The 72,089-nt window shown below is 41.6% G+C and overlaps 4 protein-coding genes and 2 long non-coding RNA genes across 7 annotated transcripts in view; 5 read left to right on the top strand and 1 right to left on the bottom strand.

Moving 5' to 3' along the window:
- The window catches only part of LOC111271684 (uncharacterized), a 2,794-nt gene extending 406 nt beyond the window's left edge, over positions 1-2,388 (top strand). Inside the window, exons 1-3 of the mRNA XM_022852630.2 lie at positions 1-243; positions 464-538; positions 747-2,388. The exon at positions 1-243 is cut by the window's left edge and continues 406 nt beyond it. Of these exons, the coding sequence (XP_022708365.2) occupies positions 241-243; positions 464-538; positions 747-1,886 (1,218 nt within the window). The 5' untranslated portion in view covers positions 1-240 and the 3' untranslated portion in view covers positions 1,887-2,388. The remainder of the gene's footprint in view (positions 244-463; positions 539-746) is intronic.
- Positions 2,389-8,084: 5,696 nt separating this feature from the next.
- LOC111271682 (uncharacterized) lies at positions 8,085-15,644 on the top strand. Of its 2 annotated transcripts, XM_022852627.2 has the most exons (7): positions 8,085-8,349; positions 9,420-9,578; positions 9,884-10,009; positions 11,737-13,889; positions 14,173-14,479; positions 14,709-14,848; positions 15,376-15,644. In XM_022852627.2, the coding sequence occupies exons 1-7, from the start codon at positions 8,246-8,248 to the stop codon at positions 15,393-15,395; spliced, it is 3,009 nt and encodes a 1,002-aa protein (XP_022708362.1). In that variant the 5' UTR covers positions 8,085-8,245; the 3' UTR covers positions 15,396-15,644. The 2 variants fall into 2 exon arrangements, with proteins under 2 accessions (XP_022708362.1, XP_022708363.1); XM_022852628.2 differs by lacking the exon at positions 9,884-10,009 and having other exon boundaries at positions 8,086-8,349.
- Positions 15,645-19,120: 3,476 nt separating this feature from the next.
- Positions 19,121-34,031, top strand: LOC147751963 (uncharacterized). Its single transcript, XR_015315427.1, has 3 exons — positions 19,121-19,578; positions 32,134-32,322; positions 32,680-34,031. It is a non-coding gene; the product is annotated as an uncharacterized LOC147751963 (long non-coding RNA).
- A 10,622-nt stretch (positions 34,032-44,653) lies between these two features.
- On the top strand, positions 44,654-46,771 carry LOC111271683 (meiotic recombination protein DMC1 homolog). Its single transcript, XM_022852629.1, has 3 exons — positions 44,654-44,923; positions 45,459-46,090; positions 46,438-46,771. The coding sequence occupies exons 1-3, from the start codon at positions 44,654-44,656 to the stop codon at positions 46,769-46,771; spliced, it is 1,236 nt and encodes a 411-aa protein (XP_022708364.1).
- A 1,608-nt stretch (positions 46,772-48,379) lies between these two features.
- OstDelta (oligosaccharide transferase delta subunit) lies at positions 48,380-50,095 on the bottom strand. Its single transcript, XM_022852631.2, has one exon. The coding sequence runs from the start codon at positions 49,923-49,925 to the stop codon at positions 49,044-49,046; it is 882 nt and encodes a 293-aa protein (XP_022708366.1). The 5' UTR covers positions 49,926-50,095; the 3' UTR covers positions 48,380-49,043.
- A 15,537-nt stretch (positions 50,096-65,632) lies between these two features.
- On the top strand, positions 65,633-67,354 carry LOC111271686 (uncharacterized). The gene is made up of 2 exons (XR_002687037.2): positions 65,633-66,178; positions 67,244-67,354. It is a non-coding gene; the product is annotated as an uncharacterized LOC111271686 (long non-coding RNA).
- Positions 67,355-72,089: the final 4,735 nt, after the last annotated feature.

Genomic DNA, 72,089 nt, shown 5'->3' with positions numbered 1-72,089 from the left:
TTGTGCACAGTATTGAAGACGTTCGAACGAGAGCGTCCTAAGATCGTTATGGACAGAGCAATCGTCTGAAGTGGCGCCAAAATAACCTCATTTATCGTTTATCGATCATCTAGGGGAGATCCGAGCGCTAACTTAGTTACCGACAAACTTCATAAACTATGTTTTTTGTTTCTTTTTTTTTTCGAACAGTTCTATGTTTTTGGGTCGGAAAATAATTGCTTCGACGACGGCGAATGCTGGATGGTAAGATATAACATTATGGTACTTATTTTAACCATTTAATTCTAATCGCGCTATACTAGCGAGACCATAATTTTGCCGTAATTTGCATTTGTATTATGTACCGGTAAAGTCTGTTTGGGCTTATTTATCCATATCCGACTATACAAGTTCTTAACTGTAGATACCGATATTCTACGAAATAAGGTGAAGATCTCATAAAAAAAATACTATGCATTTTCAGTGCTGGGATTCCTGCAGTCTGGTCTACAAGAGATACAAAGCGTGGGCGCCCTTGTGTAATAATAAACATCTTTGCGTAAGTTATTATTAATATTATTAGATTTCGCTCACAAATGTTTGTTGTTTTGCGACACATTTTTCGTTATTTTAGATATTACATAAGTTTCTTCATCTATGTACTAAGTAGCACAATGGAAACAGTTTACCAGCGCGAGATTCAATACTAAACGGTAAAGTTCAGTAATGTAATGCCCACCTTCGGTTCTCCTTTTTGCACTTTCAAGTTTCCTGGTTGTCAGGAAGCATGCAACTTCCGTCGCTTACATTCCAACTACACCGAGACGACAAAAAATATGGACGTCCATCCCATGCCGCCACTAAAATATAGCTACAGAAAAGCGGATGATGCGATCCATTTCGACTGGTCAGTTTCCGAAACGAAGCAGATCCGAGGCAAGCCATTGGTTTACGTTCTGCTAATACTGGATCAACTTACTTCAAACTGGCAGCAATTAACGCAGACGTTCTACACGAACGTCACAATGCGGCGTGGACTTCTCAAGTTGTCATCAAAACTTCAACTAACTGCTTATAGCCCCAATGGCCAAGTAGGTCAGATAGAGCAATGGTGTTCTGACTTTGATTTCCATAGCGAAAACAGCAGAGAGACCCTTCGGGACGAAGGATACCTCGAAGATAGCGCGCGTCAACGTCACCAAGGCGATGTTTCGCTTGAGTTAGAAAATCACCGAAGTCAATGGATGCCCGTACTTCAGGCTCTGCGCCATTCAACTAAACATCTAGGTGGAATTGATGCTGTCCTAAGCTGGTCGCGTGTATCTTATGACGCAGATATTCGGTATGAAGTTCAGTGGAAACGGACCGAGCAAGCGCTCGACATCACCGGACAGTTGACAACATATAACAACGTTGGTGTTGTCACCCTGTGGCCGAACAGTATTTATCAGGTGAGTGTCCGAGCTTTTGTTTTTGGGTCACTCCGCCCTGTGGCCGAAAGCAAAACTCTCATCGTGGACACGGCCACACACACGTCGGGTTCACGCCCGCTAATCGAAACTTGCTCCGGTTGCATATCCCCTCAGTATATTATCGGAGTGGGCTTGTCGATCGCAACGATTTTCATCATCAGCATCTTTATGGCTGTTAGGGTTATGAAGAGGGTCTTTAGCCAGTGGCTTTCGTCGAACACCACACCAAAGACAAGCACATCTGTTTCGAGCAAATCGGGCAAGAAGCAGTCGCTTTCGAATAGACATGCGTCGGTGAAAAAGCAACTGTCAGCGTTAAGTGCTCGAATCTCTCAAGATTCTCGCAGTTCCACAGCCAAGCATGATAGGCTAGTAGAGGAAGAGGATCCATCGACTGTATTTGAAAAACGTTCAGACAATGACTGCAATATCTAATTGGTCCAGCACTAGCAGACAACAATTACCCATCGTGTCGGTCAGTGCGGAATTTGTTAATTCCATAATCATCGATTTGATCTATGTGCTCGTTTGTCTTTTACGGCATTGCTGAACTGAAGTTTAACTTGGCATCGGGACAGTCCTATTAGGTAGATCTTTTGCACCGCTGAAGATAATAATAACAAACAGATTTTTATAACATTATCAATGATGTGCATACACGTAATTGTAAACACTGCTGTTAATCAGCAGCGACACATCCGAATAAACATCATAATTTCTATATAAATTTCCCCAAACCTAGCATTGTTTTTCACTTTAGCTAAAATCGGATAGAACTTATGGTTGCCGTCTCGATGAAATGTGTTCGATTGCGGTTTGTGTCACAAAGATAAAGACCATATCTACCATTGGAAACTGTTGTCTCTTTTTTATAACTTAATTAGTGTCTAGGGCTTTAAATTATTGACTATTAACTAACTTTTATCTGAAGCATCTCGTTCCTTTAAGGCCCTTTGAAATCTTACTTTGTTTAAATGCTGTTAGGACACAGATTTTTTTGGCATGGTAATCGGAACTTAGACGAATTCGTTTTGACAGGTACAGCCACTGTTAGCCGTGGCGCATTTGTAACACACTCTATCACAAAGTGATATGTCCATGATAGTTATTCGGGCATACTTTGCAAGAAAAGCTCTATTCCATTTAAAGACTTGCTGCTGTAGGACGTAACATATTTAGGCAGGAAGATGAAGGACCAGTGCCATTGGAAGGCTGTTTGCCTTCCAATGGCACTGGTCCTTCATCTTCTGATGCGTCTGTTTTAAGGTTACGCTTTCAGGCGTCCATTTTCCAAGCAGACTTACCGACGTTAGAAACAGATATGGCCGTTAGTTTGTTTTACGCGATTATTATAACAGCTTATAAAGCGAGCGCATGTAGAACTGTGGTACTGGAGAGCAAAATAAAACTGGTTCAATGAAGGCGTCTGTATAGCAAATCTACGAATCACGCGGCCTAATATGTTAGTAATGATATCATGCGACATTGAGGGTTACGTTGAAAACTGATGTACAAACTCTATTTAACTTGTGTACAAGGGCTGCTCTACGAGTAGCTTCTACGTTGAAATACTTATTACTACTACTTCAGACTGCTTCGTAAATACTGTTATGAACTCTGTAGCATATTTATTTGTTACAATTTAAATCGAATATGGAATTTTCTTTAAGAAATGTCACCAGCCTTAATTTTTCGGGACTTTGGGGTACATATATATTCTACATGGCGTCGGCGTAGATAGATTAATAGCTAGTTTTGTTATGATTTTACAACCTGGCGAAGAAATACAATTAAAATACATTTTTGAACAGGACAACTTATAAATTGTTCTAAGTAGAGCTAACTCCAAGATTTAAAACTCAGAATATAGGCGTGGGCATAAACATGAGAATGACGCGACCCTTCAACGCGACTAAACCTCAGTACATTGCACCGGCATCTAGCGATGACCCAGTTCTATTCAAAAATGCCGCCATGTTTGCTCGTAACGCACCAAAATTGGTTGTTAAGTTTGTTTTTGAAAATGTAGAGGAGAAATTCAAAAACATGTAGTGTTTGATGAGGCGTGAATCCAGCAATACACTTTTGAAAGCAAGTAAATAAGAGGAATGGATTAAGACAGCTACAGTCAACGAGTGAAGGTGGAAAAAACAGTTTCGTATTATCATAGCAAAGAGGGTGTATGGTTAAAACGACAAGTGTTGACAAAAAGGTATAAGTCGACTCCAAAAAAAAGTTGTTCTAATTTTTTTATTCCCGGACTCTGAACAATTTAGTGCAATGACGTATGTACCAAGAAGGTATAATATTTAGTTCCTGATAAGAGGTAACTGACCCTTTTCTTGACAGCACACTGGAAAGAAAAACATATCTAGCAACGCAGAGCATCGTGTGCTTAAATAATAGAAAAAACAAGGTACACTCTTCCTGATGCTTAGGTTACCTTTCTATCTAACTATTTTTTAACGTTGTAATAAGTAAGCGCGTTTTTAATTATTTTCCTTGTAACCTCATACTGTTTGCTTGTTTCTATGTACCACTCTAGAGTATTATTTGCTTTTATCGTTATACTTCAAATGAAATTTCATGTCGAGTTCAGCTTTTAAAAATTGATGTTTCTAGTCGAAGATATAATTTTGGTACCTACGCTATGTTCTTCCTCATTGAAGCCAAATATCTGTCGAGGCAGGCCGAAACGTCTACACTGTGTACAGCGCGCCCTATGTAACTATGGAAACTGCTTGACTAATACTACGACAGGTAGGTTTAGAGCTGGGTTCTGCGATCTGAAAGGCGTACGTTATTGAGATTCAATAAGTCGTTATCAACCCTGAGGGGAGATATATAACTCGCCAATCAGGTGAAAACGCGGGCTGTAACTACTCAAATATCGTAAAGCATCTTAACTCTATGAAGTTTAATCAAGGCTCAAAGACCCCGGTTCCCCACAGGCTGGATAAAGCTCACAAAAAACGCGCTTTTCATGGGTCCTCAACTAAAGCCATAATGAAAAGTTTATACTCACAGTTTTTTTGGGTGACAAGAAGTTATGCCTGCATGTCAACTTGAAGTAGCGAAAGAGGAACCCTGAAAGGTACGCGTAAGTCTAGAGTTAAGCTAATTATCCGGTCCAAAAACACCATGATTTGCGCTTGATGGGACTGGATAGGGTTCGTATTTGAAGAAATATTTGAGAAGAGCAAGATGGTTCACACAAATGTTTAAATAACCCAGTTGCATTGATTGAACGAACTCATCTAGTAGAAATGAGCCGACATACAATTTAAAATCATACTTCTTTATTACAATTATATGCTTCACATAACACATGTCGTTAAGGCAACCCTGCAAAATCTCAAGCGGATCGTTTGCTATGCTCACCGTATTCTCCAGAGCTCAGGCACCTTTCGCTGGCATATTAAATTTGACAAAGCAAAGGATCTCAAAAACTGGCAGTAGTGGATGAGTCTTTCAACGGCGGGCTTGGATATTTTCGGCGGGAAAAAAATAGATAAATTGGGTTAAAGAGCGTCACGGAGAGTAGTCAATCAATCAATTTATTGCTAGAATTTGGATATAACGCTGCAGGTGAAAAACCGTTCTTATTTATGTTATAACTCACATATATATATTGCATGGTGTGTCTACCGTTATTGGTAATGGAAAAATACCATTGACCAGTATAATTGTTCTAGCAAAACATCTATCGGCGCCGGAGGAAAGCGACGCAATTCATCCAAGAGGAAGGAAAAAACATCGCAGAATAGAGGGAACTACATACAGCTTAAGCGACAGGTAACCCCTGTAGTGCACTCAGCTTAGCGCAGCTTACGTTTAAAGCGAAAGGCTCCTTCGGAACTACTAGACATGGTTTGGAATAAGTAAAAAAATCCGTACTACTCTACGCTGCTTCGATATATATGAATATTAATAAGCAGGAGAGCAGAGAGACCTTGCTTGCGTACCTGCAACTCTACGACCCACCCGACCTACAGACCCCTCAGGATCAGTACCATACCAACATGACAAAAAGAAGAGAAGCACAGATGTACGTATGCGTATTATGCGCGTCAGGTGAAGCCAATGGGTACAATAATTTGTATTTGAACTTGAAACCTTTCGAAAAGAGCGCACAGAGTTACTGTGAGGTACGTCTTAGGCCTGGCTTTAGAATATTGCTGACTATATCCTAGAATCTGCAGCAGAATGGGCCATATTAACGAGTACCTTCAAAAACCGTCGTGCCTGATTCCTACGTCAGACGCGAGAAAACGCTCATAGACAAAAGAAGCTAATTATTGATTTTCTAATTGTCCATATTCATAGATATAAAGGTGTCATAAGATCTAACTCACATCTTCTTTGTAAAGGACCTGAAAATACTCCTTGGAAAACACAGGCTGATCTACCTATCTATTATCGTTAATGTGCGATATTAGCTACCCATGCAACCACTTATAATAATTGGGCCTAGTAATTGAAAAACTCGAATGTCTTTTGTAAGAAAGATGGTCACATCGAATAAATCATATACAAATACTATTTTATATTTTTGGTAAGAAATTGTAGAAGACTTCAGGAAATATTTTTGGGTGCTCGTATTTACCTACGTACATTGCTCATAGTAAGTTTCTATTCTAGAAATATGATGACAGAAGGGATAAGTTCATGGGCTAACGTGGATAGGTAAAGTGCATTCAAATGGTCTGAAAAAGTATATCAGAGAAAATAGAAAAATTACTTTGAAAAGAAATTTAGTGAAACTGTTTCTGTTCGATGGAGAACCATCGTTGTAGAAACCACTTTGGTGATACTGCTCAATATTGAAATGATGAATGGGTGTTCTCACAAAGCTACCCCAACAGAGGTCATACGTATCCCCGTAGTTATCCTAAAATGCTTTTCCTGCCTATATCCATCTGCAGACCAATTGTTGTCTAGCATTGGACAGTGCTTTCCTCCCACTACAAATTTTTGTGGTTGTTCTGTACGACAAAAGAAGTTCCAATTCTCGATCTGCCTAGCTCAGACCATGTCGAACTAAAAAGCTCTAATTAAACCCAATTGTGCCCTGCCTGACCCAAACTGCCAGCTCCACCTCAACGCTGCAGTTACCTGTGTCTTACGGACACCTTTAGCTCAGTTATACGTTTCCATAAACTACTGCGGGACATGAGTTTGTGCAGTATTATGTGCGAAGGCAGACTGTTCTGATGCAGGACTCGAAGACTCCTGTTACAGCCGATGTAGCTGCCTTGTTTCTAAATTATTCCTGGTGCCGAGGGGTATACTGCTAATGAATGCTTCTGATATGTATAATCGTTTAACTGCTCCTGAAGTCGATCGTTATTGTTGGAACTTAGATTTTTAGCCACACTCGAATGGCAAAGATGTTACAGACATTAAATCACCTCTAGGATAGGTGCGATTTATTGAATTTCTTCTATTTACCGCTTATTATAATTACAGTGAACGCGAAAACCTATAACATTCAATTTTTTGTTTCTGATTCCTGAACCGTTGTTTTTTTCAATTCAGCTTTTTTTTTTTATTTGTCTTAGACTATTTTCTACAAATAGAGGCTTAAATTTTCAAATCGTAAGTTTTTGCTGCGACTCCACGCAGGGGCCTTGTCGGCACCTACTCTTATTTTAGGATACCTGGGCCATAAGCGGTTCATTTTAAGGAGTTCTGCTATTAATTGATTTGTACAGGGAGTTTGGCCTTTGCTCATGTTATGTATGAATTTTATAAAATTCCTACATTGTCGACTTCTCAATCTATCCACGTTAAATCGTGAACTCGATGGGCAAGTGTTATGAAGTCGATGAAGTGGAGATTGTATTACCGATCAATATGGAAGATCTGGCCGGATAATAAACAATCGTTGGGAATAAAAAGCAATTTGTAGAACTAGAACGGTAACGTCTCAATCATAAATACTACAAAAAAATAGTGCAAAGTTGGTCTAAATCATGATAACGAAATTTGATGTTGAACGTTTTGCAGAATTTTATTCACTTAATTTGAATTAAAATATTCTTTATCTAATACGTGCATCGAAAACGGATTGTATACGTGTTTTCTCAATTTTTTATTAAAAGTAAAATACACTTTGTTAGGTGCTATAGAGCAGCAGTACACACTCCCAAAGCGACCCTAGAAAAGGTAATTTTTTTTTAGACGAACGTACCTCTAGCGGAGTTTTCGCACAATTTTTTTGGAAGGTTGTAATGCTAGAAGTTATCTTGTGATCGCATTAGATATTACTACTCAGAAGAGCTTTGTATCATCTTAGAGAGAGAATGTACCCAAATTTCTACGGCTACAATAGCAATCAGTACGCTTATTCTGTCCAAGCCAAGCGCAGTTAGTGTTGAACTTTGACAGGTTCTGTAAGCGTCGGTGCTGAACCAGCACCTCTCCGTCAGCCTGGGCCAGCGAGGTGAACTAACCTTTCCCCACATAATGCTCTGAACTACCCTCCATTTATGCGTACCATCTCTTGTCGACCAAGAGAGGGCAACGCGGCTAGTTAAGAGAAGTACTGCCGTTCTCTAGGCCAGCCACGATTCCAGAATACGGCGGCCATCTATCGTTGCGTCTACGTTACATACGGCGATCGTATCATGATAGTTTCGCGCTCGAAAGCAACATCAATACGAAGAGCTAGGGAATGTCGTAAAGCGGCCCCGGGATAGGAGCTGCGTTCTGGTTTTCCATCTAAATCGTTGGTGCTTATCGTCATCGATGCCTTTGGATAGATGGAACGCGATACCACGCGATAATCGGCCATGCGGATGCTTCGTCAAGCTACATTCGCCATGGCGGTTCAGAGGAGGCTGTTTGTTCTGCTGCTCTTCACCGGCCTTGCCCTCACGGCACCAAACGATGCTAAGTAAGTAGGTTATGTACCATATTACGCCCTGCCATAGCTGCGTAGACTACTATATGGTTCACACATACTAGCTGTGCGGGTCATAATTAGAAATACGTTCAACTACTGTTATGATGTTTAACTTAGATCTATCCAGTGGTTTTACCCTTTTAAATCGTTACATATATTTGTAGTAACGTAATGTAAATTTACTGTTTGGGGCATTTTATTCAGGCGGAACATCGGATTAGTTGAAAATAAATATGTGTACATATTAGCATGTCAGCTTATATTTAATTATTCAACTTAGGCATCGTAAAAGCTGTACATGTGCAAATAAATTGATTTTTTACTCGACTTTTCGGCCACCTCGTTCATCACTCAAGTAAATGAACATCATATTACCTATATTATATTCGTTCTGCTCTAATTTGACTATCTTATATATATATATATATATATATATAAGCCGCTCCTATAGTCATCTGCTCGATAGTTAACTCGAGTATCAATAGTGAGAGTGCCGTCAAAATTATTTCACAAGATATTGTTACTAAATAACAGAGATTTTCATTAAGATAAGACCGAAAGTGGGGGGTTTTAAAGCATGTTGAAATCGATGACGTGATCAATGGGAATCTTTCTATTTTTATCCGTGTAGTAATGGAGCAGAAATTTATGAAAATTATGAGGCTGGCCGTTGAGAATTTTTGCGCGAGTAAATTCAAATCGTTCGGGTATTTGTGAGCAACGACGATAGTTGATAAGTGATACTGTTATTGTGATTTAAAAGTCTTGTGGCCGTTTTCAGTATCGGGGTGTACCTTAAAAGGATCAAAATGTCGACAGTGTGCTTAGGTTTGCATCGTTTATGTCCTGTTTAGTATTAGCTTCATTTCTTTAGCATTAAAGCGTCAACTCAGATGCTCGTAATAAGTAATGGTAATATCACACAGAACTACCTGATTAAATGAAGCAGTAGCCAGTTGTTAGCTATATAATAACACATATCTAGGTAATGTCGTAGCAATACTAGCCTTGACTTTTGTCAATCAATAAAGAGATTTTTAATTGAAAATTCGTTTGCGTAGCAACGATGGCTTTTCGTCAACGGAAGTAGCCACGTTTCCGTTGATCTCGGTGGAGGGATCGAAGGGCCTAAGGACTGATAATGCTCAGGTTAACGACGAGAGTTTGGATCCGTTCCCCAAAACAAAAATGGCCGAAGCCCAAGGACGAGTAGGACCCGCGTAAGTTCTCACTCTCCAACATAGTCGTTTATAGCAATGATAGACCCATGGATTCTGCAATTCGGAGAATAAGGCCGACGCTTATAGAATTCGTCTTAGTTCCATAGTTAATTGTACATTTAAGGTTATCCTTTGCACATGCAAAATAACCTTGTCAATAAGATACGACTAAAAATAACATCATCGACGCTTTATCATTGGAACAAGGAGAGTCGAGTTAGCGCTGCGACTGTGCCCTAACAGAACGGATGATCCACCTACAATGCTAAGATGATAAGGTACTAACAATTGAGTGTCGCATGCAGTGAACTTCCCGCGAAGCCGAGAGCTCGTTCATATCAGATTGCGGCGCACGCTAAATTCGTGGTAAAAGGACGCACTGAGACTCTGCATTTCGGCCAAGAGCCTACGAAACCATCATCCCCATCCAGGTGGGCAAAATCGTTATATAGTTCCGCCGACGGCAAAAGGTTCCACGAATGTGACATTGTCGAAAACCACGTTCTGGTCAGTATATTCACACATGTTAATAACGATATGCGATTGCTCGCAGTCTGTATTCAGTGGGAGACAAACCAGCGCTCGAAAACCTGAACAATGTAAACGAGACCTAACCATCAAAGAAGGTAATCATTATCATCACACAAATGCAAAAAACAAAAAGATGTACGTAAAGGCTTAACATGTATGGAGCTATTCGATTTGGCAGCTGATTAACACTTCGCTAAAATGGCCCCCAAACAGCCTCACCGTAAAGCCACAGCAGCCCATCTTTTAGCCACCTAAATCTTGTAGTCGGAATATACTCAAGACAAGCTAGCCAGCCAGCCAATTTTGTATTAGCTATCTATGCGTATGTTTCTAAGGTAATATATAGAATTTCTCTTTATTTAATTTTACGCTCGAACTTTTTACGCGGGAAATTTACGCTCACAACTGAATAACAATTTTTCAATTTTGTGACGGCAATGAAAGGGGCAGTTAGATTTGGCTTTAATTCAGTGTGTGTTACATCGGGCCTCACTTGAGCGATTTCAGCCAATGTTTCCTAGCCGTAGTGCCAATAACGAAATGCGCGTGTCTCTCTAGCGATACTTCTCACGCTTACGTTAGTGTACAAATTACATTCAAACACAGTTGGCCGCGACCATTTAATCGCTTACTCAGAGCTATAATGAACAATATTATTCTCGATATACGCAGACTGATCGACGCTCGCGTATTTGACCCTGCGTGTTATCGGACGTTTCCTTGCTACAGTATAATAATTCTTGCATGAAAGTGGTTTTGTCCGAAGAAAAATAGGCTTTCTTCCGTGACAGATTGTTCTAATCTTCTTTGAGTATCGTGTGCTTTGTCATTATCCCAGGACCTCATCACTGTTCCGTGCAAGCTGTAACTAAAGTATAGCCGCTTATCCTACCTGTATTTGGGAGGTTATCCTGTCTTCACTCTTCCTTTTTCCTTGTACAATACCGTGACTAAGTACGTGTACGAAAGTTCACTTCTCCTTACGTACTGCGGTAACTTAAACAGGTAGACTTACGGCTACAAATAGAAAAGTGCTGATTTGAACTCGCGTCAGAGACATATCCACTCAAGTTGTCGCTCAATGAACATTGTTACTAAAGCGAACTCGTTCGTTGAAGAGCCAAACATAAAAGCAGTATGACTTCGAAATGGTGCTACCTATGTTCAGGCCATGATATAACCTGAGAAACACCCGTATTGGGGATTAGCGGCGTCTGTAGTGATATAATCACGAGAAATGATAGCAATATTCATTACTTGTTTACTTTGTATAAAAGGGTCAAAAACTTGAGCTAAAATTGCACTCAGCGTTTTATATTTTAATGCTGTATGATGAGCCCAAAATGACCTCAGAAGCTCGATATTTTCACTAACCTCGTTGTACAGACTCGCTCTAGGATTTGCGAAGGAATGTTTGTATTAAATTCTTTTTTACTACAGCTGACTATAGTTCAGAAGTTTCAAAGGAACTTTGTCGGCGTCCATTTTCTTGATCTCCAGAAACGGGGTGAATACCTAGTGAAGAATTTCTATATTTTTAATAGACAGTAATATCAGTACATTTGGTGAAGTATGGCTTCAGATACAGTCATCAAGGCAACGATATTTGTGAAATTTTTATTTTCAGTTACGCTGAAAGCTATGACCCACAACCGCCTGGTAATGCAGTCAAGTCACGCGTCTACACGTCCACGTTCAAGCCGCACAGTCTTGCCCACGGGAGTCAGGGTGCACCGTGGCATCCGCCACATACTTACGAAGCTTCACCTACTCAGACTTCTGGCGCCTCAAATACAAATGCCTATGTGCCGGTTTCAGAAAACCAGCCTGCACAGAGCCCAGCTCTTACACTAACCCCTGGGCCAATCCACAGCACTGGCAGCAATCCAGATCACAAGCAGGTCTCAAAGGAGCAAATCTACAACTCCGCACCTGGTTCACAACCCATTTATGCCTCTGCGCTGGACGTGAGACCTAACCACGAACTGGCTCCGCAGGTTCAATCTAGTTACCACGCGTTACTGCAGGGACAACTTGATTATAAAAAGAAACCACAGACCTCTTCTGACTATGATTCTGCTCCACAAGCCCAATCCTGGTATGAATTATTACCACAAGCCCTGCCTAAATATGGTCCAGGTCTGTACGTCCAATCTAGTTACCAAAAGGACCCGCAAACCTCATATAACCGTGGTCCTGCTCTACAGGTCCAGTCTGGCTATGGATCGTCACCGCAAGCCTCATTTAACTATGGACTAGGTCCACAAGCCCAATTCGGGTATGGACCGCTACCGAAAGCCTCATCTAATGACAAAGTAGCTCTGCAAGGCCAACCTAGTTACGAAAAAAAACCACAAATCTTGTCCAATCATGGTCCTGCTCCACAGGCTCTATCTGGGTTTAGATTATCGCCGCAAGTTTCGTCTAACTTTACAACAGCTCCGCAGGGCCTACTTAATTACGCAGAGGAATCACAAGCCTGGTTAAACCATAGCCCTGTTCCAGAGGTCCAACCAGGAAATGGATCATCTAAGTATGGACCAGCTTCACAAGCCCAATCCGAATATGCATGGTCACCGCAAACCTCTCCTAATTATGGTCATACGTTGCATACTCAGTCTGGCCGTCAAGAAATACAACAGTCTTCTTTTAATTTACAGGCTCAGTCTAATAACGGAGCGCTTTTGGAACTGTCAGCTAACCAAGCAACTAATTCACCAGCTCGCTCAGGTTATAGAGCGGTACCACAAGCCTCGCCAAACTCTGGGCCAGCTCTACAGCTCCAATCTGTCTACGGAGCAAGGTACGGGCCAGTTTACGAAACTGGGTCGAACTATAGGCCTACATCTCAACAGGAAAATTATGGCACTTTGAGTCACACAGTTTTGGCCTATCAGTCAGCTTTACAGGGACATGCTCAGCCCGCTGTGTCTAACTATGGAGCTGATCGTCAGCCTCAAGCAGTCTCCGGACGAGCGTCCAAAATTCATCCCACTTCCACGCCAGACATCCAAATTCAAGGAACCTACGTCCGTACTCCGCCGACTTATTACGGCTATGGTCCTCCATCTCAGACACCAAGAAGATACGGTCTTGCCTACCAAAGTCTCCCAAGCTACGTATATGAACAAGTTAATCACGCAGGTGCTCCAAAAATTTATGAACGTCCGCCACAGATTGGTACGCAGCATTCGATAGACCCTATGCAAGGTTATCTTCCTACTCTCCAAGATCACTTTCAGCCTACCAACACTTCTAAAAATGTAATGGAGCATAGCCCTCAAGCAGGTCATGTGCAGGCACAGCCTATGCTGAATTTTCGGGGGGTCAACCATGCTCAATCCCAATCCGTACATATGGTTCATCCTGGTTCTAATCAGTTTATTCCCATACAGAGTCTCATTCAATCTAATTACCGTCAGCTCAAGCCCGTGCAGGGACCTCAAGCTGGTGGTGTTCCGTCATCGAGCAGCGACCAGCTTGCCCAACCTACTAAGTTCGGAGGCACTCCTCATGACTTCCATAATTCGCCCATAGATGACTTCATTCAAACTCGCCATCCGTACATGGATGGCAAACCTCATGCCTCAGAAGTGACACCTAGGCCTTCCACTGCCCCGTTCCACCTGCCGATTGAACATGCCGTGGTAACGCTGGAAGTACCAGCGCCTCAACAGGGTTACGGCACGCCGCGGAAAGTCTCTTATGAACCACAGGCACATACTCAGAATACTGACTACACGCCCCCCAATGAACCGGATAAACAACAAAATCAGAAATGTACGCCGAAAATAAGTTCTTTATAGGGTATATTATATTCATCTGGCTGAACACCCACAAAAAGATTTTTTTTAAATGCCACACAGAAACAAATAGTAAGCACGTGAGCGGCGTGTATATATTCCGTGGATGTTGTACAAACTGTTATAGCTGAACCAAATGGAAGCTTTTTAGAAAGCGTTTGGATAGCTATTTCAGCCTTTGAAACTGTGTGGGTCACAGCGTGAATATGGCATATTTAATTTCCACTCAGAACAAGCCTCATATATTTCTACGATTTCAGCGGATGATAATGCACCGGCAGAATCGGATGAGGTTCTTCGTGAAATGCCTCAAGAGAGCCCTGATCAAACGTCTGAAGAAACAAATACAGAGGGCCCAGGCCGAACTGAAAATCAAACGCGAGCGGATGATGCAAAGCGTGATCCACCGGTTAGTCACTCCGATCAAATAGAAGAACATGGAGATACTAAACCTGACGAGAAACCCAGAAGTAAAAGTAGACTTGCTAGCGCCAACGATAAGTCTAATCGACCTGCTCAGACGTTCCACAAAAGCTATGAACCGCCCACGGAACATAACGATACAAGGTATAGTGCCGACAATCCTTTGAAATCGCCTGATGATCTATCATCCGAAAGAACCATTCATAGGGCTACCTGACTCAAGTTAAACCAAGTTAACAAGTTGGGTTAAACTAGGCTTTTCGGTTATGAACGTCTCAGGTGGCTTACATGGCTAGCGAACCTTCGATGGTAGCGACATTACTGAACTTTTTTGAACCCCTTTTTTTAACTTCTTGATTCTAACGCACTTCAGATCCAGCGAGGATTCTGCAAACAAACATAAACATATTGGTCTACATTCTGCGGAAGAAATTCCTGAACACCTCGTTTACATCATGTATGTTCGACAGCAAGCTGAAACACAAAAGGAAAAACTGCCCACGAGTCCGCAAGGTGAGTATTGGTTGAAAAGTGCTTCTATAGAATTTTTCAGGGTGAAAATAGGCTATAGTGGAGCGGAATTGTGTACTTATCTTTATTCATAGAAATATTCCAATCTGCAGTATTAAAACGTCCTAATGACATCGAAAGCATATGCAGCCTTCCTATACTTTGGGCTAGTCGGGCTGCTACTGAAAACTCTAGGCCACTCATGAATTTTCAAGGAAAGGAATTGGATGTAGTTAGGAGTATATCGTTTTGAATAGCTCATCGGTTTGTCATCGCAATAGTACCACCTGGTCAACAATACTTGTTTCTGAATCAAAAAAGTTTGCACTTTTTTTCGTTGAAATATAAAAAAAAAATCGCAATTTTTAACTGTCAAATGAAAAAAAAATTATAAAAAGCATTTAATTACAAGATTTAATAATGTTCATGTTAACGTGTATCTTGTATACAAAAGTAAATAAAAAATTTATCTGTCAATAATCTTACTTCGACAAACTAGTTTGACTGAACATTATTTTTTTTTATTACAGATACTATAAACCAATCCTAAGGGTTTAATTCAGGAACCCAGAAAGCTCATAGAGTATGTCCGATGCTGTGCACCTAAACGAAGTGTATATATATATATATATATATATATATACATCTATAAATACATCTGCGGAACACAAGGCCAACATCAATTTTTCAGTTTGTTAGTTCGTTTATAATGTTGAATTATTTTCTTCTCTAAGACAGTGAGTTTGATGTGATAAAATAAGAGGACGATGTAATAAAACAAGGTATGTTTTCAGAATCAGTCGCTTTCTTTTGTTTCTTGTGACAGTTCTCACTTGAAATCTAGATCGTCGATGAGAAGGCATTTGCCTAAGCGTGGGTCAAAGTCCAACAAACAGTATGAGACAGTGTAATGTAACCGCTTCAAATGACATAATTGTATTCACGTTATTTCGGTACCTGTCGGCCATCAGCCTATAAAAAAAAAGGCCCAACATTTCCCGACCGTCAGATCAAAGTTACGTGCTCTTGATTCCACACAAAATCATGGAATTTATAAATCATTCACACCGCACTTCCCATTTGTTCGTAATCAGAGTTGTCACAACGTCGATTTGTAAGTTACTTGCCGCGGTATTCATATACGAGTATGGCTTCAACGTCGATATTTAAAATTTTTTCCGCTCAAAAATGCGGAGAACCGTTAACATTTTTTTACTTTTATATATATTATAAAAGTTCTTCATTTCTTTCATGGCGGCTTATGTCGTCATTTACACACGCAAGGCGGTCAGCCGACCGTAATGCGTATCAGCAACATTGGACAGACTAAACCTCAAACATTCATATATACCGACACGCGAAGAATGTTCTTGCGATGGCGGACGTGTCAATTTCGAAATTTTTCGAGGAATTCCTGTGCAGTGTGTGGGGTAGCTGAGTGGTATCCGTGTCAAGTGGAAGCCAAAAAGTCACGTCTGAACTGAAGTCTTAAGGGGCGTGACGAACGATGCATAAAGCTGAGGATAGCAACACAAGAATCTCGGCTTCGATCGGAAATATCGTCTTCGCGATTCACGGTACAGTGGTATCATGTACTGTAAACAATCCTGGAACAGATACGACGAGAAAATAGCCATCTCATGAAATGCTAACGCATTTCTATGGCACCGATTTGTGACATACGAATGATGAACATTATGACAGTAAGTATTTAGGTGATGAAGTTTTATGTTCAGTTCAACTAATTAGGGTTCCTCGCTTGTGGGGACTTAACGTAAGCGGGCATGCCAATCATGAGCTTCAGAAGTAGGACGAAGACCGCCATATTTTGGTCTTTTTTCTTATATGCTAATAATAATGATCGACATCAGTATTGCGTTAACGAAGATACGACTTTCGTTATAAGAGCTATAATTTAAATGCTAGGTCGCCGCCATTCACTAACTAGGACATACAATGCGCACATTTAGCGCTAGAAGTACTTGTATTTTATTGCGAAATGGACCTTGTGGTGATGCTGTTTACGACTCGGGATGAACTCTGCATCTTCGTACGTGTGAACCACCTGTTTGGCAGGTTGCACGTGTCACTTTGTTCTTCGCTCATTATAACGTACCGACTAAATATCACAATGAATTTTAGTAAGATGTTTAGTGGCAATTCGTAGTAGGAAATACGTTCCTATACGTAACTTGTTTTTAATATTTTTTTATTATCACATCCCTTTTAACTTTTCCTGCAGTCAGGCTCGCAACTTGTACCATAAAAATTATGTTATCGATTACTTTATTACGTGAACTTTTCGTACTTCGTTAAAGTTTTACTGACATTGTTAATGGCCGTTGAAGCAGAGACTTTGCAACCATTTTAGTATTTTGTAATATTTCAGTTACCTTTTTTGTGATCTTTCCGCCTGTCCAGTTGATATTCAACCGGATTAACTTTAATTTTCAAGCTGTAATAATATAGACATCAGGCAGAATTTGTACACGTTCAATGCACTACCCATCATCTACTTATAATTTTTGGGTTCGCCTTACACTCTGTTTCTGTTTCTGTTTCACTGAAAAATCTGTAACCCATCTTCTACAGGCGATATTTATAGGAAAGATTCGGCGACTGGGAGACTTTATGGTAGATGCAATTATAAATAGAAAAAAGCATTTTATGCAATCACTTATTCGCCTACTCGTAGCCGTATATTAGACATGCGTAGGACGATAGCTTTTAAGAGGCCTGATGTATTTTGGCAGTTTTGGCCTATATAGTTGATTGTCTACTTAAAGATGTTTTTAGCATTTAATTTCCACGACCGCGATATTCAGGCTCCTTACTTAATACGTGCACAATCAAAATGGTGCAGAAATGTTACGTAGCGTAATGTTCGGCTAGTTCATCTACTTGGATTTTTTGGATAAACCTTCTTACTGTTGTTCATTTTGGCTGTTATTCACGAACGAATAATGAAGAGAATGAATAATGATGAGAATTTAGAAGTCTGCGGCAAATTCTCAATAAATGCCGATATGTCGGAAAGCACCAAAAGCTAGGAACAATTTCGAAAATGATTACTAATTATTATTACCAATTTTGTTTTCGAAAAAGGGATAGTGGAGCAGATTTAAGACGATCTTGGTCGACAAAGTGAAAGAAAAAATTGTTTTAGCCTTTCAGTAAATCATCATTGAAAGTCTTCCCGATGTATAAGAAATATAACAACACTGTCGTGTGGGATATGAGTAACAATGGAACGACAGGATACTTACAAAATAATTTTTTACATTAAAGATAACAAAATAAGTTGACACGCATTGGTATGTCCTCTTGATTAATCATAAGCAGAGCTACTGAACTGAGATGTGATGAATATTCTAAGGTTCACGCAATGGCTTCTATCCAAGAAAAACGTAAAAACTCAAACAACCCGAAGAATATCGATTGCAAAAATTTTTTTTGGCTCCCTTAAGAAGTCCTTTAGGTAAGACGTATTTGTCGATCCTAGTTCTATAACAAAAAAAAATTAATGAATGAAATTTTAATTGAATGAATGAAAGACGACGTCTTACTGAAAATAACGGATTAGACAAACTTGGTCTTATCAGGGGATAAGCCGTGGATTCACAGGAAATTCATAATTTTACGCTTTTCTCTAAATTTCATCACCTTCTATATGCACACTACTAAAAACTAGCCATAAGCTTGAGATAGTCTTACCATAAGTTTGTATCAAACTTAAGATTATCTCAAAAAAATGTTTAGCTTGTGCGCAAACTTATGCATTTGACTTTATAATAAATATATTCGGTTCTCAGTCAAGTACAATAATTAATATTAATAATAATCAATCATGAATCATTTTTTTTCACCACTTTTCAATTAAGCATGCTTATGGGCCATAGAACAAGGGCCACGAGAGCACCACTAATGATCACCTAAACTTCGTTGTTCTTTAGTTCTTACATGCCGAAAATAAACATGAGCGAGATTATGAGACCTATTTTAAATATCGTGTTAGATCACCATACCACTACACCGTACTGTAATTACCTGCCAAGTTTAACCCTTGCCAATAAAAATGAAGTTTTATCCCAATTTTTATTATCTTCCATTTTAGTACGATATAGTGGACGTTTATCAGTGTCATCTGCCTATAATTTGTGTGTCTACACTGATAATTGAAACAACAGCATTAATCAAATATTACTAAATTGACGATCGCACATTTATTCACAAACTGGTAGGTGAAAACGTAACGTTTGTGTTTGCCATAGTCAAATAGGTCGCATGACCTTGAGTGGACCGTCAGGCCGCCGACAGACGCTCGTTATAGATCCAGCTCCATTCCGAAAAAACACAGCGGTCAACCGCATAAACAGCCAGGAGCTGTGCTCGTAAGGAATCGGTGAGACGAGAGGTTATCTTTGCAGATCTAACAGACGGACCGGATGCATTCTGCTTTCGAAAATACAGAAGCACCAAGTAGGGCGGCCGACCGCACACGAACCAGGACGGCTAGAAGACTAGCTGCAATAGGATGTAGCTTTACACTGACGTACAGAGAGTCAGTACATGGTGGGTTGACTGAAGCTAGTACACAGGACTGGGTGGGGAGCTGTGGAGGCGCCAAGGGATCCTAAGGGAAATCAACGGCAACGCATGGCTGCTTTCGAAGAACACCATCCACACAGGGAGAAATAGAAGCAGAGTTCTCTGTCGCTGTTGGCAGTCGGTCGGTCAGTGGTCCAATGGTCCCCAGAACTCCCAGCTTTCTAATTGTGTGTGTGTGTGTGTGCGCGCAGTGGTGGATCCGCTACACAATGGCAATGCGGTTAGTCTAAAGGACAAGCAGGAGACCTAGGGGAAAACTTACTTTTTGGGGCAAGATGTTCGACAGAAATAGTTGCAGGATGACCATCCCATTCAGTTGGTCAGATACAGCTACAGGAAAAGAAAAGGGGCACAGTAGCCGGCAAGAGCCCAGGCGGTTACGATGGATGTCGATGTTAAGTTGGTTGACTAATCAGGAACGATTGCCCCTTTGCTACTTTTGCTCCTTGCCACAGCTCGCGGTTACGGGTTCCTGCTCCGGACACTGAAGCAAAACAGAGCAGGGCCCGACAAGAATGACATGGTTGTATTATTGTGCCACTGTACAACACGTTTTTTCGACTTACACAGAAGGCTGACGTCAACTGTAGTAGGTCTGTATTGGCTTGTGCCGCCGAAGCCACCTCCAGTACGCATACGTACTACTTTGTGTAAGATGTAGGTGACCTTTCGTTGCCAATCGTCGCGCTACTATATTCAAGGCTCCTTTTTTTGCTATTGAATCTTCTAACTATCTAATGGCCTTCAGTAAATCTAGCATTCCCTGCTCGCGAGATTCATATACTCAGCTAAGTAAAAAAAAATTCATCGGAAGAATCCTACAGCATGTGACGAAAGTGTAGATTAGATTATCATGTAAAGATACATGAATAGTTTTGTCGTTAATAATAACGGTAATATTGTTCTAAAGAAATATGAATTAACTATGGTTAGGAGTGTTTTGTGTACTTTAACACATCTTTCTACCGTTATGGTTATAGAAACCTCAATGTTGTCAAAACCGTGGAAAACTTGGGTAAAAAAGTATGTACTTTATTTCGGTAAGGCAATTTTGCTAATATGTAGATAATTATATCGTACATTGTTTTGAATCTCAGAGGTATTTGTTGTACATTTCGCGCTATTTCATCTTATAACCTGTACTCTGTACCACTGGGTTGTTCCTTGATTTATACGCGCAAACTGATTTCTGCATAAGTAGTACCACAAACTTGATAAACACGTGTCGTGTTTAAGTTTAAAATAATTGTTCGAGTGACAATAGCAGTTTTTCTATTTGTTCTACAGGATTTTTTATAGCATTAGAAAATACAAAAAGCAAAAAATAGATATAAATATCAAAACGTAAAGGCAAGATTGTTATTAGACGAAATTGCAGAAGACGTGGAGCGCTAATCTTGCCCTTAGCGTCGCCGGCCTTCAAGAGTGAACGACGTAGACACAACTTTTGTTGTGTCTACGTCGTTCACTCTTGTTTGTCAAGCATTCAAATCGTATTACGCATCTATCTATCAATGTTATCTACCCCACTTCACCCATCTCGCCGTTGGGCGAGTATATCCTCTAACGAGTATACACCCATCTAAGCATATTCTCCCATTATTTATCTACCTCGTGCCTGTTCTATTTGATAGGTAGCAGCTATTCGCTGGTTGAATCCCGTCCTTGGCTTTCCTTCTGGCTATTAGTCCGAGCGTTGACATCGCGTTCGTACGGTTAACGAAATTACACATTGCGCTACCAGCTTGAGCCGTTTCGAAGTCTTTTGGTCGCGTGACAAAGAGGTCATAGAACAGATCAGCAAGAGGAAAAGAAGGAAACCAACTGAGGCTATAGTCTCAGCAAGCCATTTTGAATCGGAGGTCTAAGTGCGAGCGACTTCTACCTTCGAAGGGGTTTGTTAAGACCGTGCCAATAGTCTATGCAAAAGGCAAAGGGAATGATGTAGCTGTCGTTGTTCCTGTAGAGCCACCACCCCCGTTTTGGTTGGGTGGAGATTTAATCCGATTCAATTCGGTGGGCGCATTTGTCAAATAGGCCGACGGCTATATGTTGATGTTGTTGTTCGAGTCGTCAACTCCTGTTGTCTCGTCCCGAAGCGAGTACTTGTGTCTGCTTACAACCTGTACCTCAACCTCGAACCCCCATGCTTACTGGTGTGTCTTAGCCAACAACTAGGACAAGAATGTCTGGGCTGAATGCCTAGCGCCCAGTGTGCGTGGACAGAGCGAACGGAAGCCGGAGTCAGTCGTTTCGTTATTTTAGTGCCAGTGGCAGCAGCTGCATAAAAGAGTTTGATAAAGTGGTCTTCTGCTCTCCCGAAGTAGAGAGTAGAGTAGTGGGTAATACTGGCTTATTTGCGTTGCTCGATTGAATTCTAACGACCGTGCAAGGCTGGGGCTCGCTCTCTTGGACGAAGGAGACCTGGATGCATTGAGGTTGGTACGAAGAAAGTGGGCTTAAAATTGCCCCGTAAATAAACAATAGCAGTGAAGGCAACAGGAGAATCTGGTATGATGTTTTGCAATAAAGTGAATTAGTCAAAAAGGGCTCTGACGTGAAACACAATATATACACAAGGAAATAAAGGGATAAGTTTGAATTTGAAACGATTAACGGGCATTTCATGGTAGCGGTCGTTCTAGTAGTCCCTGGATTATCTACCAACTTCGCTTTTTTCGCCCGCAACATAGACAACAGTCAAAGTCCGATGTAAGTAACTGCGTAAAGATGATAGAAAATTGATGAAGCTGGCCCGAGAAACGAGTTATGCCTACAAAGAAAACCCACACAAAGTCACGGTCAACCATTTGAATCTAATGTAAACTTAAGTTTTAGTGCAAACTTATTTTCCAGCCTTCTGGTCCTTATATGTGTATTTTTTTAAATGCAGACGTTCGTTATTATTATTGTTGTTACCCGAAAATTCTGAAAAAAATAGAAAAGATGCTTCGAAACAATACAACATATATATATTGCTAGCTTTTAACTAATTTTTTCAATAATTTTTTTGTTTTTTAATATCAATGCCTTTATCTTAAACATAATCTAGCACGAGCGTTTTCGATGACGTGTACGGAACAAGATGAATGTTGCGTGTAGCAGGCTTTTAGATGAGTATTCATTTTTTACTCCAGTTCTTTGAAAGGGGCTAACGAATTTGACCCTCAGGTAAATAATTCTTTGTTTTTATTTTCATCATACTTTCCAGGCTAGTCGGGCTATTTCTAATCCCTGCGCACCGCAAACATTCGGTTGGACCTCACGTTTTAGGTTACTAGATTGCTTTGAATTTTAGGGTATCTTCCGAATCTTCACTTTAGTATTCCTTACAAGCAAGATCTGTGTGGATACATTAAGCAAGTCAGATTCCAACACTTAAAAAATTCTCAGTTTCTGCAATATTGTAGTAAACTAGCGCATATATATATATATATATAGTACACAAAAAACGCACACGAACTCTTCCCAAATTTGCGAGACAAAATCAGACGTGTCACTGCATCGGATTGTATTGCTAGTTCGGCTTATACAAATCTATTCTGCTGCTTATTGTTAGAACACATGAAGCCCTACAAGTATAAGCTTTTATTGTGGCTGTTGGCGTTCCTGACTTCCTGTGAATTCCTTCATTCCCTTTTCAAGGTTTGTAATTATCAGCAAGCACGAGGCTACATCAGGCAAAAGAATCAACGCAGTCTGCTCGAAGTTGCCCCTTCACATCACCTCGAAAGAAAGACAAAGTACAGCTTGATTTGAGAGTTAACTCACGTGCTAGTCAATTCACTCTTTACTGTGTCGTTTTCTCTACTCGCCCTCTACCTACGCCCGTCCGTGATCCCATTTAAGGACACAGACATCAGGGTCAGGCAGGCAAACGCAATAGATCAGGGAAAGTCTAGCAATCCTGTAATTGTGCTGTTTCCTGCCTAATTGAAAAATCTCGTTGCCATGGCTACAACCGGCAGTCTGTCTATTTCGTGCCGTCATCTATCTACCTACAAATGTAGCAGCTCATTGTCGCATTCTCATTCGTCGATTTCTACCTTTGTTTTACCCACCAACTTCGTATCTTCGTCATGGCTCTCGACGATTTTTGGAACAAGCGTCTGCCATCCCGTTTGTTTTGAAACCCCTAAAACCGTCTAGGAAGCAACGGGACACGACGAATACAGCGGACCCGCTACATAGCTAAACAGCCTAAAACAAGCGACACGGTAGACAATGATCGCGCCGCACACCACGCTGCTTCTGCCATGGTGGATCACCTGTCTCGACTACCTGCGCAGTACACGATCAGTGGCAGCTTCTTCATCTCTAATAATGTGGAACCGCAGCCGAAGCCTCTTGATACGATGCGAAACTGCCCCCAGATTGTCTTCGACTCACGCCATGAAAAGCAAACAGCCGTCGTGTTATTAATGCGAAAGTTTATGTTGGTGGAAAATATTCTACCTTGCCAAATTAGTTTTCCTTTATCTTTTTCATCGGTACAATCTGGTCTATGGCTGCCTCTAGCTCAGCCGCTGCCTTTTCGACGAGTGGCATTGTTCACTAGTACTAATACCGAGCTACGGTAATTTTATGGTGAATCCGACAGGCGGGCTCAAACACGAATAGGGGAAACCGAACGGGGGCTAGTTGCTTGTCGGGCGTGGCTAACAACGACAGCCAACCGACGGAAGCTGCAACAAAATAGTAAGCTAATATGAAGAGTAACCTGTTTAAATATTAACCTATGTTTAGTCGGTCTCATTGAAAATCCTATGCTAGGCCTTGCTAAAGAACGATACACGAAAAAGGCAAAATGACCCATTTAGAATAGATTAGAAACAAGATGAAATAGATTTTTCAAACAGCAAGCTACTTCAATCGCAGAAACTATTCGTGTCTCGCTTTTTTTCCGGAAGCTGAAACTGATACGAGAAGCGGTATAAAGTAAGACTAAACGTAAAGTTTATGTTGAAGCGTGTACCGATCTAGGTTCTTATCAAGAAAGCACATAGCAATTCAGGTTCCAGCAGGCACAGTTCAACATACGTGCCTAATTTCTATTTGAATCCAAGTATTTTCTTAATAGGGTATCTATCGGCTGTTGGCTAAATGAGAGACTGCTTTGTAGGGAAAACGCAATATAAAAACTGCATCGGAATAGTGTGATATAAATGCCTTATAGTGTGGTAAGATGCTTTGCTCTACAAGTCTGTTGTGACTGTTTTGTCCAATTAACAAAACTGTCAGGCTGGAGTTCTCTGTACGCGTATATCGTCTTATGAAAAAGGGAAAAGTTCAATATCTCATAAGTAAAATCACAACTACGATATGAACATTGGGGCTAACAAACGATCCCAGATTTTATTAACGTGGTCAACAACGAGAAAAAAAATTAGAAAATGATTCAATAATGGTCTTTGCCTGTTATTTATTGGCCTGTTTCTATCATCATTTATCTAAACCCAGCATGCTGAAGGCAATTTATTTTCTTTGAACGCCAAAATGCGCTATTGGAGCCTTATATACAATGCACTGTTCCAATGGCGCTTTACTTTGTAGATACGTGTTTCATTGATGGTTATTATTGCTCGCTAAGCTGCCGAGAGACTAAACGAGGTCTCTGCTTCAGAATCGTTTGAATGCCATTTTGGAAAATCAATCTGCGACGACTATGGGCATATTTAACGAAGCGCTGTTTCGGAGCATGTCGCTAATTTCGTTTGCTAATGCTGGCAGCGGGTGCAGAACCAGCGGGCTCAAAGGGATGCCTTTCTAAACTGGATCTGTTGTCATCCAATTCTGTGTCTGTTGTGTTATTAAGTAGTGAAATGATGGGTTAAAAAACATTTACTGCAGGGATGCTCTACCACCCCTCTAGCTTTTGCAGGTGATCTGATATAGTCCCAAACCCTTTGAATGGAGTATGAAAAATTGTGCTGGCTTTGATGGAGTTGACATTCTCTGTCTCCGCTCTAGCTGCCACGCCTGTCTTGTAGATATGTGAGACGGTTGAAGCCTTAAAAAATACTTCAAACGCCCAATAAATTTCAATAACTTATGCCCTTTGAAATAAACAGTTGGTTGACAAAATGCAAGTAATTAAGTTAGCCGCTGGAGGGAAGCAAATATAATTGGTAGTAAAAATGAAAAACAGCACTTAATGCCTTCAAACAGCTGATCCTATAGAACGAATTTGACGATTATTTCCAATCTGAGAGGTACTCTGAAACGTTGCATTAATCACTTGATAAATTTCTGCGTTGATTCGAGAGACGGACCTTTGCCCGATATATTTCACTGATGCATCTTAGTACAAAGTCTTCAAAGTTTTCTTCAAACAAGAAGTTCTCGATTGCGGTTCGGGTTGAACTGGGTAAGGCAAACCTATTTACAAAGTAAAAACTCTATTTTAACAACGTGTTTCCTGCGGGTCAAGTGCCGAGTGAGACAATTTATAAAAAAAAAATAGCTCGAAACCCTGGTCGCCCGTTATATCTCTAGTACTCGTTTCGAAATATCAGCTTTTAAGATTCAGGTAACATAACTAGACAAAAAAAAAAGTACACAAATTTTAGCTAACCGGCAATACGGCTGACGCGCGAACGATAGATTACTGGAGCTTTAGCTACTGATCTACAGTTAATTAGTTAACTCTAGCAACAATAGCAGACTATAGTCGGCTCATCATTTCTGTGACGCGATTTGGCGCTGCTTGTCTTATTTGCCATCGGCATAGTTTTGTTGATAAATTTATTGTAGCTCAATAAACCACGTTCTTTGGTACCTGAATCACCTTTGACAGAAGTCGTAGAACATACGTTTTGGCCATAATTGGTGCTCATTGGTGAGAAATAAAGTAACACAATAGTTTTGAGAATGATGCCATCCGAGCTATTAGTTTGATTAAGTTACTTATTTAAGTTAGTACGAGGTCGAAAAGTTGGCCCGGAAAGTTGATAGTCAATAGACGTTCCGTGATAGAGCTTTCTGTTTAGCTAAGAACAAACCGTTTGCTAGTTGCGAATACGTCTGGGTTTTTAATTTGAAGGCCGCCCCTTTTCTTGGGCTAGAACAGGCCAATTCAAATGTACTCTATTTAAATGGAATTTTATTTTCTTTTCTTCCACGGAGTAGCTAACATAAAAGGCGTTCAATTAAGGGGTAGTTTCCAGCATGGCTATGTCGTCTTTACTCACTTTTATTCTAAACGTACCTGAAATGTAAAAATTAAGTATTATTCGGACAAATAAACATGGTAACAGATCTAATGTTGGGACATTGTTAAAATTACAAGCGTATTACGAGAGACAGCTTTGCACTTGGTTTTTCTTTATGTTGTTCTATGTTTAATAAAGTGTAATGCAACATTTTTTTGTATCTTATATATAGTCTTGACGATAGGCCTATGTTCTAAAATGCAATGATCGCTCTTTTCGTGGCAGTAAAGCAGTACAACGTTTTACTGAATTACGTATCATTACGGTAAGCTACCCGGATCTATTGGGGCTAATATCAAATTGGGGAGCAAATATAAAATTGACTATATATTTGTCGTATTATATTTTGTATATATATATATATATAAATATAAAAACTGACTATACAAATTAAATTTTAAAAACTTTAATCTTTTCCTTACAAAAGCAGAAGCCCAGTAACAACACGAAGCGATGACATCGAGAGAGTAAAAATAAGCGAACACTTTCCTTATATAACCCTCAATGTTTCGAGTTTGACGTGCGCTATCGCCATTAGGCCTAATTCCATCAGGCAGACAGACGGCTGACTGGTTGGCTGGCTAGCTTTTAGCCACCACGAAACGAAATCTCTTTGTCTGTCTATCCATGCCCAGGTCCGAAATCAGACCACAACGTGTCTCCAAGATCAGGCGACAAATACGTTACCCGCTAAGCTATCTCATCTAACTTTGTACAACAATAACAAGACCATCTGTAGTTATATGCTTCAATTTTTTAAGGTATTTGATAAAGCAACCTATTTTAGGCTAATAGATACTGGTTTATATTCATATTGACAAACACCCCAAAATTCTGAATCTGTAGCTATCTTAAAAATAGACCTTTCCATGTTAAATTTAATAATAATTTTAGCAGACCTATTTTATTTTTATGTTACATGTACAAAACGTGATGACCTCTATTATAAAACATAGATTATACGCAGGAAATCTCGAAATTATACGGTGCCCCTAAACACTTGTGAGACAACTCACCCTACGAATGGTCGGAGATAATAATTTTCAATGATGTCAGCCGAGCGAGATAAGTAATTTTTTCCCAGACGCACTCTCCTACACTTAAAAGACATACTTTGTTAACTATAACAATTTGTTAACTTATTGTAAATGGAGTTCCTATAGTCAAATCTTTCAGAGATCTCGGTATCATTGTAACACCCACATGATGCAATACGTAAACAATTCGGTCCGTTACTCCATTGGGATATATTATCTTCTAATGCTTTCTTATCAAGAACCTCGTGTCTTATATCGACTTTTTTAAAAGTTCAAGTCAAAAGCTGTTAAGCTCTCGCAGCCGCGCTTCAATTAGACTAGGAATTAAATCAATGTCCTGCGTTGTGTCACCGGCTTTTGGTATATTTGCGGCTTCTTAGGACATAGCTATAACTATATTAGCAGTAGGTATGGCGGCCGAAAGCACTCTAAAGGACAGATAAAATGGTACCTCATATCTTTAGCGATTGCTGTGTTATACGTTGCTTGAAATATAGATGTCTCCGTCTTGTGATGAGGTCTGGATCGTCAATAAGTGTCCTGTAACTAGATGCAAAATTCTCCAGTTTTTGACATGTCTGAAGTTTCTCCGATAGTTCCTTTTCTTTTTGACTAAATCAAGTTAGGCTAGTTGGATAATTGGCTCCTACCGTCATTCTGGTTTAATTTCATTTTCCCAAAAAGATTTTCTAATTATTTCCTTGGCGTCGTAGTTAGCACTTCTCTTAGATGAATCGATTGCAATTATTTCGCGGGCAGAAAGTTCCAATAACTCGGATTTTTCTGGGTTGACTGAAAAGCAACTTATCGTGGGATGGACAAGTTACGCAGTTTTACTCCGGCCGTATTTTTATATTTTCAGATGGACGACTTACAAACTGCTCGAGTCGTTATCGGGTTGTAGCACAGTCTTCCACTCCTATCAGATGAGAGATTTTATTTGCAATTACAATGACCAGGATGCGCAACGCGTAAGTATTGCACTGGATGCCCCGTAGCATCGCAAATATAGTTCAGAGTTTTCTCTGACGGACGATCGGACCTAATTCAAATAGAATGACTTGGAGGTTTGTGTGTTTTACTTTTACCGAAAAGCAAGGAAGAGCCGACTCGGGAAGGGCGATCGTACCAGTGAGATCTCACACAAACCTTACCTGGCAGAATTTCGAAAATTGAATATCCATAGCAGTGAAAAAATAATCTCATAATTTTCATTAATTTAGTTCAGCTGCAAAACAGCTGAAACGAGTGTAAAGCTGAACGCCTCTTTTATATATATATAAATAGGGCATGTGATGCAGGACACGCATCTCTCTCTCTCTCTCTGTCTCTCTCTATCTAGTTTCACTAGTTGGCAGACGGTTAGGCCACTACGCTCCTCACTTCAAGTTACATTAAACGTAACTTTGACAACAATTAATTTACTTTGAGATTGACTGACATTTTCGCTGTTTTTACGAGCGCTTGCAGCGAATGTGAAGCGGTTGAATAGATTCGGTCTATTGGCGTTCGATTCTGCCCCCACATGTATCACATTCTACTAACTAAATGGCCGGATTAGCAAAATGCCTATCACCGAGAGGTTATTAGCGACCCCCTTAATACTCGAGGACGAACCACAATAAGATAATGTCCTTTCCATTAAAATGCGAAAAAAATCACCTCTCAAAGCGTGCAAAGACAGATCATCGGGCAGAATTTATCGTTGTTTATATTCGAGGCACGAGTGCGTCGTTAGGTCGGCACGGCTTATAACCGACAGCACGTCAGCATGCTGCATAATGAACACCTTTCAGCCAATCCTGTACGTTCTGTGCTGTGCTACGGAATTGACCCTCGCTGTTTCCGTGCAGAACAGTCATTCAACTTGGCGCAAGTGGTTTTAGGTCGCACTGTAGATGCCGACCTGAACGGTCATCTCAAGTCTGACGATTTTAACGTACATACTGAAACGTCGAAAAAAGCGGCCATCAAAGGGAGTGATCGTTGTCGGTTACAAAATGAGAATTTTGACCCAATTAAGTGTCTGTGCCACTCTCCAAACAATCTTTCAGTCGCACGGCTGATATAAACTTGCTTCATCATGAAATATACGCTGATTAACTTTCGGAGAAAGTTGACTAGCGTGTACATGTAGAGGAGGCAGAGCATGATGTCCTCAACGAGGAACATCCTAAGCATTTGCTTGCATCCTGAGCGTTTGCGAATTTAACGTCGAATGGAAATCGAGCAACTCTCGATATAAAAGGGGAGAACTTCTAAAATCAGGAGGACTTCAAAAATTTCTAAAAAAATAAAAGGGGAGGATCTAAAGTAGAAAAGGTTAAACGACGGAATACCGCAGCTATTGATCATCCAAAGCAACGATTTAGTGACCAGGACAGAGCTTATTCCAGTCACACAGGGTGGCATTCTCAAAAAGGCCAACCTGAAGAGCGCAACGATTCAGAACTAGGAAATTTGAACAGCGGTAACGTTCTTGATCAAATAAACCTGCCCCACACGACATACTGCCAAACTGGTCTAGCAGAAAAAAATAGCCCTATTTATTTAAATGGAATTCTTAATAACAACATGATCTGCTTCCCCTCGAACTATTTTTCCACTTCTGTTACTGTTACCGACGACGAAACTAAGGACGATGCCGTTTATACGAATAATTTCAGTTTGACAAGGGGTCCCGGCTAGAGTTTAGAGCGGTTGTCCGCTCATGCCGCTGATACCTAACGTACACTTTCAAGACCTAGAATCCACGTCTTAGTTTATCCTGGCAACTATCCCCGATTCTCGACACTGAGCACCACAGTAGATCTTGTACTCGCATCGTCGTACGCGGCCTTGATATTTTTGTCGGAAAACAAAAATGTGCGGCTTCGACTTAACGCAGGCCGTCTGTTTATACAGTTAACATATTTTATGAGCGCAGGCGTGATCGAATCAGATCTGGGCGGAACAGAAAAATACGTTCAGCGCTACAAAATTACGAATTTACATACTTATTTCGATAAGAATGAAATTGAAAATTACGCGATCTTGGCCGGAAGCTTCATTTCGATCGGTATCCGTTAGGACTAAAATAATAGAAATATACTATGGTATCTCTGACTATGTTCAAATATTAAAAGAAATATAATAACCGTGTAGAAATTACTTGGACGGGACCTCGAAATGAACAACTATGAAACAAATACATCTCCAGATGGCAATTCTACTAGTTTAATTTGCCGCGATGAATTTCTCATGGTTATTTCTCATTTTCCATTTTTGCAATCGTGTATCAGTAACCGTTGTAAATGAAGTTAATAATGATTGTTCTTTGATTCTATCGGCTTTTGGATCAATTCTTTGTACCGTTCTACGAGATTAAAATTTTATCATGTTCTGTTGTATCAAAACATTCGACGCTTTTTTCCTCTCCGACAGCGAGTTTGCCACCAAATGCACCACGCGGTCTCGGATAATTTATGAAGAGCGTTTCAAGGAGAATACGATAGAAACGCGACGAGGCTTGTCTAGTTGCTCCTTAACATGAATTCTACCGTAGTATAGCAACGTATAACATGATTCTTTACTCTCGACCATGTAGCACCGAATGCCAGGCCAAACTAAACCTGTTGCACAATTTGCCTCTTTACAATATTTTTGAATTCTTTGAGTGTATCTACATGAAGCTCTCACAATGAGTTAGGTGCTGATAAGGCTTCTGCCGTCTGCAAGGATAGCTGTTATTCGTCCCGATCGTGAGCGGGGGTGGGGGGCATTATCAACTCGATCGGGTTAACCTTTCTTATTTTAAACCTGTCTCTCAGTTCATTTTACCCTGCTCTTCGGTGAACATCACTTTGTGTTACCCCCCCCCCCCCCAACGTTCCCAGAACCCGATTCGGCTTCACGCGTCCCCCCTTCGCCTCATTCGCGCTGCCGCCGACCAGTTTACACCGAATATCTCTCCCGAGGATTCGCGTGTTCGTGTGACGGGGCCGTAAAAGTTAAAAGTGTTATAAAAAGGGGCACTCACACTTGCACATAGACAGACATATATATATATACACATGTCGGATAGGGCGTACCACGTCGTTGCCAACAAGCCAGCTCTGTCTGTTCTTCCCGTGTGTTGCGAGTGGTTGCAGAGATAACAACATAAATAGAAGCCTTCATTTCTACCTAGCAGCTATTGCAGTCTACGCTGCCACAAGTCGCGGAGAAGGACCTAGCAGCTCTGAAGAGAACCTGCAGCTGTTTGGGCATAGCTGCCAGTGGCAACTTTGCCGTGGTGCGAGGCAAGGCGTGTCTAGCGTTTTGGTGGAATCGGGAAGCCCATCATTGGAGGGTCGTTCTGAGCACTGTTCTTTGCAGTTGACCGTAAAACAGCGAACAGACCAACTATGGGCCAAGCCCATTAACGCTAGCTCCACTATTACTTGTATTCCAGGTAAGGGAGAATCTGACACGGCGCTTGAAACATACCAGGAGAAAGCTTCTGCTTAAAAAGGCCTAGTTAATCTGAAGCATAAAAGGCCAGAACCAGAAAAGTGTCATGTAACCTTGTGTTAATATTGTAGCTATAAATTAACGCGTCCCAACACACAGGAACAAACGCCCAATATAGGCCAATTAACTGGTGAGTACTAGAAACGCTTTACATGGTTTGTTTATTTCGTTGTCATTACCTAACAAGCGGAATTTCTTTCTTTCGACGCTATTATATACTATATTTAAAGAAAATTAACGATGATTTAGGTTAGACTAACTTGCACTTCTTCCAGGGTCTATGATTTAATATGGCACTTGTTTATGCTCAATAAAAAGTCTGAATGCGTTTGTTTATGTCTTCCACAACGATTTAACGCCCATCATAGCTAGTGCTGCTACGGTTCTTGTCGTCGTTGTCGTTATTCTTTCTCTGTCTGTTCTCATCCTTCTCTCCCTAAATGAATATCGAGACGATACCGATTCCTCTTTAGCATTCTTGCTTCAGTTTCTTCCTGTTTCTAGATCTTGACCCTGCCGGGCCTGCCTATTGCTGTGAATTCTGCGACAGCCGCGTTTTCCCTGTCCCAAAGGAGTAAATATCGCACGCCGTGAGCAAAGCAAATTGAAATTGATCACCGTCACCGGCTTCTGTCGTCCAACGACTTGCCCATTGAGCGATGCCAGTCTTTCTTCTTGTCGACTTTCTCGCAGTTTCGCCTCCGCATCTTTGCCCCTGAAATGTGCCTTGAGCGCCCAAATCTACTCCAGCAGACGGCTCACAACATCACGGCTTACCAACCCATCCATTCATTTAGTCGTATACGTTGCGCGCTTCTAAGGAGGGGCAATGCTCGTATTCCCCGATGCCCCTGCTACCACGACCTCGTGACGCTTCTCAGGCTCTTTGTGACGCCCTTCTGCGCGACAACGCTCTTCGCTTTCGAGCAGCGATCCGCCAACGCAACAAGGGCGCAGCCCATACCAGCCCACCGGCAACTAACTTCTCCACCTTGGATCGACGGCAGTAGACCAACAGACGATCATCAATTGATCTACCCCACTCGCGCACTTTCACAACTGTACTCGTTTGCATTGATATAGGCACACGCATCCACCCACACCCACTCATTCGGAAGGAGAAGGTAGCAGACATTGGAGCTATTCGGAAGCGTTGGGCGGCCGATGATGCTAGGGCAGCGTCGTAGCAGCGCTCGTCTTTTACTCATTGGTTGTTGCCCCTAGCTACCGTATCAACCGTAGTGCCGATTCTGGGCTAGACAATGTGGGCCAGAAAGTGGGATGTCGTCGTCGGTCCTTTTTCGCCTACCCTCTTATTCGTTCCCATCCATAGCCGTTGTGACAAGGTAAAGGATGCCTTGCTAGTCACCTTTGACACGCGATCTGATTTTGCACTTTTCCCATCCGGCCAACGGGGCAGAAGCAGTGCTTCCACAATTTGCCCCATGAGGTAGTGAGGAACTGAGGACGAAGATCTCAGCAGAATCCCATAGCTGTGAAAGTAAAGCGAGCACCGTACGTCCTCCTTTAAACGAGCTCTGTCCAGACTGTACGTATTCTACGAGAAGATTAAAGGTGGTTATTTAATCAGCGTCATGTATATTATTAATGTCGTAGATATAGGATAATGACGGGTATTGAATCGCATCTATAGTAGTTGACTTTTAAGGACAGCAACGCTTATTTATTCGTTTTCAAAATAGCCAGTTGTTCAAAAAAGGAGAGGACAAATTTAGTATACTGTAACACGTTTTACTACTGGGATTATATCTTTGTAATTATACCTTGAAAATATCGATTGTACTACGTAGTCCAGTGATTTTAAAATAAAGTATTATATGTACAGGACTTACTTACCATTCATGTTTTTTGGCTGGTGGCTTTTAATGATTGGCTATATAAAAAAATTACATTTTACCTTGTAGAACAGTTAATTCTAACGGAAGATGCTAAAATACTTTTCAAACGGTTAAGTAGATTCTTTTGAAGCTGATGTTTGCATCATTTCATGTTGTTTTCTATATCTTAGTAGCTTAAATCTGAATATTACATTGGAAAGAAATATTCACTGTAGAACTACCACGATTAACTCCTTCAACTTTTTTTCGGTAGGAAGTAGCTTCTCATTTTATCGTTTATGGACGTTATTTAAGTTTTGAATAATAGTGCTATTATGGTTTTTGGCACGATAGAAGAAAAGTCCCGTTCCAGAGAGCTTTCGAAATCTCCAAAATATTAACAAGCACCTACTATTTTTTAGATACCTACAGTTTTCAAAAAAATTGAAAGCTCTCAATAAAGCCTATAAGAATTATTAAAGAATTAATGTTTCCGCAGCGAATAATGACCAAAAGTGATATTAGTAATAAAAATATTTTATTATAAAAACAAATTGTATTAAAATAAATAAAATCCAGAAACCCGAGTGTTTCCGGGATAAGCCATAGGCATTTCTAATGTGCATCCCCTTCGGTCTGTTGCCATGGTGACCATAGACACACAGCCATTGCTAATTTAAATTTCAGCATTAGTGGATTATATAATGGAGGATAGTTACCGTTCCGTTTCTTAGATCTGCTGGAGGAGCCCTGGCATAAAAAAAGCCGGAATAAATCCGGCAAGACCCATTACGACTGCGTCTTCTAGCGTGGGCAGATCCTTGATGCTATTCTGCAAAGGTGATTCTGAGACTTTATTGACGCAGTGGGATTAGCTAAGGATACTAAAAAGAAAAATAAGTACCTAAAGTGTCGCAAACTTAACACGATCTCCTCCCATACACACATAGCTACGTTTAATCAACTATGGTTCTTCGCACCACTAATCATAACGCTCAGTGCAGGGGTATTGGTGACGATAGGTCTCAACCCGTATAAAAACTCCGAAATCTATAAAAAGTTTTGCTCAGCTTGTGACGCTCAAATATGGCAGATACTCTCTAACAGGCTAGTCGAGCGAATGTTTCTATTACGTGGATTAAATTCCTTCCAGAATACTGGGTTCTACACCATACTGTAGACCAGAGGTACTCTACAAGCGAAACGGTTTGTACCCCACTTTTCACAGGTGTTGGCTAGTGGCCGCCCCTATCCTCGTATCGGGTACACAGCTTTAACCAGACGAACGTTTGCATTTTCCATCACTGTGATCCAATGATTTCAAACGGATTTGCCAAGCAGACTCGCTTATTCGCGGCCAATAGCAACAAATAAAGTAGCGCAAGTAGTGGCCATTGCCGCAGAGTAGTCTCTGCCATCGTCAGTTGGTTGGCTTACAGACGAATAGCCTCCCTTCACGAAGGTGTAAAAGCGGACGAAATCCTCTGACTGGCATTCGAATAGGCCAAATCGAATAATAGGCCACACGAGCCTAAATTGTGGGTCCCAAAAGAGCCTTTACCGCCGCTAGTCAGTAGGAGAGAAAAAAAATTCGCTGTAGGACAAAACTATTGACGACTGGGCGACGTATGCCTGTCGCTAGTTGCTTGGTGCTAAAACGTTCAGGACCAAATCAGCTAAGGTGTCATCCTCGACACGACAAAACACATGAAGGAAATTACTAACGCTGTGTGCGCGAGAATTGTATACAACATCTAAGCTTGCATGGGTCAAAGAGGGCCCCTATTTGATTGTATTTGGCGAGAACAAATCCTAATCGGGCTCTACCTAAGAAGGCACCAATACAACTAGCTCACGCATAGAAAGCGAAACTTTTTGCAATATCCTTTGTCAGGGTGCAGCGTACGTTGTTCTTCAAACGATTTTCAAGTAGGGACACGTATCCCAGGGGACCGTCGGATCGCCACAGATTTTCCCTAACTCCCTGATTTAACTAGATGTCTTGCGCGTCATTTTGGCTACTGATATTTGGCTACGAAGCAAAAGTATAGACGCTTATGCGTACGAAGTTACGAGCGATTCGAAGACATTATTCAGCGAGTCATTTTCTGAGCATTAAATAGCTCACTCACACGGAGGCGTATTATACTTCGATATTCCTAGAGAGGTACAGTTTGTAGCTTGTACAGAGGAAGTCTTCCGGTATGAGTTCCAGCGTACAGATCTGAACGTTTCCGATGGAATAATAATACATCAAGCTCGCAAAGAATCGACGATCCTACCCGTCCAAGGTTTTATTGTTTTCACAAATATTGCAACTGTTTAAACAATATTTTACTAGAAAGTAGTTAACATATGTGCACATACAGGTACATCGTACAATGCAAAGACTGCACCGAATTACTCTACAGTAATATCGCAAAATAACAAATAACATTTGATTTGAAAAGTCTTCATCTAAGGTTGAAAGTGATACGCATATTACAGAATTTCAAAAGAGGGCGCGAAGAAAACAGAACAGATACCTCTGGACGCATTTGCTGTGACTGTTGCTTAGCAACATAATAATGCATTTCCACGATGCTGACGCCCGAAACAGCATCAGCCGCTACCGGTACTTTGATGGAGCTGCTCTTTGCTGTTGTTGCTGCTGCTACCAGCGGTGCAATGTCTGCCATTGTGGGTGTCGTTATAGCCGTCCCAGCTATAGTTCTTGTATCGTTGTTTGTTTCCGTCCGTTTATTGTGGGCTGTGGGACTCCATAATGTCCCTTACTTTCTCATCTTTTAGCCTGGCCCAAACCTCGAAGCCCCTTTGGCCAGCCCAGCTGTCGTGTTCCTCCTTTCTCTATCAGCATAGATTCTATTCTGTTGTTAAGCATACCGCTCAGCTTGGTGGCGCTAGTAGATGAGTAGCTGGGCGGCATTCATGCAGTCTGGGTGGCCGGCCCCCAGCATCCAGCCTTCGGCTTTCTCTCAACGTCGTTGCCGCAGCCGCTGCTGGAAACCGAGGTCTAGAGCTCCACAGTCATGAAGTCATAGAGTTCCTCTTCGCTCGTATCGTCCTGTAAGGGGCCTTGCAGTGGGCCCCGCGTGGAAAGGGCGGGAACTCGAGGTAGCGAGGGCCCCCGCCAATGGAGCAGCTCTCTAGAAAGCGAACCGACCAATGGGCGTGCGCCTGGAGATTTCCAGCCCTGGGGACCGAACAGATGTATTGAAGGCGAACGAGAACGACAGGAAAAGCGGAACTAAAGCCGAAGAACCTGTTTCAAATCCTGCCGTGGCATAGCCATGTCGGTTGGATAGAGGCAATGCAGAAGCTGTACGGTAATGGTCGGCGCCGAAGTGTAAGAATAGCGAAACTAATGCTAACATAGCAAGGCAAAATAGAAGTCTATATAGGCTGCGTCGCCTTTTAATACAATCTTACCTTCGGAACTGGAGGGAAATAAATGTTATCAATCTATTTTAATTAGTTTGATTGAAAAATACTAGTCAATACTTTTTACTATTAGAATAAAGCACTGTTTAGGCAAGCGGAAAATTCGCCCTGCTAATGGAACTGTATGGATCGGATGGCCTTACTGAATTTGTATTCGTTTGCCGTTTTCGCTAAATTCAAATTTAGCGCGCAAATTCAATTATTAATCAGCGTTCTTTCTTATAAGCCGACAATGGACAGCGACAGTTTGGTTCTCAGCGCCGTTACTAGCTCTTCTTAATATGCAATATGTCAGCTCTACAATTGCTCAAGTAGGTCACACCGATGACATTGGTAATCATGGAAGAGAGAGAGAAGCAGTTGTGCTTACGCTCGTATTAACTAATTGTCCTCTTCTTGAGATCGTCTGATAAATGGTGGTTCGTCTTCTCTATTGCTAGTTGACCCTTGAGCCTGATTTAAAGGACAAGTAAAGAAGTGGTATCTTGCTTTAATTCATCCAGATAGGATTCCTACTTGTTAAAACTTGTTGCTTTACCTACAGGAGTCTGTTAAGGTAGGGATTTACTTGAAGGTTTCAATCACTACGGTAGAATATACATCATATTCTTGCGACGTAGCGTTATTAGAGGTATCAGCCCTACCTAATCTCAAAGGTTTTAAACTAATTTAGCGAAGTATACATGAAGTATGCAGTTTATTAACTCATCTAGCGTACCGCATCAAGGCTCTTCCATTTTTTATAACGGTCAATAAATATTAAAGTTCTCCGCTAAGAAAACTTGCATTTAAATGGTGAATCGTTTCTTTTCTAAGTCTGTTATCCTTGTGTTAATTTCCTCCTAATGTAATAGTAATAACTTCGTAATGAAAATCACATAATGTACATAAAGCATGCAAAATGTAAGGTATAACATGTTTTGAACTATATGAATGCCTTGAGTGTAAGAAAATCCTTCTCTATATAAATTCTGTCAGTCTAATCAAAGTACAGAATTGGCTTAATAAGTAGTTATAGAACTGAAAAGGGTCTGTTGGGTATTATTTTTATCCAAAATGTGAAAAATGTTTTCTTGCAGTAATACGAAAGGAAAAATATTGAGGAACGTTCTAACTTCGACTTGCGCTATCGACCGTATCCGTTAAAAATGTATTAAGAAACTGCGACTGCTTTCTTGAGTTACTTTTTTACAGCGTAGCTTTCGTACTGCTTTCAATGCAACCAATAGAGAAATGCTCTGATGTCGACACAGCAAGCTCAGAAGCGTGCTTGTGTGGGTACAGCATTACCATTATGTGTCATCACCTACAAATCTTCCATAGAATTGTGTGCAATAGTTATAGGCGTACACTCGTTCAGGGGCTATAAACTTGGGCATCCATCATAAGTCCGTCGTGGTTAACGACTTTTTTGGGTAGTCCACAGCTATCTGCCCTAGATACGATTCGAAACCTCCTTGTACGCCTTGAGCTAAGTCATAATTATGAAAGCCCACCATACTCAGTCTTAGCCTCTACCTCGAAAACTCTGCTCTATGGCGTTTACCACATAGGCCTAGGACGGCCATTATTGAATGACGAATTGTCGTCGTTTCGCATACTTCATAATTTCATTTCCTCTTCATCTAGAGAGGCCACAAACGTTCACTTATTACTCAGAGGAGCACTCTGTCGTATGTCTTCATCTCACTAACAATGAATGAATGGAAATATGGGAAACTCCAATATAGACTTCCGGTACTTTAGCATCGATAACACAGAGTTTTAGGCTCACGATTTTTGCGGCCAGCCGTGCGCGACCCGTTGCAAATCGATGGGGACAAAACTGACCCCATTGGCTCTGCGGACAGGAACGATGAACTCTTACAGCTATTGGTATTAAACGTGAGAGAAGGTCAGAAAGGAAAAAATAGCCTAGATACACAATGCCACCGTGAGGGAAAATAAGTAGAAAGCATTGAACAAATAAGGGGTTGAAGCAAGGGTGCGGAAGAAGAGGAAAACTAGATAACGAAACATAGTAAAAGGTGGGGTCGTCGCCACAAGAAGATGGCAGAGCCCGAGAGAAGGGAGTTAATAGGGAATCATGGAATTTTAAGCGGGGAAAATCGCGGGTTTTTTTGGGATACTTCGGAGGAGGGATCTAGGGGCCCTAACAACTACGGTAAGAGCAGAATGAAGAAGAGAGGGAGGACGTCCTACAACTGAGAAGAAGTAAGAGCCAATTTAAAATTTTAGACACTTCATTTTTCAGGGTAAAAATTAAAACATTTTTGTTACCGCTAAGCTCCTTGAGACTCCAGCGTCGGGACTTTGAGAGGAACAGAATGAAAGAGCGGTGCAGCGATAGACTCTGAGGTAAAGGAAAAGCTCACCAGTGGCAGGATATGCGGCGTTCTAAACAGGCGCCCGGTACCAGCGAGCTATAGCGCTCGCCTTTAAGAAAGAAGAAGTAAGCGTGATGCAGCGTAGTGCAGGTCTTGCTAGTACCTACAGTAGCGCCCGTAGCGGCAGAAGTGAGAAAGATGAACAAAGAGGGAGAGAGGGGGGAGAAATATGAGCGATGGAGTCCCTATTCGCTCGCAGGTCTCTTGAGGGTTTATGCGAGCAAGCGAGTAAGCAGGTGAGCAAGTAGTATGAGTTTCTATCGTTGCACAACTAGCTCCTTGGCTTTTTTGGCTCTTTACTGCACCGTTCTAGCTTCTTTCGCAGGCCTATCATCATCTTTTTCCTCCTTCCCTTTAGCCACGATCCCCGAACGAGGACCACTCACGCTCGTGGGGGCGAGTGGCGAAGGCGGCCAGTCGACCGACCTACCGACTGAAGAGGACAAGGAATTTTTGGTTCCTTCGTCTTCGGCTACTCTTTTCCCCAGCAGCTCGTTCTTCAGCTTCTACTGACCTAACGCGGTGTCTCCACTATCCGCAGCCACCCGTTGCGGTGTGAGCTGGGTAATGTATTTTGTCTAATGTCTTTTCTCGCCACTGTCTGTGCGGATAGCGTGGCTAGCCGCGCGAACTGCATGCTATACAAACTTTTTCGTAGATCCTGTTCTTCACTGGTTTGTCGTCCTCTGCTTCTCTACTACAGCTGCATATCGCTGCTGGCTCACTATTACTACTACGCGAGCTATCACAAACGCGGCGAAAGGAAAGGAACAACGAGGACAGGAGTGAGCAAGCGAGCAGAGACGACGTCTTCATCTTCTCCAAGTAATAACGTCGTTGACTTTCTGAGTTCAGCGGTTCATGTATGCAGCGGTTCGACAATGCGGTGCCACTACGTTGGTTAAACTGAGCTTCTTCACTGCTCTTTATTCCCAGCGAACTATCACGCCAAGAACGAAGATACCCCCAAGCGTCCTATCATGCCTAGAATCTAAATGATGAATATATATTGCATTAGCCACAGGGTGCGCGGAAGCATCGAGGACAGTGGCTGGAGAGCGATGGCTATTGAGTGGCCGGCGCATCGGGAGCCTATTTAGAGTTTTTGGCAGTTCAGTTTTAAGTAGAAGGCGCGTCGGTTGTAATAAGTTACCTTCTAACTACCTTCTAACTAACCGCTATTTATTCGATTCTAAATAATGCGGTATGGTCCTATCATAATTTATTCATGCTCAGGAGTAAGCTAGCAGAGATTTTCAGAATGGCTTGTCTATCATTTCACTGAGCTAATTTAATCCCAAAATTACACTTTTTACGTTACTACAAGCTAATTAAGACATCGATCTTGTGCGCAACATGTTTTTGATTTGCTTTTACCAGATTGGACTCCGTTATGCCTAGATAAGAGGTATCATTTTAATGCCCTATGGAAAAAGTATTTTTTCGGCCTGGCCATTACACAGTGCTTTGTTTGACAAGCCATCGAAATCACCTTTAGTCTAAATAAACAGTCTGAAAGAATATGTGTCGATCTAGCTTTACATTGCTCCTACGCATAAAATTATCGGATGTTAGTCTCAATGCGTAGTTCCTATATATATTACTAGTTTTCTGATCGGTTAATTCATAGCTCCTCGAAAATGATTAGCAGATAATATTAAAAGCTAAGTATGAAACTTTTAGCTGCGGGAAGCTGCGCAGTTGATCTCTGGAGAAAACCATCAAAAATTGTCTTTACCAGTATCACAATACGACCAATGAATGTTTGTTTCGTCACAGTGCCCTATTATTTGTTTGGACTCAATTGGTCCGCTGGTACTTCTTCCCCCGCACCTTGTTTCGGCTGAATTTTTTTCTATCTCGTTTAGATGATTCCTATAGCCTCACCGGTTTGTGCGTTGCGGTCCGTTCGCCGACTTCATAAATCAACCAATCGCTCACGAGTCGTTGCTCTTCTCTCCCGCTCTCGTGTTTCGTTACTTTTGTTGCTGTTGGTACAGCTGTAGCTGCGTGAGTTACTAGACAAGCCGAGATGCGGCAGGCAGTAATGGCAGTTACGGCCAATGCGGTCGTGGTGCTTCGCCAACCGGCTCAGTGACAGGATCTACTTTTGCGCCGGAATCAGTAAGGGAGAAAAACGCACCAGCGTTCCCAATGAGTGAACTGGGGTAAGGTAAATGGGGCCGCTAGCGTCGATGTATGGGTAAGAGGGGCACTACATCGAGATCATCTTCTCCCAGGTGACCTCGCAGCGACAGCCGCTGCCGCCGCCACGACATTGCTGGTGCTCGCGACGCTCCGTCAACATTACTACTGCGACTACCCTCACACACACACGCTCTGCGCGTTGATGCTTGTCCCACCAACAGCTACAGCAGACTATCACAACTATAGGCCGCTGCCTCCATCACTGACTGACTGAAGCATTCATTCATCTTGCCTCCCCCCATCTGCTCCCCTAAGCGTTGCTTTCCGGCCCGCGGTCTTCGAGAACGGTGGCCACCCCAACCCCCTTCTTTTACCAGGAGACGACTCTCGGGAGGAACCAACCGACCAACCTGACTCCCACTACAGCGAACCGCGGTGGCTACGTTGCCGCCACCACTCAATCGAGAGGTACACCAGTATTGGGGGGGGGGAGGGGGGTAACACCTAAGATAGAGGAATGGGTATCTGTCAGGATCTGTGACGAGGGCTGGGAAGTCGCTATACTAATGGTTTTTATAATACTGCTCTCCGCCCCGTCGTCGAGCCGGTTACACACAGCCAGATCCAACACGGATGCAGCTGTACGCGATGCACACGCCGCATGTATAGGGTAGACTGAACGAAAGGTGCAGGCCAAGAAGCCAAACCCTTCTCTACTTTGTTTTGAGGTAGGACCTTAGTCGAGAGGACTCTACATGCATGGCTAGATGGCAGGCAGTGTCCATAAGAAGAAAGTAGCATGTCTCGAGTAATATACGCACAAGCGTATTTGAGCGCCATCTCGGAAGAAGTGGACCGACACGCTGGGCAGATGGAAGAAACACAGGCAGGTAGACGAAGAGGAAAGCACGTTCAGCAGGCCATGGTGAGGTCGTCGTTTGACGAAACCGCCCAAAAGGGAACGCAAAGCGGCATACCCCTACTCACACGAAATCAGCAGATTTGGGCCAGTTTGTCGGGAGTTGAAGCATACGGTCAGGCGCATTGGGCCGTCACCCTTATGATCTACCTGACTTACCCAGTACCATGTCAGCTGATCACTTTGCCTACTGCTCGGCTGTTGAGGGATGACAAAGCATCAAATGGAACAAGACCTGTGAAGTTAGCATGAAATGCTGTTCGCCATCATGCCGATGGCTCATCAGAATACAGATACGCAGAATAGGTACAAGATACAATTGCATTCGTGCCAGCGTCAATGAAGCGATATGCATTGGGCCAAACTAGATGACCTAGTAGGGTTAAATCGAGTACCTTTAAGAGCAGAGATCTTGCAGGTTGCATGATAACTGAGCACGGACGTGCGTTAATGCGTATGATTACTGTCAAATACGAGCAGCTATTCAAAATTATTCTGCTTCCGTGCAGAACATACAGCATGTGTTTAAATCGTACCGGCTTATTGAACTTTTTACAGACATATACCTATATGCTACTTAAGACTAATAATCCAATTTATATAGAAAAGTTAAACACGCCAGTAGATAACTATATATATATATATATATATATATATATATATATATATATATATATATAACGTCAGAGTTATAACTTACCTAACTAAGTTTAAAACAGTGCCTGTTGCAAAACAAGTGACTGAGAATGAAACCAGATCTTTTCGACTGTTTAATTGAAATTGTCCACGTAGTCGTATGGTGAATAGTGATGGCATACACTATTTGAGTCAATGGTTACATGACTCGTTTGTTTAGGGTGAATTACCCCAATAACGTTGGCGTTTAAACTGCAGCGATGTATTATTGCTCTGGGCTCAATTGGCCATTCTAAGCTCGGATATAAACCGGAAGCTCCAAAATACTATCTGCTGATATAATAATATATATAATGATATAATAATAAAAATATAATTATAGCTGATGCGGGTAGACTCGATGAACTATGTAGTGTTGTTTTTAGGTCGGCACATAATCGGTTACCGATATAATGTAAGTTCAACGTATTCAACAATTTAATATTTACACCGTGACAAACATAGCTTTATTTTAAGACAAATCAAAAAGCATACAAAAGTATTCCCGGCAACGAAACTCTCCGATGTGAGGTTAGAAAACTAACGAGAATGTTTCAGACCTTACAAGTCTAAATGCCATATTGACGACATTGTGTAAAGTGATACTACTGCTAGCGGAAATCACGTTGGCTTACCCAGTGCGGCCATATGAGAAGATCTAAGATCGAACAAATAACAGAAAACTGATTGTTAAACATACATATTCTCTAAAATAGAGGTTTGTTACATTGGGTTCGTAGGTACTCATTCTACTGGACAAAAAAGATTGATTTATCCAGGTGAGCAGTACGCTTCTTTTGCAGCGAAATCATAAACACCTATCTGATCATTAAATCACCTATTCATTTCAATGTGTACCATGAGTGACAATAATGCTGCGGGCTTGGGTCGATTCAGGTGCTGAACTTGAACGCCAACATCATTTCGGCCTTGCAGTCGACGTTCCAAATGCATTGGTTTCAGGGATAACCGAATTAACGTTCTTGATGATCTCTCATCACTCGGAGTGCCTTTTAGGAGTTAATCAGGTGCCACTTGAAAGAAAAATTCATCATGACAGAAACTGGGACGCTAATCGAATCGCAGTACCTAACGCAGGAGAACGCCGCAACTGACGCGTCAGATACTTTATGGAATGCCGTCCAACCACAAGTAACGCAGCACAAAAAACCTGCTTCACGTGGTACTAGTGGAAAACATGGCGGACGCGGTTCTAGTTATACCAGAAGTACGCCATCACCCATCCTCAGCCAAAACCAGATCGTTCCTTCAAATAGTCAACAGGACTTAGCAACTGAGGATGAGAGTTCGTTCATCGTACAGGTACGAAGTTTCCGAATTTTTTTGTACAAAATGAATAAAATCAGGCTACTGTATACGCTGCACTAAAAGTTTGTTGTGGCTGATTTAACGCTTCTAAGTTTTCAAACATCGCTATATTCCAGGTGGCAAACAACGCGTGTACCACTATAGAAAACTAGATGCGGTTATAGATCGGTAGAGAGGGTAAACGACAATTTCAGTTTTGCCATATCGTCATCCGTTTACTTAGTTAAATCGAATGGCTTTTTGTGGAGTATCTCTAACTGTGCCTACGCAAACATGTAGTCTTTGTGGAGGTGTGCTACTAAGATTATGGACTATTGTTAGGTAACATCTTCAGAATCGATTAGAATAGAGTCGGCTGCAAGTACATAACATATTTTGTGTGCGTTACGTTTGCTGCACACTACTAAATCTATCTCAATGAATCAACAACTGTTATACGAGAAATGTTCGATGGAACGGTGATCCGGGAGTTCCGCAACAGGTAATTAACACTGTATTGTGTCATAACATTGTCATAAATACTCAATAGGAGATTGATCTTCTGCAAAGACAAGGTATTAATGTGGCCGACATAAACAAGCTCAAAAGCGCTGGCATTTGCACAGTGAAAGGGGTTCAGATGACAACCCGGAAAAAGTTAATTAATATCAAAGGACTATCGGAAGTGAAGGTTGACAAAATCAAGGAGGCGGCTGCTAAAGTCGATAGATGTTGTAACGGATTCACGACTGCGCGCCTGTATGGCGAACAAAGACGTTGCATATTTCACGTGTCAACCGGTTCGTCGAAATTGGACGCAATCTTGGGTGGAGGCCTTCAGAGTATGGGCATCACTGAGGTGTTTGGTGAGTTCCGCTGTGGTAAGACTCAAATTTCACATACCTGCTGTGTAACGTGTCAGATACCCGTTGAAGATACAAATTATCCTGGCGGGAAGGCTCTTTTCATCGACACTGAAAATACATTTCGGCCGGATCGGTTACGTAACATTGCCGCACGATTCGGCTTTGATGGCGACATGATTCTGGATAACGTACTGTACGCACGGGCATTCACGTCTGATCACCAGATGGAGCTACTCGACCTAGCTGCTGCGAAATTTCACGAGGAACGCGGAGTTTTTAAACTGCTCGTCATAGACTCTGTGATGGCTCTCTTTAGGTGCGGGTGTTCTCACAATCTTATTGAATAAGTATTATTTGTTAATACGATACTCGTTTATAGGCTGTTTACTTGATCTAGAAATATCGTAAATATATGATGTATTTGATATATGCAGTTGGAAATGAGAAATGTTCGCAGAAGGCATAAATATTTACACAAGCACCTCAATCACCGTATTTGTTTATAATAAAATTTAATTGTAGAAACTTTAATAACCAAGGTAGGTGGATTATTCAAGCTCTGAGTTGATATGAGAGTCGGATCAAGTGCCAAGGACTGACTTCAGTGCAACAATAATCCACGTGAGTAATTAATATACTTAACATTCACTTTTTTTAATTTAGAGTTGACTACTGTGGACGTGGTGAGCTTGCAGAACGGCAGCAAAAGCTCGGTCAGCTGATGTCGCGACTTCAAAAGATCTCAGAAGAGTATAACATCTCCGTGCTCATCACGAATCAAATGACTGCTGACCCCGGAGTTACAATGACATTTCAAGCTGACCCAAAGAAGCCAATCGGAGGCCATATCCTGGCTCATGCCTCGACGACCCGCGTTCAACTCCGTAAATGTCGTGGAGATACGCGCATTGCGAAAATCTATGACTCGCCAGAACTCCCTGAAGAAGAGGCTACTTTTGCCATCACTCTCGGCGGCGTTACGGATGCTGGAGAGTAGTGCTCTTGAGATCAACAGCTATTACCACGTTCTTAATATTACTACATCCGTCCTATCAATTTAACACTCGTACTCATGAAATCTCAAATCCAATGTAAACTAGCAAGCAAATTCGAATTATTTGCAACCTTTTATTCAAGTAAATTGAGTGCATCACATTGAAGGCTAGTCGAACGACTAGTTTATCCGCTGAAACAAGCACAAATAGACAGTGGAATTTCATGTCTAGCACTATTTATAAAAACATCGCACTGAAGTGAACGTAGAAACCTCTTAAACTGAGGGATATGCAAAAGATAGATTCTCAGTTACAGTGGCAACTATCAAAGTCGATGGGATATCCTTTTTGTGGGAAATTAGCTCTCTTCATTTCTCTTTCTTGTACTGAAATGTAGTTCTTCTATTGCGAAGGGCTCTCGGCTCTAAGCTTCGTTAATCTGTAGTCTTCGCAGTTCGGCAGTACTTCGAAACCGTGGATAGTCAAAGTACCTAACCAACTAGATGGGATAGATGAAGCGTATTTGCTTTTCACATAATCCAGATACTTCCTTAAAGTGGAACCAACTTTTGATGACTTTCACAAATTACGATTAGAGTCCTAATCTTATAGAATAAGTTAGAAGTTAAATGTTGTTCTAACAGCTATAACCGATAAAGACGTAGGAGAAACGAAAGAAACGTAATCGTTAGAAGTAAAGTCTTCGGCACAATATCACTAAAGACTGGTCAACAAACAAATATTTATTGAAAAAGCGTTTAAGATATTACCGGAATTCATATTTTTAGGTAAATAATTCCTGCCTCATGGCAACAGTTATATAATTCACCTAGCAACTCTCACGAAAGATTTATAAACTTTCCGCAGATACGTACGCTTCCAAAGCTCAACACCAGGTTTGGTTGGAACTAGAGATGCTCTAATGTTTTATGGAACACAGTGGGCCAGGTTAGAAATTGCCCAGTTTAGGGTATTTTTTCTGAAAACGTTATCAGTTTTTAAATAAAAAGCAGCATTATCGATATATATATCATTATCGATATCAACTATTGCTTTACTTACGGTTTCTATTTTTAAGGCTGGAAGTTGTAACCATGTGTTACAAATTGACGATATGTAGATTAACTTCATGCATATAAGGTCTCTCTCTATACTTCGAGAAGGTACTACTCAACACTAATCCATAAACAATGATACGCTGTAATAGGAAACTGCTTGGACGATATAATTGCAGACTGAGGCGGGATGCTATATCTTGTCCTAGTCTGCAATTAGATATTATATTAGAACCACTTATATTGGGATCGCAAATCACTAAGTTTTTCTATTCAGCTAAGACCTTGAGTACGTAAACCAAGCACCCCATAGTATGTTGGAGTTTCGCTTATTTTGATGTTAAATCTACCGTATTTGGCAACACGAAGAATTCAATTATGCTATCTATAACCGGGAGCGGTGTCACCACAAGCCAAGATTCATAAGATATTAATGCCACCACAGAGATTCATCACTGCACCTATGAAAACTTTCCTACCGTTTTTCATTCATATGGCGTTCTTTTCCTTCGCCGGAATCACAATTCATAAACATCAAAACGATAACAAGTAGTATCTCGTCATAAGAAATGCACTTTATTTTTCAAAAAAGAAAATTTGCACATGCATGCGTGCACACTTATACATTCTCTCTAAGTGTTCCCTATTTTATCCTTACACATTTCTTTTCATTCGACAGCCTGATTCACGAACTTATTAGCGGTTACAAATTCTACCAAACATTCTGTACAAGTAAAGTTACTGAGTAAATTCCTTTTTGTTTTTGATACTCTTCGATAACCGTAAATCGTTATTAAATATCGACAGACCTCTTCGACTTTAAACCTCCACCATTTTATACTACCTGTCAACACACACTTTCACTCTGTTCAGCTGCATGTTAATATCGCTACTGTAATCAATATTATAAGTGATAATCTTTAAAAATGACTTGTCGCCACCTTGAGTAAATGGCGAGTACTATCCTGGTTGGTTCATAGCAAGCAATCGACCCCCTTTTACCAAAGCTTACAACTCGTAACAGAAAAATCCGCAGTCTCTGATCATTTCTAGGACACCATCGTAAAGGGATGGGAGGAAGCAAGCCAGATGCGTGTCATTTTCCAGAGGTTCACCTTTCCTAATAGGCCGAATGAATTTTTGAGGCGTTTATATTATTAGAGTTGTTCGGCCTGATTTAATTGGGCCTAGTCTGGCCCAGTTGCTATGTATCGGTGGTTTAGCATTGCGATTCAGCCTTGGCTAGATTCGCAAGCATTCTCCTACCAAAATAGAGAGCAAACGGTGCCGCCCACGTGAGGAGGCGCAGTGTAATGAACATGTTATTGCCTAAGTAGAAGAGATACTCGATGTAGAGGATGGCTCCGAGCGATGCCTGGAACAGAAGTGACGATGGAGTTATGGTCGACATCGATATGCCAACTTTCATCCATAGGAACAGCATCAGGCCGAACAGGCCAATGATTACAAGACAGAAGACATTTGAGACGACAACAGGCGGTCTTTTTTCCGGCTTGCGGAACGTGTGCACGATGTCGGGCTTGCGCGCAAAATAGTCTTCTGGCGGTGAACCGGGCTGAGAAAACTTAATTTCTACATCAGATATCGTCCAACGGAATGACTGGATTTTCGAGTCGCCAACGATGAGAGACAGCTCGTATTTGCCATTAAGGCTATCGAAGAGTTTGGCCTTCGTTTTCAGATCCAGATCGAGTTTGTATAGGTTCTTGCTGTCAGCATTTGGCAGCAGGATAACCTCCGTGTGAAGAGATGCCAGCCGCACGAAAACCTGCTGAGGTTGAATTGTCACACCGGCTGCATCAACCACCGAAAATGTGAGTTGCAATCGTTGTTCGTCGGTCATTTGCAGGTAAGGCCCCTTCTGTAAATGACCTACACTTTGGAAGCCCTGCGACCAGTCGGCAGCTGATACCTCATCTACTACCCGAATCTTGAAATCGTCAACTGTCACTTGCTTGGGCGGCAGCTTCGTAGGAGCCTGACCATGGACACCGCAGCTGGACAAAGATAGCAACGTTACTATTGCAACGCCTATTCTCGCTCTTATCATTGTGGAAGCAGGAGGCTCGTTTACGTACATGTTCACAGTTCGATACGGTTTGACGTTCCCACTACACAGTAAACACCTATACAATCGAACACTAACGCACTCTGACAGTTAACACTAACACAAAGGATCAGGTCGATACATGCGAACAGAAGATGTTTGCTTGCCGGCACATTGACCGGTCGCAAACAAATATGGCCACCTTAACAGCTGATAGTTGACACGTAGACTTTATCATCCATACGTACTTTTACCATAACGAGTCAATAACAAGCGTCGATAAAAAAAAAACTGCCTTAAAAACTTTTTCTCTCTTAGGTATTCTTTGATTATTATTATAAATTGTAAGTCAAACTAGCAGCAATGGGATGATTTCCTATAACTCACACGCAATCAGCTGTGGCGGGAGAATTCAAAATTAGGCTATTACATGAAGCACAACCGCCGTGACTTACCAGTCAGAGAGGTATTGGCTACTCATCTTAATATATTCAATTTATGTCTGTATTACTACAATATTACTATCTGTGTCTTGACTTGTATTTATGCTTTATCTATTAAATTCGCACATTTTTAAAGATGTCAAATGCTATGTTAAAACTATAATGGATGACACACACGATAGAAAAGGCCAACAAAAGCTAAGAAACGTCTGGTAACGATAATGTACCTCTACAACTTACGTATTGTTACTACGCCGTATGCTATTGTGCGTACGTATGTTTACGGAAAACAATTCGAGAGAAACTGCGTAATTTGCAACTTCAAAGGATAGGTCCACCTATTATGGTTCCATTTTATTAGAGCGTAGCTCTTTTAGTACAATATTATAACGCAAGTTGCAGATACACGTCCTTATTGCCCTACTATTTGTTAGGGTACTCTTGACATGTTCTGTCTGCACAAATAAGAGGAGACTCGAATCTAAATTTTGAAAATCAACTTTTGAGGGGTGCATGCAAGTTTCGGTGTGAATTTATACTGATTTTAAATGACTCATACATCCATATATGTTTCAAGTTGAAATTAACTTATTGTTATATTTGTTGGTAATTCTTTCGCGAACTCAGACATAAAACGCATCCCATTGTACGAATATTGCGGGAATTTTATTTTAATAGTAATATTACTAAATAGTTTTTTTTTGTTGATGCAGAGTGGAACCTTTGAAGCAGTTACCTATTCTCCATTGATTCGCTGCTTTCAAACAAAGCACTTGTCCAAGCTTTGGACCAATCAAATGTTTAATTAAAACTGATTCATAATTCGTGAAGGGCCTTTTCAACAGTATCTCTGTTTCTAGTACAACACAACAAGGAATAAACAGGACACCGACTAGAAATAGGAATCATTCACGAATTACTACTTCTGTAACGAGCGCCAAAAAAACGAACAGAAATCTGATGTCTCTATTTCGTTTTTGTTGGCAAAAAATAACCTCTAGGAGAGCTGACAAACTAGCAGGAGATCAGCAACCTGATTTAGTACACGTTTATATTTCGTATAATGATTCGGTGATTGCCGGCGCCAGCGAGTTTCCGATAGTTCCGTTTGCAGCTACACCGCGGGAGATATTCCTCGGCATTGTTCTCGTCAAGCTTGTCAAGGTTTCTTCACTAAGAAGTTTATCCCTTGTTAGCTATTCAGATGGCTGATTTCAAAAGTTGGTCTTTTTGAGCGAACCCCTAACCGCGCACGGGAGCGCTATCGAAACTCGAGGGGTAAAGCCTCTGAAGGCGCTTGTCAAGAAAGAAAGGGTTCAACCTCCGTTTTGTTTCCTCGATTTCCCCTTGCTCTCTGCCTGTCCTTTTGACTGACTGTCATTTTGGGTCGGTCCACCTTCAATAGTTTGCCGCCGTCGCTACAGCGTCTTTTGCTATCCCTTCGGGGGGAGCTTAAGCTACCCTCCGGTATACTGGCAAGATTTCGTTTCTTCGTCCTGTCTTTCATTGGTTCTGTGTTTAGGGTTTTCTGACCCATTTGTAGATCTTCTTCGCTGCTGTCTACCTCGTCGGTCGGTACTAGGCGCCCCAGTCGTTCTGACTGGAGCGTCTACTACTGTAGCTCTGTTCCGGGAGTTTGGGGCAGGATTTTTGTGCGATATCGGTACGACGTATTTACCTATACTAGCCTATGGGGCGGGTATTAACTCATATGATGATCCAGCTGCAACGGTTCATGCTCTCAGTAGCGAAGCCACAAGAGAACTAAATGATCTAGTGGAGTTTGTATGTTATGTGTTCGCCTCGAGAGTTTATCAACATCTTTATTCAAATCAGCTAGATAAAGGATATATAGTAATCACCTTAGCCTGGCTTGTATTACTATCTTTTACTAACTGAGGCTGTAATAGAGCCAGCCATCTGAAACAACGCTCATGTTCCAGACAGAAACTTCGGAATACTTAAACATCAGACAGATAAGAGTCCATATTGTAACCATGTGTGTAATATAATTTTTCAAGGATGAACCCAATTTTCAAACGCTTTACGTTGAATTGTGTTCCAGGAAATGCACGTCACTATAGTGACGCTGCGAAATAGCATGTCTACCGTGCGACCCCCTCTGTTGAAATGACTGAACTGATAAATGTGCCGTTTCTCGTTCACCGGTCTGTTAAGCATCTATTGACCATTGGCCACATTCATATATCGGTGATAAACACATAATTGAATTATGAGACGGAAACATTTAGCACGGGACAGTAAAATTTAAAAAGTTACATTTTAATAAGTTAAGAAATCAACTGTAAACGTGTGCCTTTCAAACGATTTCGTTTTGATTGTGGCTTTATATTTTGAGTATATCTTGCGTACTTACACGTCGATCGCATGGTATGAGCTCGATTACAATCCATTTGGGTGCATACGCAGGAGGAATCTAAGTTCTAGTTATTCGATTGGATTGGAAACACCGTAATGATCACAACCGGCCACTTAATGGTGTTCGATCAAAATTTAAGATTGCAAGTCATGCTGAATACGATAAGCTCTTATGTTGGCAACGTGTTCGTGGCTCCTAAGTTACTAATTAAGCTACATCACCACACCGTTTTTGGCAGAAAATAATGTATTCAAAGCTAAAAACGATCAGGCGTTTATTTCAGCGCCAATCAAGAGGCCAGACCAGCAAGCTGCTATTATAAATTCCGCTCCTTTAGGGTTCTGCGTCATGTTGAATGTATTAGACGAACCGGCGGGGAACGGAACGGGAAGAAGGACGCCTTAAAAGAGTCCCCGCTTATTTTTCACCCATAATGAATTTTCTCGTATAAGCGCCGTCCTAACATTTCCTGCTCTACTGGGATTTCGCTCCATTAATTGCTCAAGATAAGATTTGACATACACTCCATTACTGTCGTCAGATGCCCAATAAAATACTGAGATATGGAAAGAAGACATGACGATTAATTGCGCTCTAAATCAGAGGCACTTCGAAAAGGAGTGATACTTTGCGTATAAATATCTAATATACCAATATGTCCTATTATATTCGGTGCCATGACGAGAAACATTGTAAAATTCCAATGTAACAAATTCCGTAGCATAGATTTACTCGTTGCCTGATAATGGTAGGCCTTGGCAGCCCAGGAATCAATTCGTTTACGAACTTCTTTCACGCGGGCTCCTTAACTGATCCGACAATCTGAAGGTTAGTAATTCACTAATCTAATAGGACTAGTAGATATTTCGTAGTAAAAATTTTTGAAAATGTCCTAGCATCTGCAGAGTACAGCGTCCATGCTCCGATTTTTCGTTTCACCGCGATTTGCTTTTTCAATGAAGTGGCCACTACTTTATTTAGTGACCAAAAAAAAAATATGAAGCATTGGCTGTATCATCCTTCGACACATTTAGTCAACTCTATTTACTTACTCACGTAGTTATTGCCACTAATAGAACGTGCATAGGTAAAAAGACATTAAAAAAAAGTAAATTTAAAAGTAGAAAATACTTTTATTTCAGCAGCTATATTCATTTAGCATGTGTAATATAAAGTATAAGCTTTGGTTTATCTTTTTTGCATGAGTTTCATTTCATCGTCAGGCTCAAGCTCACTTCGGCAGAATCTACTTAATCGCCAATTTAGATTGTATACAGATCCTGAAAGGAATGAAAAACCTAGCATACTTAGATCATTAGGTAAATACTTCGACGGCCAGTTTAAAAACAATTGTACATGGTCGAAACTAAAATACACACAATTGTTATAAAAAAATTAAAGCGTATGGCTCAAGTACGGGATCATCACTAAAACTGACCTCATTAAGGCCTGAATGTATTAAATGTGTTAAGTAGATGAACATACGTATGTCCTTGTGTATTGTACCTTCTACAAGTATAGCATAGGGTCTACTGAATTAGTTTGGGAGGATAGAAACGGTCAGCAGTTAATATTCGGTTGGGATAAAAGTTCTTGCTTACATGAAAATTTTATTTCACCGATGATCTCGTCCAGACGAGAACCTAACATTACTAACGGGGTGCTTGTTAGTTTAACGTCGTCGTAGGCCAATACAATACGTCTCTCCTTACGGCTAAGGCTAGGCAGCTTTTTCGCATGCTGGAAGGTTCCTGTTGGTTGCTGGAAGTCATCCTCGTTTGACTCTATTATGCTATCGCTGACCTCACAGCATTTTTCAAGATTGATGAAGGATGGTTTTATTTCGGTATCTTCTTTTTGCAAATTCATACTTGACTTGACATCAATGTACTCTTCGGATGGAAGCTCCTCGAGAACCTCAAGGTCGTCCATTGGGGTCAACACGACCTCGTCTTTTATTTCGGCTTTGATAACTGGCAGTTCGCCAATCGGTGTGAACTTAAGATCGAATCCGCAGAGTGAAAGAACCTCCGAGAGGCGTTTATCGAGGGCGTCTTGCAGAAGATTACGGTGGTATTCAAGCACGTGGCATACCCATGTCGTTTCAAAGACAGGCTTCTCACAGAGAGAGCAAGCGAGACGTTGAAAGGGGTCAGACGAAGCTTTGAAGATGAACCACGGTTGGTCTAAGGGAACGTGTTGTGCCAAAATGTGCTCAAGAAGAGCTTGTGACTTGGTCCAATGCTGTTGGCAACACTGCTCATCTACTACGGTAGGAGGAACCGTACTAAGCATTAATTGCATCGGCGCAACCCGTTCTCGGTAGGCTGTCAAAATATATGCCCATTCAGGGTAGAGTTGCCTGGCGCGAGTAAGCATACTCAGGATAACTGGTTTTACGAGGTTCCAGTGAGTTTGCTTGAAGTGAGCTCCAATCGCATCAGAGGGTGATCCGCAATTATCAACGTTACAAGTGAAGCAAGGTGTCTCCCTTTCGGGTATCTTCTTACAGCATAAAACATGCCGTTTCGACTCTTCTTCAGTACATGGTCGATCGCACCATTTGCAGCGCATTGGGCGCATCCCGAGATGATAGAGGATAACATGTTCTTCGAATTCTTCCGCATCCGCGGGTAGCAGGATGGCGCACTTCATGCAGCGGAGTATGCCATCCCGATAGCAGATCGACGTGAGCTCGTTGACCAAGTTTCGCTCGGGATTGATACGCAAAAGTCTGTCAGTAACTTCCATGATAAGGCTAGAATGATGTCTATTTAGATGCTCCCGAATGGAGGGCACATCCTGCAAATACGAGCTGCATATACTGCAAAATAAGACATGACCAGTCGATACGTGTTCTGAAGCGTGGAAGACGTCACCAAACCGTTCTTCGCAATTCGTACAGTCGTATTTATGCGTAAGCAACTGGAGGCTGTGCTCGAGTATGAGATGCCCAATGCCGACGGCCGGCATATTTATGTATGCTTTCAGGCACATCGGACATCGGAACATGCCGTCCCGACAATAGCGTTCGTACACTTTCTTGTACTTTTGATGGATGAGGCAGCATTCGTCGTTAGAACAATGGAACTCGGTGATAAGTCCGCAGATGAGACTCTTGTTGCGTTCCGAATTTCGAACAGGAGTTCGCTCAAACCGCCGGATGTCTGTTGTTGTAATGGTTCGATTGTTTCGTCGTACGGCTGCATACGCTTTAATGTGCTCCACCAATTCGTCGAGGCCGGCCGCGTTAAGTTCGTCCTCGATGGCCGAACAGAAATCGATGACATGTTGTCCTGCAAAATGACTTCGTAGTTTACTTTTTTCTAAAACAGCTCGACATAGAGAGCATTTGACGGCGTGCTTTGGAAACGTATTGAGATGAGTCGCAGCATTTTTACTTGTAGCAAATTGAGATTTGCATGTTGAACAACGGAATATACAACCATATTCATAAGAGAAATGCACTTCCTGAAGGTGAGTAAATAGCAGATCCCGAGGCCGGCCTTCGTTTTGGAATACACAGTTGCATAATGGACACGTCAGTGTGGTTGCGTCCGCAAAGCGCTCAACAATCGCTCCGCATAGATGACTGACGTCGCCGTGTACCCATTTGAAACTCAATCCGATTGGTTCAGGTGACTCGTCTTCGACGGGGATTTCTAAGCCACTTTTCATGATGTCTGCAACGAAATAGTCCATTTTGCGGGCTAGGAAACACAGCCACTCTGCTCCGACTGCAAAGCTTGCATCTAATCTTAACGCTAAAACGATTAGTCGCTTGTCGCTTGTTACGCTACTACCGACTACCAGACATATCAGCCATTTTAGTAGATACACCACCCTGTTCTCTTCTCGTCAAAAAGTGTCACTTTTGCGCAAACAAGTTGCGTTCTCATTGAATTCGCTTATACATCACTGTGATGATTACTGTTTTGGAGTCGATGCCGCTGTGATATTCAGGAGGCTCGAGTCGGAGCGCCCGTCCGCCCTCGCTCCCCACCGACCAAAACAGTAGAGCGCGGGCTTGGGCCTATCGAAGCCGTGTCTAACAACTGAAGCATATCGATGGCAGCTTCTCTAGCGGCACGACGGTGTTGCTTGAAAGCCGGCTAGTCCCTATTGCTGTCGTAGGCATAGATCCATTGAAATGTTTTGTTGCTATATTATTTGGCCAGGCGCCGGCTAGAGATGAAATCTGTGGAGCTGATAGATGGATGACTTCCATCGGTTATAATTGTACCGATTGTCTGTGTAAGCAATGGGCTGTATGAGCGTCTTGCTGCCTTAAGGCTACAGGCGGTGAGAAACTACGGATATTTAGTCTGTTACGCGGGCAACATCTGACTAGATGTCATGCATTGATCGATATAATGTATTCTTTAAATGCTAGACTTAACATTCAGCATATGGTTGAATATATTAAAAAGTATATCGGTAATAACTAAACACGGTTGGGAACGATCATACATACGGATCTTCTGCGTCACCGAAATATAAAAGGGATAAAAATAAAAATTATTATTATTTAAGCATTTTAAAAATATGATGACAAAGGGCAAAAATTACATCAAGGCGCGTGACTTTTACCATATTTTACATTCAATATTAACAAAACATGTGGCTAATTATCTTCAAATACTTATAAAGCTGTTGGGATATCGCACAACATCTAAACTAGTGCGCCTGTCACAAATGGAAGCCAATGGAAGGATTTATGCACAATATTCTTTAAGAACAGTTTACAGAGTTCAACATTAAGGCCGTCAATATCATTGACAGTAAATTTATCCGGAATGAACGGCAGGAGGAGGTATCTGAAGAGTCAGCAGTGAGGCAAAAAGTAGCCTAGATCTTTTAAGATATGATTGTATATAGATAGAATTGTAACGAATATGAGCATTTGCAAACGTTACAGACAGATATGGGCTAGAAAAGGGCATCTGCTATCTCAACTGCTGTTACGCACGCGTCATTACGTGCTCAACGTGTACGAATGACGATACTTCGAGTGCGTGTAATTACGTTTATATTTCCTGAGCATTGTGATTTTCTCATTGGGGTCGATCATGGGCAGAGACCCATTCTGGGTTAAGCGAGCCTGGATATAACGTATAAGCCCAAAAATGATGAAAAGGATAAATTATACTGTTTGAAAGCAATTCTGAACCAAACAACAACACTTTCAGCTTTGTGAGATGTCATCTATGAGAAATGCCTGCTGTTCTCGATATTGTCTCATTGGTGAGTTGAAAGCGTTCAATCTTTTAGGGCTTAAAAACCCCTTATAATGAACGCACGCTTTATATAGGGTCATAGCTTGTTGTACGGCGTAGCATATTATTAGCGAAGAGTTTGGTACTATTGAAGACGACGCAAAAATGAATGGAAGATAATAATTTGAAAGATTAAAGAATCACCGGCGATAGAATTCTGAACCTGAAGTCTCTTAAGTTGTGCACCCTGTCCATCAAACCGTCGGGGCATATAGGATGTTTCAAGGCGAACATTTGGTCGAATTAGAGAACTCACCAACAGCCTTTTCAGAAAACGTTGCTTTTAATAAAAAGATTCGCTCCTTCAGGTGGAACGTAAGGGAAACCGCTGATCCTCGCTCTCATCAACAACCGATTCACCTCGTCCTTTGCTATTTTAAAAACCTACAAGTAAATACTGCTGTTGTCAATATATTGGCCCGTTTCAAGACTACAGACACGTTTGTCCCTTTTTAAAAAAAAGCCAAAATTACTATCATTATAATCATTGTCATTGTTCACTGCGATCGCAGGCACGATATTTTGGCCTGTATGGTCGTTCTATCAAAGCGAATACGCATGGCAATAGTAGCAAACGTTTAGTTGTAGGAAGTTAGTGGGAGCACGATTGTTATCAGCCAAAGAAACCCTTCGACCGCTTGTGCCGATCGGACCAAATAGGACGAGCAGCGGAAGCGGTAGCAGCGGCAAAACGTTTCACTCGTTCCATCTCTTTTTTGGTCGCTTTTTCTCTGTTCCATTTTTGGTAGGTTGCAAGTCGATGAAGAGAAGCCGATGAAATGACGCGGACCTGGCGATTGGCACGAAGTAATTTCCCAGATGATCTCGCTTTACTCTCCGTACCCCCGTATCTCGTTGGGTGCTGTCTTACCGTTGGCTGGCCGCCCGTTCAGCTTCTTCTAGTTCGCCTCTGTTTTACACTCTACGCCCCCACAATCATGCCACTATTTTGTTTGTGCGCATTTTGGGTGCATGCATGTGTGAGGAGTGCTTGCGCGATTGGGGGGCCACAGGACGCGCGCACGAGCAAGTGAATGAGCCGGCAAGAACCAGCAGCGCTAGGAATAGTATCCACGCCTGTGTTGTGCCTGGCAGGTCGGATCTAGGCGGGGTCGAAAGGAAACAAGGACTCTGGCACTTTGAATATAGCGGGTTATAGCAAAAGCGGCGACTAGTGGTAACGGTGAGTGAGAGAAAAGAAGAGCAACTCAGTGAAACAAGGCACTACTCGACAGCCCCGTAGCGGCAAACATTTGCCGCTTGTGTATGCATCCCTGCCTCGTATTGTTCCCTGGTGGCCTCCAGGGAAATATTTCATACACTTAGCTCTTTTTTCGTTCTAGCCCGTTTTCTCGCTTTCGGTTATGCTCCTTCTTATTCGGATCGGAAACAGCGTCGGGAGCTTCAAGTCAGTGTCTAGCGGCCTGCAGATTCAGTCGTTGACCAGTCGCTTTTCGTTTTACCTCTACTGAAGCTACGCTGCAGCGCACTCTATGGCTGCCGTTAGTTCTTACTGCGATGACTATTCAGCGCTAACAGACGGACCGACTTCGATGCACTGGCCCCGGCGAAGGCAATGTGCTTGGTCTCTGACAAACGTTACAAGAGCGTTTCCGCATCTCACCGTTGAAGATAATGCAGCGTGGAGCTACTGGTTAGCGGCTGTTTGCATCTTTACCGTCTCGTGACTAACTTATTTTCACGCTGTATCTGGCTGCTTGCATTGACCTGCTCAGGTGTGTCCTATATGATTCGAGCAAGCCACAATGATCAAGTAAGTCCTACTAGGCCTGGCAGCGTGTTAACACCATCAACGTCGCCTTATTGTGAACTGTCTTTACGTTTCATATCAAACGCCGCTACCAAACTGCGGTTACGCTAATAGTGGCGAACAACTTTTGATTGAAATCAGGACATGTTGATTACCTCCAAACCTACCAATTAGCCATACGTTCAGTTCTTAGACACTACGGAACTAGGATAGCGAAAGTGGTTTATAGATGGCGATGAGGGAAGCGACGATATGAGCGAAATACAAAATCTCGATAAAATATGTTTTGCACTACTATTTTTTGCCAATGGAGTAACGAAGGACAGTTTGGGCATCAAAGCGGTTCCTTTAGGCCCAAATGTGTGGCAGTTTTGTACGCTGTCGATGAATCAACTGGCATTACTTGAGTGTCAATGCTGAATGAGTATAGATAGTTTTTAATAGTAAGTCGCATCTGTAGCATATAGAGGGAGACCCATATAGATATTAGCATTTCTCTAAGGTAAAACTATTGCGTATATGCCAAACACACGACCGTGTGATCTTACTACATTAGATACATATATGATGTTCACACGACACCTAACGCTATTATAGATTCTATCAATTTCTTAAATTAAGTATATGCGATTACGGCCGTTATTTGGGTGATCCTGCTTGTCTGCCCATTATAGTTCGATTTGGACCAGCTGAGATTAAAGCCTCTGAGACAAACGTCAATCAGAATGGTAACTCCAATTTTCCTATTTCAAATTAGACTATTGTGGTTTAATAGTTTACCTTTCGAAAGAGCCACAGCAGTATAGCTGCATTGTTTTAAGGGCAGTGCGTCGTAATAGAGGCCGTCTGTTTGAAAATGGCTAACTTTTACTGTATTTTTCTAAACTGCCTGTATCATCGTCTTCGATACATCACCCTCAGATCAACGAGCTCTCATCGTACATTTTTGTCTTGTAACAAAAAAGATTGCCTTGGTAAATAAGTTTCCATTTCCTCTTGGTGTTACTTTCTCAACTGTTGTAATGATCTCTCAAAATCTACATCTATCAGACAACCATTCTTTTTATAAAACTCGGACTTCCAATCGCTCGGTTGATTGCGTGTTTTATCTTTATCGCAGGGCGAACCCGGGCTTGGTTCAAAATATCACACGCTCACAGACCAGTACCTTGTCAGCTACATACACAACAAACGCTACAACGTCAATATATAGGCGACGATTCAGCTCGTGCATGACTTAGTCTTCAGTATGTACACGATCGTGGCCGTTTAAATCCACACGTATCTAGCACTTTACAACATTTATTAGATCCGTCCTAGAGCTTCCGCTGTGTTTACACATGACCGTATGTGTGTATTAAATATCTATGTAGAAACATGTCCGCTAGAGTCCGCCTTCCTCCCGTGTTAGCTCGATTCCATCGCGCCTTTCTTACTCGTTCTTGTCTCGATGCCCTTTTCGGAAGATCGGTGTGGCAAATTGGCAACATTAATTTGACCTCACATAGAATAAGAACTAAGAATTCCCAGAAGGAAACAGTCAATGGTTACATATATAGATTGCACAGAGGAGGTCAGCCAACGTGTGAAGAGTATCGTGCTCACAGTGACACGCGCATGGGCGTAACTCGCTCTCTGTACTCCTATAAAGCTCTCGACACGGCTGCTGGGAGGGGAGCAGAATGTATTGGCCGTTCAGTTGTAATTCAGCTCTGTCCAAATGGTCGACTCTTGCCCCTATGGCCATCGCCACCCCCTTCCCAGGTGAACCTCAAAAGCATTTCGCCGTTACTTTCAACAATCACGTTGGGGGTAATCGCAACCGCTGATACTGGTCACCGGTGCTGCACAAGGCTGCTTATGCGCTGAATTTCAGTTTCATTGCCTACAGCATTTACATTGCCGTATATGACCGTCATATATTGACAATGGCGAGGACAAGGAGAGGCACAATGATTGTGCGATTTGTCACAGTCGCATGGTAGTGGCTCACGCACGCGGCAGATAGCAAATAGAGATAAGTTGCGCAAACTACTGTTCCATTTAAAGACCTCCGCAAGCGGTGCGGGCTCGAGTGATGAAGGACGAGAACGGAGGAGCAGGAGAAGGGAAGCTTGTATGGAGTGTTTATGAGCGATAACCCTGAGGCCAGCGGCTGGTCGGCTTTGCGTAGCCCACGAATATGACAAATCAAATGGCTTGGCAAATGATCATGACCGACGGTCGTCGCTGATGACGGCTAAGGCGGTGCCAAACTCGGGCTCTGCATGCAGAGCCCCATAATAGCATCCAGTAACTGCCACTGGCATTGTAGCGATGGTGCAAAAAAGGAGCGGGATAGCCAACAACTTGTCCACATTTAATCAAGCGTTAAACTGGTACTTTTAAAACTGCTATATATATATATGGGAGGACGGGGGGTTAATGTCTACGGTTACATGGCCTGTTTAATGATATTAATATGCAGATCTCTTTTCTTCGAAAGATAAAGGTTAAAGCGATCCTTGCGATATAGTATGAAAATAGAATGCACTCATTTCCCAACTGTTTTCTGTTGAATCTACTTGGCTTCCCTTGAATTTGAAAGACTTTTTCATTTACTCTACCGAATAATGCAAACCTGTCATATAGCATGACAACTCAGTTTAGAAATTGACTTCACGTGAAGAATATATTGTAGGGCTGTGCGAAAGACCCGTGTACACTCACGAAAGCCTTTCCCGGTATGCAACACTTAACATGTTTGGTGGGCTATGGACGGGTCACATAATCGTTGCACGTAGTTTTTCTGGGTTAAGATGGACAGCTGAGCAATCAAGATAGTAATAATAATAATATATGTGTAATTTTGCCGACATCGCTTCGATGATTGATGATCGAAGAGGCGATGTTGGCGCCGAACTTTGAAATCACTTAGTCAAAGGGAGGTAAGATATTGCTGTAGAAAAAAGAGCGAAAGACTAGCAATAAACTAGCGACGATAGACGACCTGATGCGAGAATGGCCTGATATGACTGCATTAGAAGCGTTGCTGGTGCCTCGTCGTTGTCATCTCATCTATCTGCCGTAGTATTTATTCAGCGTTAGTATCTCTCAAAGGATTTTATTAACATATTTAAATAGCTACGGGCTAAGAACTAGGTCAGAGGCACGTATTGAAGGATAAAGGCCAGCTAGTACTGTGTAGCCTATTAGCATATTAATCAAATATACGCCATAGACATTCGCCAGCAGCAGTAACTGCAATGGCTAACCTAATAGTACTTACGGTACGATTGTGTGTTCTACGATACTACTGTTGATATGGATTTATCTTCTTTTTATATTCACGTTTTGCCTTGTCAGAAATGTATGACTTTTTTTTTTTCGGAAAAAAATTGCCTCGGGGATATTAACCCTCTAGATGCATGAGGCACCTGACCCTTTTCGATAGAACCTATATAGGGTGGGTGAACGTGAGGTAGAGAACATGCGCCTCCCGTATCCACTTCGTAGTATCCAACAGGACTGTCAATTAGAGGTTTGTACAAACAAGTTTATTATTTCTAAACACTTTCTAGCACCGAAACTGATTTTCTAGCAACTGATTTTAGCATTTCCTAAGCCATGTAAACTCACATAACGTTTTAGCCAATTTCAGTTGCTAAAGGTGCGCGATTAACAAATGACTGTTTCGCTCGTAGCGATCAGGTGATTCTCTTCCTGTAAAACCATATTGTTCTCGTGAGCTCCTTCTGGCACACATTTCATTCTCCCAATGAAAAAACAAACTGGAATATTATTTATTGGTGCATCATTTTCGTCTTAGTAACCCTAATACACGAAATCAAAATAATATGAAATCAAAATTTAAGCTCAATTGATAATGCTCCTCATAGAGCTCGAACCCCGTTGCTTAATGTTAACGCTTAATGGGTAGATGTTGGGTCGGCGAACAGGGACTTTCTTTTGAAAGCCCGTTAAAGCTTGTGCCGATAGGGAAATTGATATCATCTGAAGTAACCAGTATTTGTTGTTTATTTCGAATTGAAATATCTGAAGCTTCGCTTCATTCCTCCTTTTTTTTTTTTTTTTTTTTTTCTTTATAAAACGAAGTGGCAAACCAGTGGCATCTGAATAACTTTTCGCAACACTCGACGTTTGTATCGTACCACCACAATAACAATTTAGTGTTCTGTTCCTTACGTAGCCCTTGACTGTTTAGCTTAGCGCTTCGTATGTCGTCACTCATTTCGTCTGGTAAAAGGTAAAGTCTCTGCAACAATCGATTGCATTACTGTTTTTCAACAGTTATTCGCCACGGTCTGTAGGGATTCAATGGAGTCGTAGTTGTGCAGCGGTTCTAGTAGGAGCAGTGACAGTCGTAAGGGTAGACGGGGTTATGGGGTAGCACAAACTGCGCCGTTCGCCGTGGGGGGTTACCGATGTACAGTCTGTGGCCGGTGATAGAAGGTTGGGAAGAACGCAGAGAATTAGCAACGATGTAGTTAGCGAGTCGTTAGAGGGTAGTCCACGAAACTGAGGGGTGGGCATCCAGATGGAGTTTTACAGGGCCAGACTGGCTGGCGCTTCAAGTTCGATTGGAACTTGAGGCAAACTTGAACCCAGCGCTCACACTAGCTTTCTCCCAGCCCAGTTCTTTGGCAACTGGCAGAGAAGAAGAGTGTATTTATTCCTTCGTAGCGTCTCGAATTTGCCTTGCCGTTTCCTTTAGTTGAAAGCGGCTCGTTCATTCTCCAGGGACACAAAGGCGAGACGCCGTTGGAGGGCAAAGAAGGCTAACCGTCGGTTGGCCGTCCTCTACACGGAAAGCCAAGTTGGTCCATTGAAGATGAGAGGCAACGCTCGCTTCCAGCGGCTGGCATGAACCGAAGACTACGCCGAAGTTACTGGGTGCCCTTCTTCATCCTCATCTACATTCGTTAGAAGACAATGAAGACCTATCAAGCTGCATCACCGATTTCTGTAGCCGAAAGTAAAAATAGAACAAAATTTGAAGTTCAGCGGTGGCAACTGGCGAGTTATAACATGCGTTTGACAATGGAAAGCTGTTAAACCTTGATCATCAACGTATGTGGTCTCTTACAGAAAAGGAGAAAGGCTGATGCTTTCTTTTTAATTAGTTTAGATAGATTGCGAACCGGTGATTTAGGTTGATGACGTCATGAACAACGGTACTAAATCAGGTTGTTAACAGACAGAATGGCGGTATATGTCGACCGAATGTGGGAGACAGCAGCTTTTGAACGTTGGACTTCACGACTATAGTCGTGCGCTGTATTAATCACCTCAGCGCTATATCCCCATTTTTGTCAAAGTTCAGTGATCCTTTCACCAAAAGGCACACCAGGACCATTGTACAGCGGACGTCCTTGCGAGTCCGTACAGCCTGCTAATGACACAATAGTTGCTTTACTTGGCGTGAGGCTAACGTACGAGTTCATCAGGCGAAAAAGTTAGTCATAGGTGCATTCGGAGTTAATGACAAACAATAGATAACTAGATGAATGCGTGAAAAGGCTTACAACAAGATACGATTCGTAGTATTAATTTTCTATTTATTAAGAGGCTTATGAGTTGTCGTACGAATTATATGAATTGCTGGTAGTTTCGAGCTTTCAACACACACATTTTGTGATACGGATATGTAACACAAATATACCTATTTCTTGATACGGGTTATTGTACTATTATATAACAACGTTGACCTTTGAACGAAGGCAAGCTAATTATAACTAAAAACAAAGAAGGATGACTGGCCTCCCCCTCGAGCGCATATAGTATAGTGAATCATAATATTAATTAGTTAATTATGTCTTGCTAGTATACCTTTGTTTCGTTAGATTGCTCAAGCCATTTATCCATTCACGGCGGCGCTGCTGTTGCTGTCGCTGTTAGTTGCTGCTTCTTCTTCTTCTTCTCTGCACAGTGGCGCCAGCTAATGGAAAGTTGTAGCCATGATCAGCGCATCTCTCTTAGGAGTAGATTCAGCTTTCTTTTTTGCTTCTAAGTGTGGGTGTGTGTGCGTGTGTGTGTGTGTTCATGCGTGTGGGTGTATGCGTTCTGCCTAGTTCTGCTTGACCAACGTAATGTACCTCTGCATGCCGCTTGCTAGCGGATGCTTGTACGGTACGCAAATAAAGACGATCTATATGCCCTGTGGGCCCACCTATGTAGACTGCCTTGCACTGCCTTTCTTGATGCTTATGTTGTGTTTCTTCTTTCCACACTAGCCAGCACAAGTTACCTTGGGGGTTACAGCAGGGGCCAAGGCAGCAGCCTTGCCCCCGGAATCCTCAGTAACCCCGCCGCCCGAATTCGTTTGCCATGAGTTCTACTACCGCTACTGAAGGAGGTTTCTGAACGGGTCACCGGGGAGCCACTCGAGAGCAGCGGGATCTCGTCGGCTCGCAAAGGTAAGGCCAAAGCAAGAATCTAGGATTACACTATTCGTACATCCAACAAACGGAATAGGCATAGCACCGGCCCATGAAAAAGATGAGTCGGGGTTGACTCACCTGGCACAAGTGCTCAGCTGTTAAAAATACTATCATAGAATATTATGTAAACACTATACTTCATCACACGCGCCCGATCGTAACATATGTCATTTATATAATAGGGAATAAGAACGTTGCTAAAGTTCATCATCTTTTTTACAATATATCTTATTACGTTTACATTGAACCAGCGGCAGGCAGTCATACAACTACGCATGGCTGGCCTGGCAAGTGTGTCATGGTTAGGTTCCCAAAAACACACGATAGAAGTGGAAATGATATTTTGAAATCTACTGCACATGCCCTTGGATTTAGTTATAGCTAAAATGGGAGAATGACGTATCACGTTAGCTATATTGTCTACTAAATCAATGCAAGAAGTCAAGTAAAAAAAAAAAAAAAAAAGAAGTAAGTAAAAAAAAACCGTCTTAATCACGTAAAAACGAAGCATCGGAGGAAACTGTTCAAGCGAGCCAACTTCTTCTATACATTTCTACAGTGTTGCTTGTGTGGACGTTCGTTAGCTTATTTTTCCTTGCTTCCACCGTTTTTGTCCAGTACCAACAGATGCATAGCAAAGAGGCCGACAAACTTAAAAATAATTTGGAGGCAACTAGCTGTAAAGAAATTTCGATTCAAAATATGATAATATCAGCCTTTATTAACCAAGCAAGCTCGGTTCACATCATTAAAGTTTAAAGGCAGGTTAGGTTAGTTTAGGCTGCTTGATCGTAAATACCTCTCTTTTTTTGTTAAAGGCTTAGCTCTTTTTTGTCGATCATACGTCGCTTGCAATTACTAGGTTTTTACTAGCGGTATAAGGAAGATCTAGTCTACTCTACCAAAATGAAGAAGAGTACAATTGTGCCAACCTAGATTCTCTAAGTTGACTTAAACGTTACGTGCACGGGATAAACGATAATATAATATCTATGATTGTGGGGTTGATTGCACTTCATTATAGTTTTTTTCTTTTTTCAGATTTAATGGCCTACCCCGTGGTTAACGATTAACTTATTATAGCAAGGTTGACCTCTAGGCTTATTTGGGCTGCGCACAACTGGCAAATAAAGCTGGAAATAGATTTGGTAATACGTTGAGTTTTGAAATGAAGGTAGGTGTTAGGTTTTATATTTTAGTTCGGTCATCATCACTCAACTTAGGTTTCTCTACCTATTGCGTTTAGGTGTAATAGAACTTCAAATATATGACAGAAACGTAATTTCAAGAATATCCCTGCTCGACGCTGTCTTCAACGCTGTACTTTCGCGACACCTCGGTTCCACCGAGCTCGAAGTTAACGATGATTTTAATAGTTACATGTTTTACAAGATTGGTTCCTAACTGGTTCGCGAGCGTAGCGAAACGTCGAGTACTCGTCTGAGATGAACACTTCATAATACTCAAATATATTTATCAAATGGTATTCTAGGCATTCTCTTATTTAAACGCACTGGGGGAACACGTCAGACGAGGTAAACTTGGCAGATCAACCCCCCGGGTGCGTGGTGAGCGCAGTGGTGTCTGCGGCTTAATTTTCACAGTAATGGCTGTAAAGCAATAAAGCTTCTTTCCGACCGATGTTATTATGACAATTTGTTAAACACTTATTTTTTCAGCAGTCGGGCGTAAACCTGTAATTACGCCAATTTCAGCCTATAATATGGCAACAAAAAAGGTAAACGCATGTCTAAAACAAGAACTGAATGTACTTTTTAAAAACCATTCATTTTTTTCTATATATTTTTAATATAACTCTATCTAAATATCTGCTATTGATAAGATACATAAATAAAAGATCATTGAGTCTCCGCAATTCAGCGTTTCAAACTACAGCCGCCATTCATTCTTAAACCTTCATTGTCGATTCAAGGCTATCATCGATATTCTATAGACTATCTTTTCGCCAACAACGATCCATCTGGTAACATTATTACTTCGGATGGTCTTTTGTTGCGTATTTCGGATTTGGTACGAACGTTTTACTATATTATACTATTTCCAAGATCCCACAGAATAAGCCACACTAAATATTTACCTGTCCGAGAACAGCTTGAATATATACGTCATGCATGCAACAGCATATTCTTTTAAAAAAGGTTTTTACATAATCCGAACTAACTGTAAAAAATAATGGTCAAAGAAACGCGTTTGCCCTATAAACCTGGAAATATGTGAGGTGGTCTAAAGTCGAAATCGGGCATAGACCCGCTTCGTATTACGCTATAAAGTACCCGTCGCCTGCAACAAAGCTTAACATCAGTACAAGCATGAAACGTTTATTCAAGCTGATGATTTTCCAAGCAAAGGTAGCCTAGAGTTGCTTGTGAAAGGCAGTCAGGATTAATCACTAATGGGATGAATGCAAATCCTAACTTCATTTGTATTGAATGTAAATAACATTCGTAAGATCCGGCGAAAGATCAGAAAGCAAATATTTTATCATTGATCGTAATAATATATATATTTTTTTCGTATATCCGCAAGTTTAACTGTCCAGAACACCACCCATATTGGTATGCAGCGTGTTCGAGAAATGTCCGAAAGCAGACGCCTACATTCAGCAAATTTAAGAAAGTAGTTAAAAAAAAAACATTACATCGGGTTTTTGCGATTATTTAAATAAATGTGTAAAGCAAGTGTAGTGCCGTCGAGTACTCTGAGGAATGGTCGGCTCCTAACACAAAATATGTTTCTGCGCAGTTTCGAACCTAGACCGCTTCACGTGCTTTAAGTTTCCTAGCTAAATACGCTGTTATTAGTTGGAACTCTATGGAGAAAAGTGCCGTAATAATTGTAGGGAAATATCAATGCATCGCCTCTCCTGAAATCGACTAAATGCTATATTTTTCCGGCCTTATGATTAACTTACTGCTATACTGATTGAATCTAATATAAACAAATGATAATGATATATTTTCGCGTTCGGTCGATTAAGACTGAACCAGCTAAGTCTTCAGAGTTCTCTTTAGGAGATATCCAGTTCTAACAGTTAATTGGCCGCGAAGGATACGGTACAATTGCCAAAACCTTCAGGTGTACCCACCGATCAAAGAAGTAAGTTGAAAATATTGACGGGTCTTGTGAAAGCCTCGCAGCAACAACAACCGATCGCCGGGCTACCATGCAGATAAACATAGACGGCAATAGGAAAGAAGTGAAATGCTGAGCATGTCTAAACTATAGAAACCCTTTTTTTGCCAGATCAGAGAGCGGCTAGTTACCCTCAAGATGCAGTAGTTGATGTTAGCCAGTCTTCATGATAGGGCCAAAGCGGACTAAATGGTATAGCAATTGTGCAGTGTATCAGGCGACTCTGTCGATAACAATAAATTGTCGACGGTGCAAAATTAAAGGATTACACAAGAGAATGTACCGTCGTCACAAAGTAAACGAAGAATTAAGTGAAAATCGATAGGAGCTCCGCGAATAATGGTTAAAGACTCGCGAAAAAGCACATTAATCAGACGGGTTGTATGACGGGTCTCTATGAGGGTGTTTTATCTAATCGTTCATACAAGCTGAGCGCACTAGTGGCCGGGGACGCACGTAACTCTAATACCGACGTTTACTGTACGCGTTTGTCACTGCACCAAACGAGTAAAAAAATAGCAATCTAGGACAACGCGTTGCTATAAGAGTGTCATCCCATGAGCATACACAGCTGGAAGGTACGACTGCGGGCTGTGAACGCTTGACGGCTCGAAGACGCGTCTAGCGTGTCGGCAAGAACGCTCTGCGAACATTTGCGGGATCAAGGCAGTAGACGGAACGAATAGCACAGTTTATATTGAAATGTTTATCATCTATGGCTATAAAGTAATTAATAATGAATTATGGGAGAACAATAGTGATTTAAGGCACTATTAGGCGGCGTCGGTCCTAGAGTCCTTCCTTGCAGCATAGTTTACAATTGATGATAGGCCTGACGTAAGCAGTGTCTCATAAACATCAAAGAAAGCAGCACTCTCGAAATCGAAATTGTTGCCGTCGCTCCATTTACATAAAACATGGCTTTCGAAGAAATGATTAGCTTTAGCTGAGGTTAGTTACAATGGCTTGTTTATAGTGTTAATCTACGGCGTGATAGAGCAATTCTTGTACCTGTATGGATACTGGACGAAATACAGTGATCGGAAGCTTCTGTGTTCGCTCGCAACGTCGTACTTTCGTAAATGGTGATATAGCTACATTTTGTCTTCCCGCGTTGTTAGTGACATCTCAAAGGCTGCATCCTAACGCTAACCGAGGAGCTAGGAAACATAGCAGAGTTTGACAATATCGCGATCGTTCCGGGTGACTGAATTTTGTCGACTGGCATACGCGAACGGAAAAGTGCGAACGAGCCAAAGAAAACGATATTTTTAGCCTCTGTGACGACTAAAGATTGGTACTGCTCGTTACTATTCAACGCAACATAAACACGAGGTACCTCCTTGACGTAAACGCAGTGTTAGGCGTTCAAATGTTTTCTAATCGAATCGTTTGGTAAAATTCTACGTTTTCAAGCCAATACGTGACAAGCACAACCACCAGAGCTGTACTATACAGGATCTGGACCAAATCAATTGGGAGACTTTTTTTTTTAACGATTACTCCTCCTAGTCAAGAACGTAACTCGCTCCGTAAAGGACGTGGGCTTTCTGGGGAAGCTTAAGAAAACGTACAAATTAATTGTATGTTTTCTTAACTCGCAGAATATTAACGAGCAAACGTCCCAGCTACGTTTAGCTTTAGAAAAAAAATGTGGCTAGCCTAAAATCGCAAACCTATAGGAAGAAGTTAATAAGGCAGTAGTTCGGGAAGACAGGATCACGCAAAACAGTGACCCAAGAATGATTCACGAAATTGTTGTGGCGCATCACACGTTGAGCTTTCGGACAACAGACTGAAGATTGGGCCTACCGACGAAAGGCTGATATTGAGATGACGGTACTAGCATGCAAAGTGCTAGAAATTTGCATCATCTGAGCGGCCATATAAGACGACGTTAACGAGTACGATGCTCAATTTGTTTACTGTCTGGGACGAGGCACTGATATGCACTTATAGGAAACACAGTTCGAATGGGCGAAATTCGTTTGTTTCGCTTTTAGGTTCTCGTTCGAACGGGTCACTTGTGTACAACTTGTCAAGATCATTTTCCGTTTCGCCCTCGATAGGCATCCGGCGAAATGGAGCCGAACTTTCCTCAGCTAGCATACCTTTTATGTTTATTTATTTTAGAACCACGTCGAGGTATATTTATGCTGAAATACATATTTCTATATTTCGCATAGACACCAGATAATGTACATATTACCGAAACGATGTTTTGTATCTAAACAATGCAAAAGTACCTGACAGATTTGACCAAGACGATAGCGACTTGTTGTCGCAGGGCGCCCTGAAAGGCTTCTTAAAGTGGACTAATTTTCAAATAGAGTAAATTAAATTAGCAACTATAAACTGATTGAATTTGTGCCTTATTTTTATATAATATATTCTATGAGCGTACTCAAGTTCGAAACAGCACCAAAAAAATTGTCTATGACGTAGGGGGTGCCGTAATAGTTTCCCTATAATACGCAGAACATCGTTCGCCGCCTAGAGTGCCGTTCTAGCTGGATTTTAGGTCCACTATAAGACCCATATATATCAGGATTTTGAAAATGTGTGTTGAACCACCGAGGACACAGGCGGTATTCCTAAGATACCCAAATTTAAAAAAAGGCACTGAACGTGTATATGAGAAACGCACTGCTTGCTAGATAGGACGCCTAGGAACCGATTTATTCACCGATAAATTTAATGTATCGATGAGTAGCTCGCGAAACTTATATATAGC

Source organism: Varroa jacobsoni, unplaced genomic scaffold (genome assembly GCF_002532875.2).
Source record: "Varroa jacobsoni isolate VJ856 unplaced genomic scaffold, vjacob_1.0 contig00872, whole genome shotgun sequence".
Taxonomy (NCBI): Eukaryota; Metazoa; Arthropoda; class Arachnida; order Mesostigmata; family Varroidae; genus Varroa; species Varroa jacobsoni.
This window is presented reverse-complemented; position numbering and strand designations above follow the sequence as displayed.

Coding starts and splice junctions, on each gene's coding strand:
- LOC111271683 (XM_022852629.1), top strand. CDS start 44,654: ATGACAGAAACTGGGACGCTAATCGAATCGCAGTACCTAACGCAGGAG. Junction 44,924..45,458: donor AGAGTTCGTTCATCGTACAG/GTACGAAGTTTC, acceptor AATACTCAATAG/GAGATTGATCTTCTGCAAAG. Junction 46,091..46,437: donor TCTGTGATGGCTCTCTTTAG/GTGCGGGTGTTC, acceptor TTTTTAATTTAG/AGTTGACTACTGTGGACGTG.
- OstDelta (XM_022852631.2), bottom strand. CDS start 49,925: ATGTACGTAAACGAGCCTCCTGCTTCCACAATGATAAGAGCGAGAATA.
- LOC111271682 (XM_022852627.2), top strand. CDS start 8,246: ATGCGGATGCTTCGTCAAGCTACATTCGCCATGGCGGTTCAGAGGAGG. Junction 9,579..9,883: donor CAAGGACGAGTAGGACCCGC/GTAAGTTCTCAC, acceptor TGTCGCATGCAG/TGAACTTCCCGCGAAGCCGA. Junction 14,849..15,375: donor ACTGCCCACGAGTCCGCAAG/GTGAGTATTGGT, acceptor TTTTTATTACAG/ATACTATAAACCAATCCTAA.